General features: G+C 44.9%; 1 long non-coding RNA gene across 1 annotated transcript; it reads left to right on the top strand.

Moving 5' to 3' along the window:
* Window positions 1–33,982: 33,982 nt before the first annotated feature.
* Window positions 33,983–34,663, top strand: LOC143366170 (uncharacterized). The gene is made up of 3 exons (XR_013084682.1): window positions 33,983–34,080; window positions 34,168–34,230; window positions 34,308–34,663. It is a non-coding gene; the product is annotated as an uncharacterized LOC143366170 (long non-coding RNA).
* Window positions 34,664–71,862: the final 37,199 nt, after the last annotated feature.

Genomic DNA, 71,862 nt, shown 5'->3' with positions numbered 1-71,862 from the left:
GAAATGAAGAAAGGAAAAAGAAGTTGTGTCGGGGAATCGCGTTACCCGCTTGTAGAGTACGAGCCCAAGGCACCGGGATTGTAAATAAATTAAGGAAACATTTAATCCCACGGCTTGGAAGAGACGACTGACTAGACAGCTCTGATAAATCTGAGATTTATTATACTTGTTGACCCGTGATTGTAAAAGAAGGTGAGAAGAAGCGTGCTTGAGCTTCGTAACTAATGCGAGTCGCGCTTACAATTCTGGCGCAATTTTCTTGCGCGGGTGTATCTATTCTATTTCTATCTGGAATTACCTTCCGAAAGATTTTTCGCCCTCTCGGTCGCGATACGCTGCGAAGATCCCTCGCTCGCCTCGCGTGCGTTTTATTACGCGATGAGCCCGGCGTAATTCGCAGCCGTGTATCAAAATATTTATGGCGCGCAAGCGCGTTATAATCTCGTGGAAAATAATACTTCTAGATACTGCGAAACGACTGATTTACAATGGCGCGCATGAGGCGATGGCAACAGCGGCTGCTAACGTGGCCGGAGGGATCTGGCTCTCGTGCTATTTAGAAAACGTTTAAATAATCCAGTAACAGGGCCGACACTCGTTAAAATTTACGCCGGGTGAACCATCTAGATCAGATCGGAATCGACCTTAATTACCGTCAATTATGCATAATTAAAAAGCTCGTGCCGCGTGCGCGTTCGTATTAATCTCCGACGTAATATGTTGCAGTCTCTCACGAGAGTATTCTGCAGTCGAGCATGGGGGCTTAGAAAAGTCGAAAATTCCTTAGATATAACAAACAGGTGTATCGTAGTTTGACATTAAGGGGATTAACAATAAGTAGGCAGTCAGATCGCGCGAAGATTAAGTATTTTTTGCGAATTAATTACGAGGAGATGAATACAAATTGTGACTAGTACTTTTGGGTAATGTTTATTAATACTACAAACTGTAAAAAAAAATATTAGTAATATATACAATATGTATATGACGACGCTACAGCCGTCTGATGTTTAGGCGTTTTTCTGCGGTTTTACCCCGAAAAATCCCAGGTTCCGATTGACTTGAAATTTTTACAACATGTTCAAAATATATTCCTTTCTGGATTGTACCTCAGCATAAACTGTAGAATCTCTAGTTTCCGAAATAAAAAAAGCAGCCATCTGTGCACCGCGAAAATCGACATTTATCGTACAAATCGTCTTCTCCTAGTCGCTGTTTTAATAATTTTGGTTCAATTCTTTTTTCGATGGCCGCCTCTGGAATTACAAGCTCTATGAGAAACATATTCCAAGGGAATCGTTGTATCTTTATTTTTAAGCTCAATATCAGGTTAAACCCAAAGACACTTTTTCTAAACCACTGTATAATCAAGCTCGTGTGGTGTCATGTGTAAAATAGATATGTTGACAAAAAAAACTGTATAAAAGTATATAAAAAGTAAAAACTCTACGTGATAGTAATAAACATTGTGTAACAGGAAAGGTTTCTGCTTGCTTTCATCTGCTCGTAATTAATTCGCAAATAATACTTGATTTTCGAGCGATCTGACTGCCTAACCCCCTTAACGCTATATCTGCCAAAGCAATTTCCAATTCGTCACGCGAGCATTGAAAGACCCTTGGAATTCGCCCTCGGAAAAAATTTAAACCGGCTTGTTTGCGCCAAACTTCTGCAACAACGTCCAATGATTAACGCATAAATAATTGACGAATAATCGATAATGCCCGCGCCAGTGGTCCACTTTGAAGCAGGCAAATTATACACGAGTGCCCTCGAGCGGCGAGCATTACGAGCGTTTTTGAAATTCAATTTATCGCGATCCTTTGTAAAAAAAACCGCGTAACTAATGCAATATAATCAATAACCGATCGCCGTGCGAATTCTGTATCGTTTCCACGATTATAATCCACTTGCACTGGCACACGAATACGCGCATTAATTGTTCAGAATTTTCCAACCTCCTCGAGCTTACCATACCGTGCGATAAAATGGTGATTAGTAGTTGAAACATTCCTCCACGTAACAAAGAAGTATTCTTATCGCGATAAAAGCGACTTAGCTAACATTACAAATTTTAATTCCCATTAGCATCCCCGCGCGTAAAACAATATCGCGTGCTCCAGTTCATTCGGACGCGGCGGGGTAGCTCTTTTGAGGTAACTCATAAAATATAACGGTGCAATTATACCTGAAACGCTTGCCCGTTTGAAGACACTACACGGTGGCCCGCTCTGTTTAGAACTTTTATGGGCTAAAGCGGCCGGGGAGCAAGTCGAGGCGACGGGGCGAAGGTAAAAGCACCCTCTCGACCCGCTGCTCTCCATGCGGTACCGCATGCCGCGCATTATTGAATCCGCGTGTACATATGCAGCTATTACGAAAGGTAATTACCGGTCGTAGTAAAGGCTGGTTGCCTGAGTTTCCTGATACACGTGCAACTACACGTATGCGCGAGTCCCGTTACGGCGGGGAATCACGCTCTGAACGGTCCTCGTTCCGTGGACCCGGCTAAATATCCAGCGAGATTGCACTTGAATTCGATGTCAAGAGCCGGCAGACGTTGATGGCCAATAGGAAAATCCACCCCTCGGCGGGCCGGCGAATCATATCGCGTCTTGTTTACTATTTAAATAAGAACCGCCGGGTTCCGGAAGATAAACATTGCCTGGAACGCGAGATGAAAATATTTTCCGATTAAACAGCCGCTGAACGTAATCAAGGCACCTATTAAACGCTCGTCGGCTTGCAATGCTGCATACGCTTTTGGACGTTCAGGGGAATTATGGCGCGAGAGTTCCTTAAGTTTCTGCCACTGTGCTTGATTAAATTGCCGTTGTTAGTCACAGTGGGAAATGGATCCGCTTGTATCGTTTTATATTCTCACAGAGAGCGGAATCAGTTTCGCCTGTTCAGGTTCTCGTCAGTGCACGTTTCAAGGGATTAATTGCAGTGGCTACGTGTTAAAAACTAGCGGATATCTGCCAAGAGTTGCACAGATCGTGTTTTTAAGGACTGCAGTCAGTGGCGGGTCACCGACCACGGTGAAAGGGAAGACGTACGCGAATTTCGGCGACGGCGGATTAAAGAGCGTAACATATTTGCGAAACGATCGCTCTAACTGCTTCCTTCCGATGCTTTACGGTACTTTTTCCGCCATCGAAGCGGGCACCGCTTGGGGGTGGGATTTGGCAAGAAACAGAGGAAGAGGAAACGGGCAACGAATGGGGGATGGAAGCGCGCGAGGAAGAGGGAGAACTAAAGAGCTAAGTTATCGTTTCGGAAGTTGGAAAACTTGCGGCGATACGTTGTGGATCGTGACCAATCTATAATCGGGGTGAGTCTGACTCGCTGGTGTATCTAATTCAGCAAATTGCTAATGCACTATCTAGCCAGCGACTTGGAGTTTGATTAAAATTAACCCAGAACGCTTCGCACTTATACTAATGCTGTTCAAATTATAATCGCGGTAATTTTAGTGTTTAAAGAATCGAAGCTTAAGAGGACTACTTTGCCAAGGGAATTACCTTGTAATTAATTCGCAAAAAAAGACTTGATCTTCGAGCGATTTGACTGCCTACTTAGTTCCCCTAAGCCTCTGGAATTATGTTGGAGAATACCAGTGCCTCCTGGCTTATGAGATACGATTGAAACACCTGCCAAGTAGAGGAATCTGAAATTGGCGAGCCTAAAGTCGTTTGACCCAATTCCTGCGATCGCGAAGAACCCTAAAAACGACCCTCCAGGTACCTACGCTAGCGGCTATTGTCCACTAGGGGCAATAAATAATACCGCCCGGTGTCCACCATCGATTTTACTTCGCTTTAATGCTGAGCTATTGTGGGCCGTGTATACCGTGCACGACTGTCACGACTTCATAGACATCGTAAACGGTATCGATCGCAGCTCATTGAGAATCTTACGCGATAGAGATCCACTGTGATCCGCGCGCAAGTGTGTCCACGGTTTATGACGGATCGCGGCGGGCGTAATACTGATCCTTCGCGAACACCGAATCCCGGACGTCACGGAGCAAGGACCCTCGTTGCTGCCAGGACATCAGCCACGCTTAATTGCAATATCGTTTCTATTCTAAAACTTTGAGACGCTCTCTGTGGAAAGAACGGACTTTCCGTCTAGACGAAAGTCGACGGGGGTGTCCGGAAGGTAAATAAGGCTATCGCAGTGTTGGCAAAGCAAACAGCAACCGAGTGATCAGTAATTGCTGTTGCCGTGAACCCTGTTCTTCGATGGTAGTGGTAGAAGACCGGTGCGCCTACGAAGTGACCTGGTGAATGGGTTGTTAGTCGAAGATTACCCCGACGCCTTACAATCACGGCACCACTTTGAAACGCATGCTCCGGACCTGGCTGCTAGCTATCGACTCGCATGCCAATTAGTGAACTAGTTATCTTCCCTTCAACTATTGCGGCAAGCGTACTGATTAATAGCGGATTCAGCAATCTCGAATCAATCCTTTGCGTCTCGATGCCAGCTGGAACGCGTTAATCTCGTCAATGGGAACTATTCCCTGTTCATGAGCGAGATTTTAAATAACGTTAGTCTCGTTGAATAATTTCCGGCCGGCATGCAATCGATTAATTCGCCAACCAGCGGCGTTTTATTCTCAAACGCCCAGGTAATGTCCCGCGAATGCCGCGTGTTTAATTAAACAACCCGCGCGTTTCATCGGCGACACAAACAATTCCGATGTTCTTTAATTATCTCATAACAACAGGTATTCGCGCAAGGTCGCGGCTACATTTCGCTAGATCCACGCCGGTCGAGACCGTCGCTGGTTGAAGATAGAGGGGAACATCCGCGCGCGTCAGATTTTCGGCGCGCGTTTTAATGAAATAATATAAATCTGCACCAAGGGAATCGCATACCGGGAATTAAATCCCGCGGAAAATAAAACGCGTAAAAGTTTCTGTGTAAAAATAGAGAATCCGCTGCATCGAATTTACACCACACGGACTGTATTTTGGAAAATGGTGCGGGTTCGGTAGATTTCCGTGTGATCGCCTTGTGTGCAGAATGACATTTAAACAAGAACATAACTGTTTAAAGATACGCGGTAAAATGAATATAAATTTTCAAATCCTGTCGGGGATCTAGAGACGCGGTAGCGTCTCGACGCCAAGTACATGAAAGACACCCTGTATATGCCGACTCGTCGCACGGCTATTCCAACCTAACCTGAAAATTATTTCATTAATATCTCATCACGCTTGCAATATTTTCTAAATTTAAAGGCATTTTTCATATGTAAACGTGTTTTTACAAATATGTATCGTTGTACCATTGAATTGCAACCGAAATGCAGTCTCAAATACAAGGTAAGTTGCCGAAATTAGAATTGCGACATGTTTGAATATCATCAAACTGTTTTTCATTTGTAACTAAACTGAGGATTTTATGTATATTATAGATAATCGAAGCGTAAAATGATGCTGTGACTGGATTTATCCTTAATTCTGTCCCGTGATAATTTGTAAGTTATAATATTAAAAATTACCTGAAGTCATTCCCTATGCAAATTATCTTTGTAAAAAAAGTGGGATCCCCATAAAAAAACTTCAAAAAAGTAAAAAAATTACGCCAAGTACATGAAATTAAATAAATCACAAAAGAATAGAAGATAACAATAATTAGAATATAAAAAAAAGATGTGAAATGAAAATGATTGCAGCTCATTTTGATTTCACATCTGTTTTTTATATTCTAATTATTATATTTATATGTTATCTTCTATTCTTTTGTGATTTATTTGATTTCATGTACTTTTTTTACTTTTTTTACTTTTTTTAAGTTTTTTTATGTGGTTAACGTCTACCGTGCACGGATGTTTCCGTGTACTTTCTGCGAATATTATACTCCCATAAATTCGCTCACTCTTTGCCTTAGATGACCTTGCATGCCGCGGCGCTGAATCGTTGCATGGAAAAGCTGCGCGAGCGTTCTCGTCCTGTGATGGAAGTGATTGTCAGAGGATGGAAGATCGGTTATCGTGTTGTCTCTCTGACGAGCATTTGTATAAGTCCTGGTTGAAAGTATCCAGGACAAAGGGCGATTAGGGCAAATAAATGCTTCTTACCGGCAACCGTTGTGTCTTCACAACCCATTTGTTGGAGGTACGAGCGAACGGGGAACGAGTCGAAGACCTATCTCCTCTTGAATGGCGCGGCCGTATAGAAAGGCTTGAATAGGCTACGTATGAAATGATTAAGGCTGGAAGAAGGAAGGTGGACCCTTGAAAGGGTCGGATAAGATTATAGGTTCTTTGACGGGTATAATGGTTCCAATGCCTCCTTTCCTAGATCACCGCGTTACGCGTTTATGAACTTTAGCGTACATGCTGGCGTTAAAAGAGAAATCGTCCGCCGTTAGGATTTTTATTAATAACGTCCTTTATTTATAGACGTACAGATTCATCTCCACCCAATTATCTGCGCGCCTGAAGTCTGGGGTATCCCAGTGTCTGCAATCTTTACATTCCAGTCGATTCGAATCTTTTTCAATGACGTCTCCTCTACAATCCACCCTCCCAATTTCCGTCAGCTCAATAGCAATCACGAATGTTTGTCCCCCAATTACGATAATTTCGCGGGTTATCCACCGTTCAGCCTCCGCGTAAATTACTCGTCGGCTCGGCTCGTCTAGGTTCCACACCACGAGTCGCATCCCCGTGGTATTATTTCGATAGGAATCGCGAGCCCAGGGTGACGGGATATGAACTGGTTATTTATTCCTCATAACCTGCGAGCTGTTCGCCGCAGGGTCGGGGGAACAGCGACGGGGATACGGTGATCGATGGTAGTTGAGGGTGCGGTAAGCCTGGCTCTCCAACTTTTTATTAAAACCCGCAGGGTTAACAAGGACGCGAGCAGCAGCGTACCGCCGGGCGGGAGTGTGAAACGCGTGGCCCGCTCGACTCGTGAACGAGCCGAGGATATCGTGGGTGGCTGAAGAAGTAACCGTGGCGAAGCTTGGGCGCGGGAACGAGCGCGGGAGGGAAGAGGAGCGGGCGGAGCGGCTAGGCCTGAAGTTGGATGGAAAGAGGCGGAGATGGAGGGAGGCTGACTCGGGAGGGATGCGAATAAAAGAGGTAAAAAGAGAGAAACAGAGTGAAATAATAGCGTGGCGCTGAAACGGGACAGACGTAACGTTTGAAATATGTCGTCAGATAGGAAGACAAAGGAAACAGAAAGAGATATGAAAGAGTGAGATAAATAGGGTGAAGGGAACTCAATGGCGGGGTCCACGGGTAGGGGTGGGGACGGGTCGAAGCGGGGGACGAGGTGGAGGCGCGACGAGCGCGAACAGAGAAAGACCGAGTGGATAGAGATGAAGACGAGGATGAGGTTTTAGATGAGCACGCAGATGGGGGAATCGAGAACCAAGGGAGAGAAAAGTGAAGTGCAGGGTGATTTGCAAATTCCATCATCCCTCGTCGCATTAGCCCCCTTGCCTTCCAGGAAGATGCCGAGATACGTATACCTATATATACAGTCGCCATCGTGGCGTGATTGCACGCGACAAAAAGACGATTTGCGGCTTTTCCTCTGTCGTTGCTCCTGTGGAAGAAGCTGCTTTATGTGCGTACACATTTGACGGATAACGCGTTTCATTCGGCGGTTAATTTACCCTTAACGCTGCGCAGGGGATGATACCGTCTTCGCATTGACTAGGGGACCCTCAAGCGGACCTTTTTACTGCGTTATTTCTGTATCAACCGCGTCTTCATTTTTGTAGAAAAAAATAGTAAAAGAGCCTCTGCTTCTAAGCGTATTAAAGGTGAATAACCTCTCTCGCTTCTCCTTTCTGGCATTTAAGTTTGGGGCGCTGGCATAACGGGGAATAATGCGTTTTATTCTATCGCATACCTTTCTTTGCGAGAAGATCAACAACTTGTTCACCTATATCCAGAACATCGTTCATCTCGGTTGGTATGCCTGTTATTTTACTCCTTTGTGGTTGCTGGGCTGCTCCTTAACGGGCAGTCGTTCCCGTCTTCTATTCATGTCGATTTCCTCAAGCGGTCCGATAGCGGCGCAGATACTGAACGCGAAATAAATCTGATAAATGGTTCGACTCCTAGCCAGTCGCCATTACGATGATTCCCGGCCCGGGGAGCCGTTCGAGGTGCAGCCGACGGGGTACGTGAATTCGACTGTGGTATTGAAAAATTCCTCGATTACAACAAGGACCGAGCGAAGAAAAGCTGGTCCAGCACGGAGGACAGACCGCCCCAAATGAGGCCAGCGGATTTTTCGATTTTACTCGCATGACCGTAACTATTCCACCCTGCATTCCGTGCCAGCGTTGACGCATGCACATACTTGCACGCGCGAATGTGCAGATGGGCAAACGGATGGCGCTGGTTTTGCATAAATCACGATTACGTTAACGTTTCCGTGGCTATAGCTAAATTAAATTGAATTGAATCGTTGGCATTAGCGGACGCGGCACGCGAAATAATTCAACGCGGTGGTCAGCTGATGGATTAAAAACTGCGGCTCGTGATAAACAAACGGCGACGCGACCATCTGTACATTAAACAAATTGAGGGAATCGTAAATCATGCAACAGTCTCAGTGCGTCCTGAGGCTAATGAAACACGACATTGGAAGAGGATTAAATGTCACAGCTGACACGGTATGAATGATATTACATTTATAAAGTAGTCAAAAAAGGAATTAGAGAATCTCGCGTCAGGAGATTCGTTTTGCATTTACCGTCGCAACAATTTTTTACGTCTTCATTCGGTACTTTTAATATTATATTTATGTTTGGATTAATACCACCCTGTTACATTGGTTTCTCCACTGATACTCGTTTCCCCCATTTACCCGAGAGCTTTTTAAATCAATCCCCGCCGAAATCCCACTCTTGTCGGTGCCCTTTTACCGAATGAGACCGTCGAGTTTTGGCGAATCGGTGTGGCTGAAAATGTATCTGCCAACATGTTCAAGCTGAAACGTAGTTTTTCGACTCGGAAAGAACTCGAAACGGAAATTGGTCCTACTGAATGGACCGGTCAAAGAGCAGCCAGCATTTTACGTGGGGATGACTTTTAGCGTGTTCGTCTACTTGGGTTGCATCGACTGTCGAGCAGTCATCTAGCTGTGTATACACGCGACCCCTCCCCCGCGGGCAGCTTCGTCGCTCGTCGCTGCATCCATCTGCCCTTTCAAGCCTTTTATTTCCTACCCTACCTGTTCAGAGAGGGACCTTTACCCTCAAAGTATTCAGATACCTGTGCACTTCACTTTACGTCCAAAACCGTCCTAGTTCTTTTTTTTTTTTTTGCCCCTTCCCGCTGCAACTGCTGCGCGTCCAAGAAGAAGAATGGCAAACAGCGTTAAGAATGCATGCACCCCGGGAACGAGAGAAATTCGATTGTCGACAAACGGACCGTCGATGTTCGTAAATCGGGAGATCGTATAAATTTATACGCTCCTCACTGTTGGCAACTTCTACTCGAACGCGAGGACATAAACAGCCACCCACGTGCTCGAATTGTGTTTGGTTTAATTGAAACTAGCAGAGGCCGGTAATTTACCTTTATCCTCAGTTACTCACGCAGGAGAGAGTGAATATTTAATCAACTTTAAAAGATGCAGATTTATAAGTGATTCGATTTAATTTCAGTCGACATGCGACTGCATAATCGCGTTTCCTTCGAGGCAGGAGCAGAGAAATTCCCCGCAATTCCGCGGTCGATCCCGTAATACGAATTTTACAGATCGCAGTTCACCCGATAAGGAATCGTAAGGGTGTATTTCCGAAAGCGACTCTTAGTGAATTTTTCATCGCTACGCCGCGCTACCCCCGTCCTTTCAGGCCTTTTATTTCGCTCGCTACGCGTTCGTTCAAACCTTTCATCGAGCTCCGGGTACGTACACCACTAGGCTGACCCAATTCCGGCGAGCATGATGCACTATAGGGACTAGATTCGTCAAGAAAAAATTATGTGGCATCTGGGCTCCGCGTTTTTCGACGTTAATGCTGGTAAATGACAGTAGAAGCTCGAACCGAGAAATGCTCGCGAAATACGTGGAAATGTTCAACATTTTCGTTTCTGCTTTTGCGGAATGAAACGCGAGGAGAAATTGCAGGTAAAATTTCGGTCCTCTGTTCCTCCTTCAATAATTATATTCAATGTTTTGCGGCAAGCTACTTTCACGTCCTTATCGTGCAAACTAATTTCGCAATTTTAATCTATACCGATCAGAGCTACTCGTTTTCTATGTTTCCCTGATGAACGAAATATATATCTATATTGCGAATAAATCGATAGGTTTCCGAGAACAGAACTGGGGTCTGATTCAATCGTATTATTTACATCGCCATGTATTTCCCCTGTGTTATTGCACAGTAAACTGGAACGACGTAACGTCTCAATACTTGTCTTTCCAGGAATTCCTGCCATGTTATTTCTCACATTTCTTATTTCTTTCTCGACGAAACTCCGCTATAGCTAGTATAAATACATGCGCTGCGTGTTTACAATTGGCAGTTTTACGGCGGCTCCTTAAGCTTCGCTTTCTCGCATTTACCCGTTCTCATTGCTCCTTACGGAATTGCCTTTCCACTTATCGGAAAGGCTCTCCCTCCGTCGTAATTTAAAGAGGGGAACGATTCCACCTTTTCATTTCTTCCTACGCCTTTTCTAGCCCGGTCGTGTTTCGCCGATTCCTGTTTCCTGTGTAATACAAGAATTTCCGAGGGCGTTTGTTATTTCTTTGCAGACCCGGCATGTTGATGTTTCATGAACAAACTATTATCTCCTGTACCGGCGTCTGAAACATACTGCTCCACCTTCGACTCAAGCATCACCAAGGACTATTTAATTATCCATTTCGGTTTCAAGGGAATGCCAAGGTATTTATAATTGCGCAGAAGCAACTGGCTGTACCAAAAGCTTTCGAATCTCCTTCCCGTGTCTCGCTAAAGAATTTCATCAGCTTCGAGATATTTCCCGAGAACGAAATCTCTCCTCTGCTCAGAGCCAGACATTCGCAAGTAACGAAGGAGATATGTGAAAGCCAAACGGAATGGAGCCCCGATTGGTTAACTTGGACCGAGGATTTAAACCCTGTGCGCCTCAACCCCCCCGAGTAATTACTAACCAGCATCGGTCGAAAGGGTCCGAGACCCTTTCGCGGGGCGCCGTTTGGCAATGGCAGTCACTTCGATCGCGCTGTTCGCGCGCGACAATTACTCCCGGCGCAAGAACCGACCGAAACGTGATCCTGAAAATCCGGAGGCGCACAACCATCCAGAGGAAGACTGCACGGTAAGTGCCGTCACTAACGGAGCACTATATACGGGGAGCTCGTTGCACCGTAACCACCCTAGCTACTCACCGCATCGCACTGCATCGTGCTCGACGAGGAACCTGAGGAAAGGGTGTACCGTTCAACAACCTCCGCTGTTTTATCGTTCCTGAACCATGGCCCTCTTACTCTGCTTTCGCCTTCTTTTCTACACCCCCTTCCACCAGTTTTTCCCTTTCTCCCTGTTCATCCCTCTCGCTGTGCCACTCTTGTTTCCCTCGGCTGTGTTCCCCCGGTTTTTCCTTCCTCTACCCCGGCCTCTCAGTTCCATTAGTAAATTTCTAACGTTCATTGCTCATTCGCTTGTTTTCCCTTCCCACTTTTACTGCTCCCTCTTCTTATCGTGCGTTTTATACGGCTATACTTAACCCGGCAACTTTCAAATCGCGGAAATCTTTATTTTAACGAGACGGCGTTTGTTACAGCTGGATCCTCGTGCCGCTTTCTCTCTATCTCTTCAGTTATTTTCTCTGCGAATGAGAGTGTTTAGAGCATTTTTTACGCGGACGTAATATCGATGATAGAGCTAGCTGTGGTGAGTGGAATAGAACATCTCATTTGGCTTTCTATTTCTTTAGAATTAAGGGAGCATGCCTACCTAGAACGGTCAAAACAACATGCTTCTTTGGGATTTTTTTCTAGAGAAACCGATAAACTTTTATTGTTAAACATTACTCTATTGGATAGAGTATATCTTATGGATATTTCAGTATTTTTTGTGGGAAAAAGTATTGAAAGCTTTATGAGTTACAGGCGATGCTCGAGACGTCCTTTTTTAGGCGCTTTACAGTGATAATCGTAGCTCGATGTAGGATCATCCAAAATTGAAAATTCGATATTTTTTTTAAATAGTATATGAAATTATCTAGGTGCTTTTGGGCCCTATTTTGGAAAGATTATTTTCAGACAAAATGGTGGCTGTGTAAAGTTGAAGCATCGATATTTGGCAAAAAATCGCTCGTTTTTCGAGTGTAAAAAAAAATCTAGGTGAAAAAAAAGATAAGCTCCCTATAGCGTTTAGATGTTTAACCCTAAAATAAGTCTGCGGAAGCCTCGAGTAAATCGGTTCATTATTTTTTGGGTTATGTGTTATGTGTGTCACCGACTTTGAAAACATGATTTTGAGAAAAACGCGTTTAATGTTTTGGGTCTGAGCGCTACACCGAGGAACACCTACCTACTTACACGCGTATAACTTTATCAATTTTGGTCGAATTAACTTGACAGTTTCAGAGAACATTTTCAAGATATTGTACTTGAAGAAAATATAAAAATTGATTTTTCGAAAATTTCTAGGGAGGCCTCCCCCTTAAAGCCGTTTTTGTTAAAAAAACTGCTTATCCAGGGCATCAGTTTTCGTCGTAAATGAAAATACTGAACGATTGTTTATAAAATTCCAGTGGTAATGGAAATATCTTTCTCCTAAGACGACAGTGATTCGGTCTTGAGTAATACCATCGGATCCAACACTCAGAGTGGCTGCACAGTAAGTCCGTCAAATAATTGCGCGTCCGTAGGTACTTAATTGCGCCGCTCAACAATAAATTACAGTCGGATTCCTGTTGAAACGCCCGACTAAAATGTCTTTCTACAGAAAGATGCAGTGCGCTTTTCATTCGGCCGTGCCGCCTCTTGTCCGGGAGAATTAAATTTCTCCATTCCCTTTTACATCGACAAAAGGCTTACAGCTCGAAGCTCTCCCCTCGAAAGTTTAATTAACATTGACTTGGCTTATTTTTAACAAGCCACCTCGAAATATCGTTAGCCCAAGGGGCATCCTGGGCGAACTTCCGGCATCGTTGCGTTCGGCTACACGCGTTTCGCCAACTTTAAATCTGTCCGCTTATTAGCCCATTATCGTTAAGACCCAGCTTCGAAAAATTCTACGAGGCAGCCTTGCGAGGCGATGCAGTTCCCTATTCCTCGCCCTTTCAGCGAATTACACGGATCCTCTTGTAGCCTTTATGTCGCGCTTTAAACGTTCGGCTAATCCTTGCGCACATAATTACAGCGCACAATTAGAATTGATCCGGGGGGCTGCATTCATTTCGCGCGCGCGCAAAAAAAAAAGATATTTAAACGGCGGGTAAATTCCCGGCGAAGCGCGCGTTCCCTCTTGCCTTTCATCGGGAAACTGCGCGCGATCCTTGAAACTCTCGAGGAGGCCTGGATATCGCCTCGCGCTAATGCGACCGTCATGAAAATATTTGCGCGGAGACTCGTCGCGCGAAGTTACGTTTTTAATTAAAATTCCCGACGCTAATTACGGCCGTACAAGTTTTTGGAAATGTTAAAATAAATCGCGTTACTCAGTCGTATTCCGGCGGTATATCTGGTGGTGGAACGAGGACGCGGCGTTTACTGGTGGGACGTCATTATAAGCGCACCTTTTTAATGGAGAAAAGAGTTAGTAAGTTCATTCAATGCATTTAGTAAGCGTTGATAATAATTAAGTACCTGCAGTAATTGAGCTTCCGATATAGACGTTATCATATCGCTATTTTTAACAGTAATTAACTTGACAACTTGAAAGGAATTACTATTTTATGACACAAAAAAGGCGAAGGCTTATAAAGTTCTCAGAATGTGGCTCTTCTTGTGCGGTAAGGAAATCTCCAGCTTTTTTTAACACTTCGCGCAAGACGCGACCTACATATTTAAGGGTCCTGGCAATACTTTCGATTCGTCTGGAATTCAGTTCCCGTCGTCGTTAGGTCGAGCCAGTAATTGCTCGAGCGTATTACACAAGTAGTAAAGCAAATTATTAGTCTGAGACGTGAGTGGCGTATATTTAGATCGGATATGTGCTATTGCGTCAATTGGTTTGGACCCGCAGAATGGGCGCCAGTACTATTTCATTAATTACGAGAGCAAATTGAAAGGTAACGAGCTTGATGAAATACTATGTGTTGTAATGGCTCGGCCGAATATTACATGTGCCACCATTCCCAGGATTTCTATTATTGAAACACGTCGTAATAATTCCAAGGCAAGCGCTCGTCGTCACTGGATACGTCTCTGTTAATTTAATTAAAGTAACTGTAACGAATTTAATAACATAATTGATCTCTGTCACGTAATAAATATATTTCATTAAGTAAAGTAATCATCACATTTACTTTCGACTGGAAAATTAACTGCGATGCGTTTAAATGTAATTATATTTCGGGGCAGACTATGCATATTAATGCTTGGGCAAATAACTGGCAAGATAGAGAAAGAGACATGGTTATTTGCCCGCGGCCTTATAAGGCGACACCCTTCATATTCCTCCCGAGTGGCACTTCCTCTTATCTCTCTTCCGTAACACAGGAGTTTCCATAAGTTGATAGAGGAATTATGATGGAAGTTAATGCGGAAATACGGCAAGCCATTGAGTCAGTTTGACAACGCGCGCGTCCCCTGCGGTTTTGCGCAACGCTTTAACAATCGACCGCACCGTTTGCAATAATTTTCCGAGTAAAATATCACCAGAGATAGACTAAATGGTGAAATATCTCCCGTCGCTCTCACGTTCACGTCATTTAAGATTAATAAACACCCACCACCAGTGAGGATCCAATTACCGAAAAGTGTGCTCCCAGCGTGGCTTCTTCTCCAATTGAACGTCATCAACAGAATACTTTCGATTCTCAGAAGTACCTAAAATTACACCAATCATATGAAAATGTACACCACAACACACATTCTCAGAAATACACAGTTAAAAGCTTTCGGAGGCAAACAGATTGAATATAGAATGGCTTGGGTGCAGGTGAAATTGAAGCCCACATTAAAGGTAAACAGAAAATGCTCGATAATACTGTGAAATTGAGAAATTGCGATGAATAGTGAATTACACATGTCGGGCAAGGAATATATGGAGGGATGGTCGTGATGAAAAGGGAGGACGACGTAAAGCGCGAACTGGAGAAATACTATTAGGGTAATAAGCCATTAAATTTGCCAGGGAAATCTCTTGGCTTCGAGTTATCTACGGATTGCAGGTGTAAAAATAATACCTCGCTCCTTAGCTTGTGCATGCCTCATCTTTATCGCTCCCGACGGGTGCGCGTGCAAGATGGCTCAGCGAAAGCCCCGTCGGTTTAAAGCTCGATATATGTAGCTGCGTGCAAGTCGTGCCGCGCCGGACATCGTGATTTTAAGCTTCGTCCGATGAAAAATGGCCCTAGCCACGGCTCCGCGTGCAATTACAAGCGGGATTCGCGCGAGCTTTTCGAAAGGCTTTCGCGACGCCCTGTTAACGAGCAGACAATGCATTTTTTCGCCATTGGGGACGGATTGATAGTTAACTCCGCGCGATGAAATTATGAATTCATGAAACGTGACAATTACCTGTTTTTCAAAAAGATCGAAGTACCGCGTGTACTTCTGCGCGAAAAGCTTCTCCATATTTCGTAAGTATACGATCGCACGAACCGATTGCAAGCATTTGCAAGAAATTTTCGAGCTTTAAGATCTCGATAAGCCGTCCGATTTTCGAGGCATTGAATATTAAATAACGATAATTTTGCGACTGTACCATGAGGCTGCTCGTGGGCGGGCAACTTTTTCGAAAGTTCCGCAGTGAGATCGGATAACCGTATACTTTAATACTCCCTGGGCCGAAGTTAAAATTCTTATCGGATGAGATACCTCGGCTATCTTTGGACCGAGGAGAGAGATAAAGGGAAATCCAATATAAAAAGATGAAACGGTTCTGGAGAGCGAGGAGAATGAAACTTAACATTCAATACCCGTTATTCACGGACGTTATTCACCGTTTCTGTATACACAGTCGTGGCTGTGTTGGTAGCTCGCCGTGACGCAAAGGCGAGAAGTATTATTTTAATCAGTGCTCTTAATTCTTTGAGAACCGATCTATTTTCACTCTGCGTGGCCAAACCTTCTTCTAATTAAAAATTGGCCGCATAGAGTTCACTGCAGCTCAGCGTCATTTTTGAGTTACCATTTTCCTATTTTTTAATCTTTTAACTTTTGAGTGATAAGCGTACATTCGTGATACGATCACGCTCTAATAGTCTTTTCCTATAAATGTAAATTTTGATATATTGAAATATGTATTTGAAAAAATAGTTGTTTGAAAAAACAGTTCACATTTTTAAATTTTATTATTATGTAAAAATTTACAGAAATATTGGCAAAGACATATCCCGGGGTGCGATACACCCTGTGTGCCCACGAAGGGTTAAAGATGACAATTGCGATAGTAGTACCTCTCTGTAGATTTTGGAAAAATTATCATTTCAATTAGGTACATTAACATGAAAACTGTCTTTAAAACAACGAATTGTAGCGAAGTCCAATAGATTTCTGTAAATTGAAGAGCAACGTTGACATTCGCTTGATTTGCAAAAGCAATTTCTCATTTAAAGACAGCAGTTTCCGTCGACATTAAGTCGGCAGGCTATCGTTCGAACGTACTTCCCACGAACTTTACAAGTCCCCCGTTCGCAGGCCGCGGAACAGGGGAAACCGAGACTTTATCTTAACTCAACCATTCCCGTTGAATTCGATAAATCCTTTTCAGCTTTCTTTCTCCCTCCCCGGCCGGCCGGGCGGTTTTCGCACCTAATCGATGGAAGAACATCGATTATCACCATGTCCGGGTCGCTCTGCACCGATTCCACCTTACCTCTGGCGCGGGGATTCGCCGCTCGGTAAAATAAACTCGCTGCCGCGTATTCGGAATCCCCTCTTATTGTAATACGGAATAGCGAGACGGGAGAAAGATTACCCGCGACGCTTTGACGTTGAATTGGATCAAGTCTGTCCGCGATATTTCATTTAAACTTCCACCATCCGTTCCATTTTGTTATTCCGGGCTTGTAACGCGTTTTGTAAATGAGCCTGTTACAAAGTCGATGAAAGTGCTCGTGTCAAGGAACACGACTCTCAGCCGAATCCCATTTCCCCTGCGTCCCTCTCCGCGTAACGTTTCATCGTCTAGACCAGGGTGTATATATATATTTTCAGACGTATCGTTGCTAGACCTCTGCGTTTCAAGCATTTCATTGAGTGTGTCTTTCAATAGTCGCTGCCATCAACAGTCGCCTTCCTGATTTAAGTTTCAGTCGAGGTGTTATCCCCAGGATGTAAAGGAACGTAGAAACTGATGAAAATGATCAATCAAAGAGTTGGATTTTCTGTTAGTCTCTCACTAGCAACGGTCTGTCGTCGTTTCGCAAGAATGCCCCTGGTGGTACAGACTAAGTTCTTGCGGGTGCACATTAGTACGACATCTTTTTGTCGACATGATTACTAGAGCATGCTGAAGTTCGCTTAAGGAATTTAGGAACGATCTGTATATTCGACTCCGGACACCGAGCTGGAACTAACACGGTGAATGTGTTTTGCTCCCACGCACAGGCATCGCCAAGCAACGATGATGGTTTCTTCGGTGAGCAGAGGGCTGTTAGTTCCTTACGAACCGGTCCAAGTAGTGCTGGAGGTGAAGAGAGAAACCGTTTGTTTCCTGCAATCTGCTGGACAGTAAATTTCAGCCGACTGGCGTGCATGGCGCGCTAGAACTGCAGGATGGGAATGGCTTTTGGCTGAATATAGGGGAGTCGAAGAACCTGAGCTGCTGGAACTTAGGGGTAGAACTATCCAGAGGGGGATAGGTGAAGGGGTACGTTAACTGGAAGCCACCCGGGGAAACAGCTGATCTTCCAGCGTCTGCTTGCTGTGGTTTCTCATGTACAATCGCTATGGTGCGCTATCGAATTCCTGCGATACCGATTTCAGGGACGTCATTATACGGTTCGCGAGAAACCTGACCATGGTTTACCATGGCTTCCTTAGCGACTTGGTTGACGTTAATCCTCTTATGGGTAATTGACGTTACGCAACGATAATTTACTTGCGCATACTTGTATACACCCTGTAGCGAGTTAATTACTGCTCGAGGAGGATTCTGGGTGAGTCGATGGCGCAACGTCATCGACGGAGGCTGCTCATCGCTCGTGAATATTGAAGGACATAGGTACTCGCGAATGCACATTGCGTGGTGCGCAACGCGATAAGGAATGGGAAGCACAGGGTTAGGATTTCGAAATTCCTCTGAGTAACTCCTGCAGAGAGGGTTGCAGATTGGGGTAGGAAAATATAATGCGAGTCGCCTAGCAGTAGGATCTAAATCATCTCCATGTTACCTTCCGCGTTATCGTTTAATATAATCCATTAAATCGCACGCGCTGATTAAGGGGTCATTGTACTTTGATCGGCCGAAAAATTAAGATAATTTGTAAAGATTTTTTTCTCAGTAAATACAACATATAATGAAATAAATCTTTTAGGTATTTATTAAGTTACTCTTATACTATACAAGAATAATTTAAAAATAATTTTTGCAATTTGTTTTAATTATTTTTTTTACAGTGTCAATACGGCACCTAAAAAAGAGGTTGTTGATGGCGCAGGTGATTTCCCGGCTCGGGCTTATCCGAAACAAAAAATTCCAAAAGATTCTTAAATCTATATGAGACCCCTAGCTGGATTAATAATTTTTGTCGAGAAATAACCGAGATTTTTCTCATGTAACACGCGAGATTACAACCTTTTAGGTGTTTTGTCAAACTTTTTTTTCGAATCGGCGACACTTTTTTACTTTTCAATAAAAATTGTTAATTCACGAAACCGTAAATTGGTAATAATCTTCGCGCGTGGTTACTATCAACGTACGCGACTCAATTCACGATGATTCGAAAAACCGTGCGTAATGATTGGCTACGGTCGGTCGGTGTCCATTCGGTGGGACGATTTCTCGTCGAAAATCCAGCTGGTCGCGTCCGTTCCATGACGGTACAAAGACAGCTCCGACCATTTTCCAATTACCCTCTGCTCGGATAAACGCACTGAATGCAGTCACACTCAGGAAGAATTAAAGCCCAGCTGAAATCGAAATATTGATTTCGAATGTTCATTTCGCGAGCTTCTCGGATTATGAATACACGCCGAATTCGCGGGACGTAAATTCCCTCGCGCGAAATCAAAATGTCCCAGCGAGTGATTACGTGTTTTGTCCAACCTCAACGAGAGAGCCAGACTGTCGTCTATTATTCGGCATTATATTTCGCGTTATTCACGACGCAATTCCGCTGGATTTACCCTTGGCCGTGTCGGGGGAGGGAAAAAAATAATTCTGACATTCGCGATTGGCCTCCACCGGATTGTGGACGCGCTGTCGGAACCTCGTGACTGAAAATTGGTCGGTGGCCAAATATTTGTGTCGCGAAAGATCCATTGCTTTATTCCTTCCTTTTTAACGAGTAGGTATCTATAATAACTATTCCATATGTGGGCTCCGAGAATATGGCTAAATTACGAGATCGGTTCTCAGTGAAAGCACAAAGTATCGAACTTTAAACCGCCACCTTCGGTGGGGTGGTCTCCTAAAGTCTGAAGGACGCATGGCAGGAGTCCAGTTCACTTATCCCGCGACCTCCCTCCACGTTTCCCCAGCTTCCTATACTTCATAAATGACTGAGATTCAAGGAAGGACAAAGCTCCCCACCGTAACGCGATATAATGCTTAGACCTCGATTTATAAGTGATCATAAGAATCTATTACGGGCTAAAAAGGGTCGCGCTGTTCCGTTCACTCATGTTTATTGTAGATTTGCATGCGCTTCCTGCATGGCCGCAAAATATAAGACTCGGAAAAGTCCCGATCCCTCGGCATACATGGGCCGCATTCACCTCGCGGCGCAACATCAAAGGTAAAAGTACTCCCGGCTAATAAATAATTAAATACGCGAGCCGTATGGCGTTTCGCGTGGAAGACATCTCGTTAAAATATGCAGCATTCCCTGGTAGACTCGTGAGACGTGCCGAGTCATGCAACATTCCGACGTCCCTGGATAAAGAAAGTCACCGATGGGGGTGCAAAAGAATTATGACGATACTCGCGAAGCTTCGATGATCCCCAATGAACTTGAAAAGTAGGAACTCGACGAACAAGTACATTTACCTGAATGTTCAGGAATTCCTTCTTCAGGGAAATCAGCTGCAAAAACTTCTTGCGCGGCCACTTTTACATTGCCAAAATCGAGGTAAGTTGTCAAAGGAGCCACTTTCTAGAAACTACATTCCCGCGGTCTAAAAGGAGACTCCTACAGACTCCCTGAACAGCACAATCTGAAAGCAATGTCTATTCGTTTGAGCACATCTTGCATATTCGACGGTGTGTCGCTTGTCTACGTAATCTTCGCCACAGAGGCCAAAGTGGATCCTTCAAGCAGCCATTATATCTCCATAAATCATCAAGGTGTCTGAAAGGGTAACCACGAGATCGAACGTCCCGACGAGGAGGAATTAACGAAACAGGCCGCGTCCGTCGCGAAACTCAATTACACGTCATTAGACGCGTCCCACCGGCATGGCACTTGGATATAAATTATGTCCTCGTAGTATGCAAGATCAGAGGATAAGACGACGCCGGTAGCATTAATGACCGGTGCATTAACCGGCGCACGTGGTTCCTCGGTCGCAAAGGCCGCGAAAGTCCCTTCTTATTAAAAGACGAATTAAAAGCTGCTCCATTAAAACCGCTCGCCGCGGGACGTTTTGCATTATTCATGTCGTTGGAGATCGTGTCTTTGTGACCGATCGGCCGACGTACCGAGACAATTTAATTATCCACCGCGAAACGTTCTTTCGTTTAATTAAAGGGAAACGCGTGTACCGCGTACCTCGGTCGCGCCGAACCTGTAAATGAGTGACTCAAAAATCCATCCCCCGCGCCATTGACGGTGGAACGTGCACTGCCGTTTATATCGAAGCCTTGCACAAGCTCTAGGCAATTATTCCCGCCATAATCGTTGCTTCTAACACGATTCCCCACTACCACAGTAACCTAATTACTCAGTTCATCACACTTTAATTGAAGTTTCTCGACGATCTGCAAGTGTTCACCCTTTTGTTCGTGTTTCGAGCTTATCATTTTGAACAACTCTCATTGGATGGAATTTCTAAAACGGTGCACGTTTGCAAACTTATAGACACGTGTAGGACAAGGTGTATCAGCTCCCACAGTGTGTCTGACCATAGACACTCCTCATTCCCTAACCCAGACACTCTGCATTTTCGCGTCGCACCAAACAGACTTTGCTCGCGTAAACAAGAGCTTCATAAATATGTAGATAATATGAATCACCCCACGTAAGATTCTCCGCTCGATCCATATAAAACGAAAGAGGTATTTGTACGACGAGGTCGTTGAAAAAAAAAAGGAAGCCAATTCAATCAGTTGATTTCACATTCATGGAAACTCTTTGCAAAAAGGTCGGTGTATAATGTATCGAGTTGAAAGTAAATTGATTCCAACGGGAGTTTAAAGAACTAAAGGTCTATAGGACTCGGCACTCCATATAGGACGAACAATACATCGTAATTTGGTCGGTGCAATTAAGGCACGTAGCGCCCTAGTTGCTGCGCCGGGCAGGGAATAATTAAAATTTTCCTCTCGTTGCCGAATTAAAATTAAGGTGAACTTTTTCCGATAATGCGGGAGCACGATAATTTCCACGGGACAATATTCCGACAGCGCGTCGTCCCCATTCGCTCGGCATTTCCCTGAAGCCACTTAAGTGTCTCGAAGTTAGAAAGCAGGTTGCCACGGGGAACAAAAATGCAGCTAATCGCGTTTGTCCGGGTGGCAGGTTAATAAGAAGAAAAAGCGAAGGACGCTGAATGGGTTGCCTCTACGGCCCAGGAGCCAGGACGGTGTCTTTCCGTCGTATAAAAATTAATTAGAAAATTTCGTTAAAAGCGGAAGCAGGTAAGTGGCGCTGTTGGCTAATAAAATGCAAACCGTTCGCCACTTGAACCTACTTTTAATCACGATCGATGGTACAGTGGCGAGATCTCGATAAACATGGCCCACGACTGAATGTCGATACGCATGATTCGTACAAACGCCGGCAAGTTTCGAGCGTTCAATTCGAATCAATTGAAACGTGCCACATTCCGCGACGCGCGCGGAAGTTCAGGTCGGCTGTTTTATTTTTTCACTTCTCGCAATGTACATTTCAACGCCCTGGAATCTTTTAATGATCCGTGAGAATGGAGCTGTGCATAATCCGATGGTTTCGCCTCGCGGAATAGCGGGGGCATGAGAAAAAAGATTTGCAATTCTAGCTGCCGGATGGGTGAGATAGATAATGAGATAAAGCCTGATTTTGTGAAGTTAAAACACACGGTGCATTATGCAGATTCTCGTTAAGCATTTCCGAGTACGAGATTCCGAGTAAGAGTTTTAATTCCGCGAGATACCAGAGTTAATAATTTTACTCACTAATCTACTCCACTAAAGGGCAAAACAAATTGTTCCTCTGCGTTACTATCGGACATTTTTCAACTGCCTACGAGCGGCTCGCATCATTCAGCTCGGGGCAGCGGTGGAAATTCCAGCATTAAGCTCATCAGTTTAAAAAAGCGCGACTGACGGGCGGCGGGGAATAAAAAAAATGCGGTCATATTTTTGGAAGCGATTCTCGGGTGAATTCCATCGGCCGCGGCGCGGAATTTCGATCGGAACGAAATAAACTGCAAGCTGTCGGGACGATAAAAAAGCGGCCGCATTACATTTCGGGCGAATTCACGTGGCAGAAAATACCAGTTTGGGAAATTCCAGCGAGCATGCCAGTGGCCTTACCGCGCCACATATCTGGACGCGGAACACGCGTCAACGGGATTCAGCTACGTATAATCATTCCCAACGACTATCTTTACAGCTGCCTAGCGAAACAAATTGCACCGGGACAACATCAAACAGAGTTCTCAGCGGTGAACGGTTCCATTATGCGGAAACAGCGGCCCCGGGACGTTTAGCCCTGCGATGACGATAATGGCAACAATCGCAATGCTAAATGAGGTGTTTAATGGGAACGGAAAAACACAAAGTTGAACCGGTTACGCGAGCGAATGCAACCGTGGAAAGCTTTATCCAAGGAACTACAATCGATTCCCCGCTGGTTGCAATTAATTTCGCTGCGCCGATTTTTAAACCTTCGCCACCTCCCCTCCGACGTCCTCTGCAACTACGCCAATTAATTGTTTCTTCGTCGACTAAAAGGAGGAGAGTTGGCGTTTAGTACGTCGTCTGCTGAAATAACAAAACACTCGCAAAGGACGGAGCACAGGGAGCCGTAGGTATTAAAAACCGTTTCCGAAGTTAGTGCTTCGTCCTCGCAATACCGATCGAAGCGTTTCTTCCACTAAAGGAAAACTTCCCGGTCGGTTTACCGGCGGGCAATGGAACGAGGAGGGTGGGAAAGGAAAAAAAAATAAGGACGAAACGAACGGCGGAAACGCTCTGGGAATCTATGCGATCGCGAGACAAATGTTGCGTTGATCAAAGGGGAATTCGAAACGGTTCCTATCGTGAAAGCGGCGCGAAGATTGCAGAGAAAAGGGCGAAGTAACGGATCCGTCTGATCCGGCGCCGAGTTCGACTACTATGCCGTACCTCGCGAGACGTATTCCACTTCGACATGGCACGCCGCAAATCCGTAAAGCTCAAATCCCACGGACTCCCTGTGGATTTGGCGGTGGAAAGGGGAGTCTCGTACCGGCAACGATAAAAAAAGAAAAGAAGAGAGGAACGGACGCGGGGAGGAGTCGGAGGGGCTGGGGGAGAAGAAGAAGAAGAAACGAAAGAGAAAAGGAATTTCGAGGCTCAGACGTCGCTCGATTGGAAGTACAATTTGGAAGACTGAGGGTGTACACAGCCAAGGGAATTTGTTACCGGTCGATGCCATGAATATTCGATGTATCCTCCCTATCGACGCACAAAGTACCTGTCAAAACAGCAATTTCGAGCGTTAATGCCGTTGCAAGGACAGCGTTTACCAAGCAAATACTGCGCCACACTGTTTGCCTCTTATTCGTGAGCCTTGTATCGTACTCGATATGATTAATATTTTGGTATTGATCAGTCGCGCGAAGGGACGGGGTTGCCATTGCGAGAGCTTCGTGAAACTTAATGCAAACTCGACCGTTCAATTACCGTTGCGTGATGGGCGCTGGGCTTCAGCTGCTGTATATCCGTCTGCGTTCGATGGCTGGGAAGTTTGACAATAACACTGCACATCTTGCAGAAGTTGAATTATTATTCAGCCGGCAAAGGTTTGCGGGAAGATGCGTGACTGACTCGCTTTCAGAGAACATTCCGGGCTTATGTCTGTACGCATTATGCGCGCTACAGAACACCATTACGAGGGTCGATTTTTATGGTTCGGCGCGCAACGTAGGACCCCGTACCGTAGGAAATTTTGAGTGCTCGGCGCGCAATGCGCCCTGTTGCACATGTTTAACCGCACAGTAAGGGTACGTTTATGCTGGAGCTGCGTCGATGAAGCGTCGAAATACATTATATTGTTTCGTAATGGAACTGTTTACATTGGAGCAGCGAGCAGAGCAACGCTTATTAAATGACTAACGATAAAAGCGTCGAGAAAGAAATATTTCTTTTTCTTCGTTATTACCGCCGATCTCATATAATGACCTTATTCACCCTTTAGCGCCCGCACCTAGATCGCGTTGAAAGGAGAAATATCCTGTTTTCTTTTTATCATTAAAAATGGTCTGAATTTATATATTTTTATAATAAAAAAATTATTTATGTTTTTCCAGATGGTAAAATGCATAAAACTAATGAATACAGAGTTCAGGTAGGTCAAGCTTTTTTCAGTGAATAAAATTACGCTAAACATGAGTACTACTTAACCTGTTGCAAGCAGCGAAATGCGAATGCAAACTGCGAAACGGCAAAACGGCAAATAAAAGGAATGTATCATGTATGATACGTTTGGCGCTAAAGGGTTAACGATAGATATTCAGTAAGTACTTACATAAGTAAGTTTTAAATAAATCACGTACGTTTTGGGCAGCACGAGCTGGCTTACCAAAATCAGGCCTCACATTTAATTGCCTTGAAATTTCTCGTAAATCTACTAATGATGCTGAATACCTTCTATATCAATAATTATTGTGTTATGCAAGACACAAATAGCTTTAACAATACCGTCCGCTACATTATGTATTTACACTGTAAGGTTTCAGTATTGCACTAGTCCTTTTTTTAGAAATAGAAAACAGTTTTTTTTAAATCTTATCCAATATGTTGGACAAAATGTAATCAATAGTTTCTATTTTCATTCGCATGTATTCAAAACAATTTTGAGGATATTTTCTTAGGTCGTTATATAAACGATGGAACTATCCAAATTCATATCTATTAGTATTAATGGGATGCATACCTACAATGTTTATTTTACAGCGTAGACTTCCGATGTCCCATTTTACAGCAGTTGAAAATAATAATAATTCTTCTTCAGAATCGCTCATATCTAAATGGTTCATCTTCCCGAAACCTTAAACGACTGAAATAGTTATATAATGACAGCTCCACTATAAACACATCAAAGAAATATATTTACGTGCAGCTTTTATCGTTGCTCTGATCGACGCTTTTATAGTTTCTATCGCAGCTCCAACATAAACGTACCCGTAGAATTGCTAAGACGGGACTGCGAATGTGAAAATGTATCTTTCAGCTTTTTAGGGAGTTTTTAGAGGCAACATACACGGGAAGTCATAGAGAGTTCAGCGAACTTTTACGTCTTGAGTGACTTTAAAGAGAGAGAGAGAGAGAGAGAGAGAGAGAGAGAGAGAGAGAGAGAGAGAGAGAGAGAGAGTTTCAACGAGTGCTCTAATAGAGGGATGTTTCTAAATGTGTTTACGCATTTTAATTTAAGTTCACTTTATTCTTCTACCACCTTTACTTAAAGATAACAAACATCACATTTTGCGAAATCCACATGAGAAATCGAGCGGTGCAAAGGCTGAAGAAATTAGAATACTTAAGACTGCGGGAATATCCGCTTTTGTACTCGCCTCACGGAGTTCCCGAAGACTCCCAGAAATTATTATGTATTTACGCCGCTATGACTGTGATAATTCATAATATGTATTAAGATATTAATCTCGTGCCGTCGACGAACAACTGAAACGTGGGAGGTCCCGATTTAAGCATCAAAACGATGTTCCGCTCGAAGGGGCAGACTGTTAATAGCGGCAGCTAGAGAGAACAGATATTAGCTCTTCCTTAGTATATCGTTTAAATTAATGTTTGTGTATACCAGTTCCCAACTTCAACCGACACTTGAACACAAGCAAAAGCTCTATTTGCCTTTGCACTGTATTCTGTGTGATGTGCGCCGCGTTACGGATGTTTATAGAGCGGATATATGTACGGCGGCGTGCCCGCCTTCTCGTACGTACACGGCAACGCGGTGTTTTAATATCGCCAGTTTACATTTAAATGCACGCAGGACGGAAGCCCGTTTAATATAAGCGCGCAAGTAACGCACGCGTTACGTCACGATTACATGAAATGGATCGTGGTCAAACAGCGGCGCGCTGCGTCACAAGGCCCGACCGGAAAATTTATTCGATTGCGTGCCCAACGTGCGACATAGTTGCGTTCAATCTGATTAAGGGCGAAATGAAATTTTTACCGTGGAAAAAAAAGTTGCAGCGAGCACGGGAAATAAAATTTGCCTCCCTCCGCAGCCTTTCTCGCGCGTGCTGTCTGGTCATCGACGCAGCATCGAACGCGAATTTTTCATTGCCGATTACTCCCGACAGGCTAACGCGGTTAGCCCAGCACTTTTTCGTGGTAGCTGTGAGCAAAGCTTGCCAGGTTCCTAGCGGTGACGAATCGATAGTGCAATAAACGCGAGAGCAGCAGGAACAATTAATTACGAACGCGGACGTTCTGGGACCCCTTTTCGTCCTCCACTTATCTTCGCCACTGAAAGATCCTTCACTGCGTATATGCACGTCCCACGGGGTCCCGTGAAAATCCTCGCGCCCGCGTATTATCGTTTTAATTGCCACCTTGTTACGGGCGCCGCGTTACGTGCGTCGCCCGTACAATGAGCCGGTGCCGTCAAGGAATTCGCGTATCTTCGGGCCGTTCAGACACGTGTGACCCGGTACGCAAAGTTCCTACGTGGAGTTTCTCTCGCAGGGTAATCCCTGGGTACGTCGCGCGATAAGACCGGCCAGAAGAATATACGGCGGCGTAAAGTAAGCCAGAGTCGGCCAAAGCCCGCCGCGGAAGATTCATTTAAGGCTCATGAAGGGAAGCCCCCTTCGTCTCCGCGCGTCTCGCGCAGCCGTCGCTTCGTTTCACCGAATATCGTTCGCGGGCAACGAGGGACTCCGTGATAATGGAGGAGGGCCGCAGTGGAAAGTTCGTCGCGCGAGAACTTGGGATATTTTATTCGATGCCGGAATAACTTTTAATATCCCTCAGCCCCTTCGTTCGCGCTTCTAGGTTCATAGCGCCGATCGGACGGAGGCGAGGGCGATGGCGAGGAGAAAGAAAAAAGGAGAAAGGGTGAAAGGTTGGAAAAAAGTGGGCTGTCGCGGGAGAGGTACTCAAGCCTTGCCCTCCCTCCACCCGCGCTCCCTCTCACGACTTTTTAGCCATCTCTAGCCCCGGCGTCGCGCTCCACCGAGCTTCGTGGAGTTTTAATGAAGAGTTCGGGCTCTTATTGGTTTCCCCTTTAGGGCGAAAGCAACCGCCCCCGCTTCTCGCCGCTGTCCCGAGGCGTTCGCGCGTTTTATTGCACCCTCGGTCGCGTATTTTCTCCTCGATCCATAACGCCAGCCCTCCCACAGCCTCTCTCGCCCCTGGCCGCCGCCACCGTATCGCGCTCGATGCTTAAGTCGAAACGGAGCGGAGATGGAATATTATATACGCGCGGCTGTAATGTTAACTAGTTGGAAACTCGAGGACCACCGACCGACCGGGGAGCAGGAGGTTATTCCTTACGGGCGTAAGTTCCCGGAAGTTTAGGGAGACGGTAAATTGCATGGGATACATTGTCCCCCACCCCTGGAACGCGCCCGGTGCGCTGATGAAGTTCGGATGTCGAACATCCGTGTGACCGATTTCTTGGGCGAACGGCTTTGTTGGCCGAGCACACCCTCTGCGGGTTCACGGATCAGGCAGAAGTTACTGGATCGCGAGGAAGTTAAGGCCGCCGTCTTTTGTGACAACACGCACCGGTGTGACCACCAAGAGTTTAGACCAAAGGGATTCGTAACGGTCTGCATACATTCTCGGCGCCTAATAATTGACCACTTTTGGGATTTTTTTTTCTCGGGAGGTGTGAAATAAATCGAAAATTTTATAATTGTATCCTGTTCTTGGGACCTTCATTCATATAAAAAAATTTATGTGACACACTTTTATCGTATATTACTGTTCGTTTTCTGCAACCTCTGCACCAAGCAGGGGGCCTTCTTATCAGCATGATAACTTCTACAATTTACAACCTTTTTTCATGAAATATGCGTTAATCTATGCAGAATGATATTCCCTAAGGGCCATCGGGCCATTTTTTGAAATTTTTCATTTTTAATATTTTTTTTTAGCATTTAAAGATCGAAGTTGTAGACGAAAATCGATTGCTTTCTTCAAAATGGCATAATTTTTCTATTTTCTGAAAACTCAAAAATTTTGGTGCAGAGGTTGCTGCAGCCTCAGAAAACGAACGGCTTTATATGACAAAAGTATGTCAAATAATTTTTTTTATATGAATAAAGGCCCCAAGAAGAAGATACAATAAATTATAAAATTTCAATATATTTCGCACCTCTCGAGGAAAAGAATCCCAAAAGTTATGAATTATTAGGCACCGAGAACGTATGTAACCCCTTAATACGTTGTCCACCACCTTCCTCTTGACTTCTTCTCCATTAACTCGCAGGATATCTCTACGAACGTTCCAAGAACCCATGCATCCCCAGCTTCAACTAATCCATAACTCGTAGCAAATAATTACTTGATACCTCTCCTATACATTTATCATCCGCACCTGGTGCCCGCAAGACTCCCACGACCGTGGAACACCTTCCTCTGGCCTCTCCGCGCGCCACAATTTCCCCGGGACAAATTCAGTTTCGCGAGAAATTCTTTTTCATTTAAAGCGCTTTAAATGTCTTCCACGCTGTTTGTTACGGCGGAATAAACGTCAAAACGCTCGTAACCTGCTGGCTTGCGCGCAGCACAGCTCGTTGCAGTAGTTCAAACGGCCCTTGAGAATAGGTTTTAGGGTCAAGGTATGGCCATATGAATCGCGGGATAAAAAAGTCGGAGGAAACGACTGAGCGTCGTAGTCGCGGTACGAGCGAGTCGGAATCACAGTTTCAGAGTCAGAATGTCCAGGCGTCGCGCGTCCAAGCGTGAGAAAGTTCCAAGTTTTTAAGGCAAAAGGGCCCAGTAACGGAGAGAATAAAGTGCGCGCGAAAGCGGGTATCAAGTGTCCGTATAGAGCAACGAGTTTGAATTGATACATAAAATTAAAATTTCCAACTGGAATTTTATCTGCCCGCTCGCTCCGCTCGTGCCGTTTCCCTCGCGAGGTAGTTTCGCGCGTACTGCGTTCTAACGTAAGCGTGGGGCGGTTTGCGCCCGAGAGCTGCGAGGCACGTTTCAAACTCGAGGTCGGCGCCATAACAAATTCGGGATGTAATCGCGTCCAAGTTCGCCGTCTCCTTAGCTGTTACTTAGTTACGTAGTCTGCCAACGCGTCTCGGCAACTCCGCTCAGACGAAGTTTCTAATCCGCAAATCGTTGCCTAATATACACACGCCGGCTCGGTGATGCATGCTTGAGAGGAACGATTTACGTGCCGCAACTATTCGGACCCCGGTTCTTCGGTCCGGCGATATTTCGGCGGGTAATATCGTGGCCGTCCAGAGCAACCGGTGCGTTTGACGCGCCACGAATGTTCCTCTCTTAGAGCTGTGTCATCGAATAGAGCCATTCACGAAGAGCCACCAGGGTCGTCCTGTTGAGATCTCGGAAGAACTTAATTATTCTTAGGATTCGAATTACAAGACGGCAAGTTGGCTGAGAATTATGTCGCTCTAACGATCAAGAAAGCTGCACGAGTATGTTCAGCGGAGCGGTTCCTTTGTTCCATTGGAAATCATCCCGGCCTCTTACAACCTTGCCGCGACTAAGCAAAGCGCGGCGGAAAGTTCGCGGAACGCGAGGTGGATCTTTGCTGCAAGAAACCTGTAATTATAACTTCGCAGTTACGCTCGTAAAATTGCAATCGTAAAGGTAAATCGCGGCGCTTTGGACGCGGAGAGCGAGCTGGGTGGTTCCAGTGAATCGCGGCGCGGGGCAGGACTGCGCGCGTCGTCTCGGGAGCTCGCATTTAAAATGGAAGAATTCACTTAGAATCTTGCGTGATTTACGGTGAGATTTTAATTGCGCTTTTGCATGTGTCTATGGGAGGGTCGGTTTGGCCGCGATCAAAGAACGAAACGACGCGCCGTCTCTTTCCTCGAAGTAACGAGGGCGAAAGAGTAATTTTCATCCGCGAGCATTTCGTCAACGGCGGTCCCCTCTTTTATGCAAATATCGCTTAAGCAGCGTTCAATTTACCCTTTTAAATTCACAGTGAAATCCGCGGCTCCTACGGTTTTATTGTTCTTACAGAGGCCAGAAAGCCGCCGGTGAGGAGACAAAGGAGCTGGATCCTTGATGGGACGCTTTCCTGTCACCTCGTTTAAAGGCGAGTATTTGCATGGGCTTGAGGCGCGGCGAATCGGAATTGCGTCGAAATTCATTGTGGATGCGCATTTAAGCCGGATGTCTTTGGGGGCATAACGAACGGACAGGCGAGCGTGTGCGAGTGTCCGTGTACGTCTATTTGCGCCGAAACTTGAGCGCGAAGCGAGGAAGGGAGGGGCGCTGGTAGAAGAAGGGCGGGCAGAGACGGAGGGAGGAAGTTGTCATTACGCAAATTTAAGGCCGGACTATAACAGACGCGAGGAATTTTACGCTTTCTGCTGGCCGGGAGTTCGCTCGTAAAAAAGGAGCCTGTATTAAAACACATTAAGTCCACCTGCCGGTAGTTTTGCCCGTATCTACGTACGATGTTTTACTACTCATGCCAAAAATTTAATAAGTTCATGCAAATGAGGCCCTTATGTAAATCTGGAAGATTTCATGGCCGGCAAGATCCGTGGATCGTGGTACATATTTTTCGGCTGCCCCTTATTACTATGGTAAATTTCGCCCGGTAGTAACGGGAACTTATTGCGTCAGGGAAATACAGGAATTTGGTTTCGCGTGTCCTACAGAGTGTTAAAATAAAGGATTCAGGTTTCGGAGGAAATTTAGCATCCGCTGAGCGGAATGGGAAGTATGACGGAGCCTCGTCTGTTTAAATTAAATGGTGAACGCAGGACCGAGAGTTAACTTGGCACAGAAGCGTCCGTCCGCAGCTTCATTTGCCGCTAAAGAAGCAATGTTCGTTTCGATATCAAAGAGCATATACAACACATCTCATATCGCCCGTTCAATTTTCTATAAAAATTGTCTTGCCGCCGAACGAAAAGTCCCAGGTTACTTAAAGTTCGCCGAAAGTTTCCCATCAACTCCGAGGATCCTCCGTTCGAATCTGCCAGCCCGAACTTTTCATTTCCCCGTAATATACAATTCCCCTCTTCAAAAGGAGCCAACCGCCCTTTCTACCTCTCGCTCTTTCTGTGAAAAAAAAATATCAGATCTCAGCACATTCTGTCAGAATCAGTCGAGAGAGATCAGGATTCTCTTTGAAACGCGTATCCTCTTATTCGTTCGAATGAAAACGTCGAAGGAAATAGAAAGTAGTATCTTACGGCGGGAGAAAGGAGGATGGGCACGAAGGGGGCGGTAAGAAAGGTGGAGGGTGAAACGGTGCCTCGACGCTTCGAAGATGGGGAAAGAGGAACACAACGTCGGCAGAGGAACGAAGTGGAGAGGGAAAAATAAAGAAGTGCACGGTAAGGGGGCAACTTTATCTGCGCTGGCAGGAGCGACCCTTGAGTTCGATTTTGCGCTAGTCGCTAAGTTACCCGATCTGCCCTTCATTGTCTTGCGATAACTTCGCGATACCTGGCCGAGGATTTTCCTTGGATACACCGTCGCCGGCGCACTTACCGCGAGAACGGGGAAGAAAGACGAAGCGCAGGGCTTAAGTCGTGAAACTTCCTCAACGAGCTGTGCTCCCTTCCGTTCGCGGGGGTGTTACGAAACTCGTATATCCGCGAAATGATCCCAGCCGGTACTTCCGCGTGACTCTTGTTACTTCAACGAGGAAACAATGCGCCGTTTCGTTTATATGCTTTACGATACGGTCGCGCGAGCGTTCGCGAGTACGTAAACACGTGTTCCTCCAGAATGAGGGCTGCGAGCGATCGATCCGGGCTATATACAGTTACGGGACAGATGCCTCCATACACCGAATCGGGAAAACGATTCGTGTTTTATTCACTTGTTTGCCTATCAGCCGCTGAACATTGTTATTAGCAAGTCTGTTGGGCAATGTAGTAATTCTATTCTGAGATTATTCTTGGACAGGATCTTCATTGCGGGGCGAAATGTCGGGGAAAGAATAAAATTCCAGGCGAAATTCGTGCGAGGATTATTTCATCCCCTTTCATACACGCGACTAGACTAGTCAGCGTAGTTGCAAGTATTATTTCAACGGTAAACCGTTATGAGCTCATTGTTAACTTAATTAATGATTTAAATGGAATAAAGCATTCCCCGCGGTGGTGTATTACGGCCATTGTTTTTTCACCTTCCTGTTGCATCGACCTTTGTGCAACTAATTACATATTATCGCCGGCAGATAATGAATTGCCGGGCCAGCCCCTCGATTTATTTATAAATAAACCTTGGAAGAACACTTTGTTGTACACATTACCAGTGTAAATTAACACAGTGGTTAATTAATAATTAATATACAGTGCACTTTGTTAGCGAGAATGGGATTCTCGTTGCGCGACTCGTTTGATTAAAAAATGAAATGGCAATGGATGGAAATAAAATTACTGTCGTCCGAACGTGGCGAGAACTTTGATGTGCCTCGAACGTTTCGGTTAAATAGTAAAATGATATTTATCGGCGCGGTATCGATGTCGATGTTACAGTATTGATTTCCGTATTACTCCCAGCGAAGACTGCTCGTTTTTTCTGAGAAGCAGCGAAGAAAAAGCGGAGGATACAGGCAGAGTTTACTTCACGAACGGCCGCATCTACTTTGACGTGTTTTCAGCAAGGTAGCATGACGCGGCGATGTGTAAGCTCATCGAAACTTGAAGTGTTCTTTCTTGTTTTACGAGACAGAAAACAGCTTAGGTACTTAAGTGGTAATTTGTCAAAGGGAACACGGACGACCTGGAACAAGCTACGCGGGTTGAAACTTAAGAGCAACATTCGGTAAACCTTCGGCAGGAGAATTAATAAAACCTGCAGAAGTTGTGGAACAGAACGAACAAAAACGCTGGCCTTTTTCTGTCATCGACGAATTCAGTTTAGGAAGTATTAATAGTCACACTCGGCAATCGATACAGGGAGTACCGGTACGAAGGTGATACTTCAGTTTATCGCTTTGTATGTTATGTGTGAATTTTATCGCTCCATGAAGTGGCAAGCTCGCAGCACGTCGGTCACGAGAAGTTGTTTTCGTTGTTAAAATTCTGACATGAAATATATTATGCGCTTCCAAGTCTTATATATAAGCGAGAAGGACAACTGTACGTTATTACTAAAAAAAAACATCAGGAATCGACAAGAAGAAATATGTTTCAGGGAGTTAAACTTTTTCTCGTAGTCTTCGTTGTTTTCATGGTAGGGTACTTCGTAACACCTGCAGCAGGAGTAAGTCAAAAGCCTTCTACCATCTGATTCGTAGTTAGAACTGTTGCTAGAAATTATATTGATTTTATATGATTTTATTTTTACAAGCAACTAGATTGTGGAAAAGTCCGTAAACCCTGCCACAACTTTTTAATAAAAGCCGTCTGTAGGGTATGTACGATCAGTTCCACCATTTTCTGTCCCCATCAATAATAGCTGTTTAATATTGTTTCATTTCTGTTTATTAGAAAGAATGTGAGTTGTAGTAACGAAGTAATGGACTTCAACAACTCGGAGTAAACATGGACCTCGGCAATTCACATTACTATCGTGTAACTGAATATTCAGAGCAATATCCTTTTCCCTCGTCAGAAGCAGCGCGATAATGGAAAGTGAGTGAAATTTCAATTGACCGACATCGACGCCATGGAAGAATATCAAATTTCTTTAAATTGGAGTAATTTCCAATACAATACTGTTATTAATCGCCAACAATTGTGTTCTTCGCAAGTGTAATCAGATCGATAATAAAAGAATAATTTCAAAACGCACGGTGTGTCTGTAACTATGGAAGAAGGCATTTGTATTGCTAAGCAACCGTTACCCTCAATATTCCGCAACATGGAAGTCCTCATGATCCACTTTTGCAATAAGTATACTGTACGTACGTATTCCTCCCCTCGTCAGCGTATCAATATTTCATTTTGTTCTCCGTCTACCCGTTTCCCCCCGGCTCCCTCTGCTTCCAAAGGGAAAGGGAGAAATGTAGTCAGTAGGAGGAAGTTCGCGAGGACGAGCGACTTTCCGTCGCGCGATGAGGTAAATCGCAACACGGGATAAGGAAGATTACAACTTGCATCGGTGCTTGCGTCTAACATCTGGCCACAATCCTCGGCATATTACTTCTGTTTTCTCGAAAATAGAAGGCCAGGATGGCGGAGCGCCGTAACGCGCTCGGAAAGATTTTCATGAATATTCTTTGGGTTACATTAATGCGCTTTATAAATATGTATTAAACCCACGGATTTTACTATCTCCGACAAATTAAGCTTTCCAGCTGCCTTAACCCTTCCTGTTCCTCTGCCGGCCAGGACGTTACCGCTAGAAAGATGCAATTGGAATAGTAATTTCGAACCGAGATCTGCATCGCGACCTTACCCGTGCTATCCCGCCGGCGACGTTTAATATTCTACGCAATGAATTTATATTTTCTATTACAAGAAGTAGTTGGAGGGTAAGAGACGACGGCACTGCGATGTATCCGGCCCTATTAAAGTCTTTCGGCGCCGGATGATCCTGTCTTCTGACGCAAGAATTCTGAGACTTACCTGGAATTACTGCTAGATAAGCGCGCAGCGGGAAGAAGGAGCTGCTGTAATAGCGAATTTGCCGAAACAACACTATTCTCATGGGTAACTCGAATTTTTGTGAATCCTGCCTCTTTCTTTGCAGGTTTTGAGAAATTTTATCCGTAACCAGCTATGAAGTATCAAAATCGTGTCTTTTTTGCAGCATGTTAAAAACAACATATAACAATTTCAAAGTCGGTCGGAACCTCGATTTTTTCGCAATCGGGGCATCATGTACATGTATATATTGGTAAAAAATCTTTTTTTACAGTTTGTATCATTAATAAACATTACCCAAAAGTACTAGTGACAATTTGTATTCATCTCCTTGTAATTAATTCGCAAAAAATACTTGATCTTCGAGCGATCAGTCTTCTTAATATGCCAGAAAATGTCTGTATTTTTGTAGTACAAAAGCTGTCGAAAAAAAGTTATAAAAAATGTTAGTAACGTTACCGTGCATTTTGGTGATAAAATACTATATAAACTTGCACAACATGTGTAATCTTTACTGTTCGCGGTGACTGACTGTTGGCGGAATTATCTACTAGCGGTGGGGCATGCGTACACTCTTAGCTATTTGAAATGTGTGTGACTGTATTATGTCGTTATTCTTGAATTATACGAGCATCGTGCGATAGACATATCTTCAGTTTCTTAATATATCAATTTGTGATAACGATGTTAATGTTATGTTCGTCATTTGCACAGTCCAGTAGTTGCTATCTGCGTAATAAGCAAGAAATAGCGACAGCTATTCAAATTTTATCACACATTTATGCCAGAACCTCTGATACTGATTGCACTTAATATTTTATGTGATGTTTATTACCTCACGAATTGATAAGTTAGAAGCACGACAGACATGAATATTTGATTATACTGCTGAGATTGACACGCTGACGTTCGCGTATCTCCTTCTATTCTGTCCACCCTGATGCAAGATCCTGTAATTAATGATTACGTCAAACGTCCCGTTACAGTAACAACCCAAAAAAAAATTATCATTCAGGCCATCCTCTATCGAAACTACGGAATCCCTAGAAATTTATTTACCCGGAATTACAATCACGTTAAAGGCAAGCTCTCCGTGCTACGGGGACACAGGGAGCTTCTTCGAATGCGGGACTTACGCACGCCTCTCGTCCAGACGGGGCAGCGCATTGGGGATACAAATCACGTGAGCATGCCTTCTGACGCGGAACTAATAGAGGCGCAACAAGGTGGGCAAACAGCAGCGAAGGTTCCCCTGATTGCAACGAATTAGAGTGGCCTATTCGGTCAACCGAACTCCAGTAGCAGGTAGACAACAGGCGCGGTCCGGATGAGCTGCCGCGAATCTACGAGCATCCGCAAGAGGACCCGAAACCTTGTTTTCTCTCGGCGGCCGTGCAAGGACACGGTAGTCGAATGCAACGGTTAATTGCCCTGGCCACTGTAACAGGCAGTTCCATTCAATTCGAGGACGAGAATCGAGGTTTCCGCGTCGCGGACGCCTGCGCTTGCCTAACTCGGACGGTCCGGTCAGGGACATCTCGGGATTCGTGAACGCATGCACGCTTGTGAATCGGAACGTCTCATTCGCAACGCGACAGCGAAATCAGGGATCGGGGTCGACAGCTCGCGACGAATTTAATGATAAATTGATTCGACTTGGTTAATTAGAATTATTCGTCCCCAGGTGGGAATCCCGCGACGTTAGGCCTTTGACACGGTACACCGTGCACTCAGGAAGCCGTTGGCGTGTCATCCGTCTCGAGACGTACCGAACACCTCCGACTATCAAAGCTTCCAAGTCCCCTCGAGAGATCCAACACGCCTCTAGCAGATTATTTAGTAAGTTTATTTAGTAGTACGGCTCTTGACGTTTAAACGGACTTTCGGTAAACATGGCGCTTTTGTTTCTACAAATGAAATTACCGACACGTGGAAATAAAATCACTTGTAATCACACTCTGTCACGTTTTCGTTTGAAAGTGCATTTTTTTGGAATAAAGGTTACAGTGGACCGTGAAACGTGAATTGAATTACTAACGCAGTGGTGTGTGTTTGAGTAGTCGCGTTGACTTGGTCCCGGAGCTTTTCCTTGTCAAATCAATGATTTTTTTCGAAAATTAGGAAGCGCGCCGAGGTCCATTATATTTTCTCGGGGTGTGCTAATTAAATGACTGTCAATTACCTGGAGTACGTTAAGATTGACTGGAGACAGACCGATTGACGCTTCAGCGGACCGCTCGCGGCCGTTTAATCTTCATTGTTTAGGATGCAATGATGGAGGCACTCGACAGACGGCGCGATTTTCGTCTGCTTGCGTAAAATCCCTTATTATCTGTCCGCCGCTTTCCTCGTTACTTTCCTATTTCCGTGGCTATCGTGTGACAGACGGAGGGGAAATGCGGTAGGTAGCTCAGCGTCCGTTCCCCGTGGAAACTCACAAGAGAGTCACGCTTTCGGGTAATTTCAGAAAAATACGTATCCTTTCAGTCTCGAGCACGCTGTCTACCCTCCCCCAAAATAATTATTCAGAACTGCTGAGTGCAAAAATGTGATTGAATTCAGCGAAACAGCAAAATTGTAAATCCTGCTGCGAGCTCGGTTGGTACCTAATACCGATATCAAAGTTTGCAAAAGGAAGGGTTAATTTTTACCCAATTCACATCCTCGTTGCGTGTAATACGTGAGAAACACGTGATTCGTTTATCCAACTGGAAGGGCCGCCAGGCTTCCGAAGCAGGTGTGTTTCTATAAGATCCTCGGCTGAAGGCGAAAAGTGTCACGATCGGTTATACCTGGCACGATCGCATAAAACGATTTGTACCGGAAATATGTGCAATGACACGTACGCCGCGGACGGAAGACCCTTGTCAAAATATTAAACCCTTTCCCCTTTAAGATCGAGTTTCGAATAGTTTCATGTCATAACAAATCCGATCCTTTTTGCGGGCATATCTCGAGAGAAAGGTGGGACATGAACGGGAGCCGGTGTTGGAGGGTTCAACCGGCCAGTATCACCTTACAACAGCTTTCCACGCGTACCCCTCCACCTTTTATACGAACAGCCCGTCCCATATTTCCATTTATTTTTGGCCCATCTTTTGAAATCATACACCCCCTATTTTGGGGTTTTGTGACTGCTATCACGTGGACGTCCCACAAAGTCTTCCCCTTGTATTCTGCTTCCATTGCCACGCTCTTACGCCGACTGCAAATGAGAATGAAGGAACAACATGTCACTTTACCACGTCGAATATTCCGCGGACAGTAGAAACCCGTCCAGGAAATTTGGTAAATGTAAGTTTACATGAGGTTTGGCTGACGTGCACTTGTTAGAGCAGCAGAACTTTAGAAAGTATTTACAGTAGGTAGGTACTTTACAGTATTTTATACACATATGTACCGTCAAGTACCCAGTTTCTGATCAGAACCCAATTCCTGATCAGTTTAGGAAAATAAAGCAAATAATAAGCTCATTATGATACAAATTTATTCTAACAAATTACTAAATAATTCTGAAGTATTTTGAAATTTATACGCGAAATTTGATAGCTCATAGTAAAACGTGTGAAGGTGATCAGAAACTGCTCCCTTTGCATTTTTCACTTTCAAAGTTAAATTATAAAATAATTATTATTACGTGTGCACTTTTTTTAATACCAAATTAAAGATAGACCATAGATTTACTGAAATAACAAAAAATCTTTTAAATTTGGTTAAGTTTTCCCTTTAGACGCTTAAAACCCCGCGGTAGTTACTCTTAAGTGATCACGAACTGGGTCCTTGACGGTAGGTGTACAAAATGATCGTTTAGTATGCCTTCACAAAAATTGCGAATAAAATATTTAATTGATCAGGTAGCTGAATTTGACCTAAGCCAATAATAAGGTAGATAAACTAACTCGCAAAAACTACTTTACTTTTATTGAAATAATGTGCATTTGTGTTGTTTACATGAATTACGCCTTAAGGAGATCGTTTTAGACAACTTTTCCCTATATCTGAATACCAGATAGCGAAACATGTGATTTTTCAGAGAAATTTGTGCGCCTCTATGTAAATTATATTCAAGACTCGGTTCAACTATTGTGGACTAAGCAGTTATTGTTAGAAGGAACACCGCGATAATAGCCGCCGATCTATAGACATTTATGAGAGCTGCATACCTGTTTTACCTGTAACAGGATATCCTAAAAGGCAGAGCTTCAGAATACCCTTTGCTAAGCTTGTCCTAATATTTTCACTCCATTTGCCTTGGAGAGCCGCGAGCATGCGTCAGGAAATAATGCAATACTCGCTTCCTTTTTAGTAGCGTAATTCAAGACCATCCAGTTAACCGCAGGCTTCTTTCACAGACATTTTGCCATGAGCAGGGGACACGGAACCATATTTACTTTGCCTGATGATGTGCAGTGCTTTCAATTATACCCCATACAGCTTCAATCAACGTTCTATCGAAACAAGGGAACGGTGTATCCTGTACCATGTACCTACGTGCATACCCACATACCTGGACCGACCTCTTCGCCTCAGTTTACCGACATCCTCCCCGGTGCCCGATTTACGAGCACAGCTGGGGACAGTTTAAAACGATCATCTGTACTTATTACCCAATGTGTACGTGCATCGCGCGCGCACAATGGGCGCAGGTAGCGGGGGCAGAGCAAGGGTAACCTGGCCGGTTGAAGGGCCGAATGCCCGTGTAGATCGATAACACTTTCCGGCGGAAACTAAGCTTAAGTGACGTGCCTAACAAGAGGAAATGAGGTAGCAGATCGGGAAGGGGTTAGTTTCGCCAAAGAAGATCGCGGTTGCCCGTGGGGACGGTGCACGGCGAGGATCGCTCCCCAGCGGGCGAAAGGGTTGAAGCAGATCGCGCCAGTCAAGGTGTTGGTTCACACATTTCGGCATAATCCGTGCGCGATATATAACAACACGGGCTTAGGATCACCGTACGGGCGGCGGTGCGGTTTCTCCCTGTACCAGGGGGCGGTTCTTAAGCTTCCGGCAGCTGGACGGTTCATGGAGTTGGAAACGACCCCGTCTGTACGATTCCGTACCGTGGACACGATAAACGTTCGCTGGCCCGGTCATTCGTTAACCCCCCGTATACATACATACGTACGTACGTGTCGTACAATTTGTCAGGAAACGGTTAAAGCCACTATTAACCTACCAACGATTATTGCCGCCTCTTTTCGCTACGGCGGCTATTTTCCCCTGAGACCGAGAATGTTACAGGGGGCCCGTGCTAGTGGGTCGAGCTGTAAAATTAAGAGCACTCGGTACGGATTTGGAATTCGCTCGGTGATACGGTGCTTTCGGCGGGATCGTTTGCACGATCCTCTGCGCTGTAGCCGGAAGATGGGGAAGGAAGTCTCTGCTTATAATTTTGATCGATAGTGGTGCTTGAGTTCGATTAGTTCCAGTCATTTTTAATGGATAATTGAGAGCAGTGTTGGATATTTCGGGTTTGCCGTGAGTGCACGATGGAATTTAAAGCTCAAAATTATATCAAAACTCTAAGAGGAGATACTGCGATTATGGTTTATTGTTTCGAGAAGGAAAGTTGTTCCTTTTCTGATTGAGCCGAGTGGGCACCGATATTCTTTCTCTCTGCTCTCGTTGGGGCCATTCGTTCTCAGCGACTTGACTATTACAGACGTATATTCCAAGTTCTTTATAAACCCTTCGTGGTCACACTTCTGCAAAGTTACGCGGTGGTCACACTGAGGCCAATGGACCCGGCCGGTTTTTAAACAGTTACTGTTTAAACTGATCTCTAAACTGATCAAAAAGTAGTTCCTTAACGGTACACATTACATTTTATTGAAGTAAATTTCGCGATTTAGAGTAGAATAAAATTTTTTCATTTTTCGATCAAATTTACGCGTCACACATGGTGCGATGGACCCACGCTCAAAACCGATGTTTTTGTAACGGCTACCACTCACCAACAAACTTTCTGATTCGAAAACTGACGGTCTTTACCGGAAGAGGAAACCTCAAATCTCCGTAAAATATCAGGTCAATGCCATTTCAAAGCCAGGAACTTACCGGTATCAAGCTCCAAAGTTGAAAAGCGGGTCCATTGAACCCAGTGTGACCAGGAAGGGTTAATTAAAGTTTTAGATTGTAGTAACAGAAGACATGTTTTAATTAATCACCTACTCGAAATACCAATCAGCAACTATTCGCTAAAACAATCACTTGTGTAATGCACCAGTCAACAGCCGTGCGATGGTGGAACCGTTCGTCAATGTATCGGTGACTCCCTTGGTTGGAACAATAAAGGTTTCCTTCAACAGGTACCGTCTCAGAATTAAACGTAATCGACTTCGAATATTCAACGCAATTGACTTGGATTGCTTATCGATGAAAGAATATCGTAATACCATTCTGTGGTTACTGTTGTAGGTACTTCCCTCTGGCGTTGCGATGTAAGTGGAGCACAGAGAGAGGTCCCTGCCGTTGACATGATCGAATAGGACCCGTGATTAAAGATCTTGCCAGCGGCGTTTACGCGTTTTTTGCGGCATTTATTTCCGCGCCATAAATTCCGCATTACCGGCGTTCCAACGTCATCGACGTTAATATCGACATCTACCGTGACACCGAGTCACTTAGGTATAGGTGATCAATGAATATTTCAATGGCAGAATTTCCCTGTAAAATGTTAAAGATAGTCTTCTGATTGAAACTCTGCAGGCCCTTTTCGATGAGTTCTTACTCCGGACAAGTTTACTTTTGTCCATCAAACGGTGTCGTTTTCCAACTGAAAGCTTTATATTAATATGATACATGAAAGTATCTACTCGCAGAAGAAGCTTTCAATTCAGAGAAAAATACAGAAGCCAACAAATAAGGAAAATGATGACAAGGAAACGCATGAAAATCGTAAAATCCTTCGAATGAAGGGTTTAAAAATCCTTTTTGAAGAATCTCCTCGTATTGGAGGGTCTGGATGCGATTCACGCGCCCGCGAGAGCGCTGCCATTATTTAAAGCTGCCAATGTCTTGATTCCAGAAAGGAAAAATGTCGATGAGACACAATGGCCGGTCGCCAAACACATTCTTGCGGTGTCTGAACGTTTACTTCAGTAGCAAGCCACTGAACTCTCGCAGAAGCTACCTTGTCTCATCGACGTCATTCCCTTCTAGTGGAGGAGACACTGACAACTGCGTCCATGATTTATCCTACATGCAATCACGAAGCATTGTAAAGTAGAGAGCAGTAAACGGTCCCAATTCCATCGAGCTCATCAATATTAAGCCAAAAAGAAGAGAGGCCAGCAAGGAGTAGAAGGAACTAATGGCACTTTAATACGTGCATCCGATCGGATAATCCAATCGTCGAAGGATCCGCGAAATAGAGCTCATAATTCACCGCAATATCCTGGACCGCCATTTGTCTCCGGGCGCACGACGGCCATCGACGTGGCACGGGCTGCTAATCGTGGTCAAATAAAGTTTCCCTGCCGCTCCGAGGAAGAGATATCGAACGGAAATTTCGAATAATTGCAGGGGAACGGAGAATGCCCGCCGAAGGCAACGACGGTAAAAACAGCCCGTGGGCGAGCAGTTAAGCTCCTCGACGTCCCTCCTCCGGCCTCCTTCCCGCAGCCCCGCGCGATTTTCCGAATAATCCTGAAACCGGGGAAAGGTCAGCGGCGAGAGCAGCAATGGTTTGGACCGGCGGGGAAGCAAAGAGCATTGGGGAAAAAGGGAAACGTACACTTGAGGAGGGGGGCTTCGAAGGACGAGGAGGTAGACGTCGTATGGCGAAGGATATAAAGCCGGGGTCCAGGAGAAAGAATCGAGGACGTGGACGCGTTTAGCCGGTCGAAGTCTTCCCTCGCTTCAATTGAGCTTCAATAATTTGTGGCCCCGCGCCAGTGGGCTGGGCGGACGATAAAATGGGATGGGGATGCCGGGAGGGTGCAGGGTGAACTCTGGTGTACGCGGAACGACAAGTAGAAGGAAGGAAAATCGGTGTAGAGAAAGACTCCGCCACTGGAGGGTAGTCGGGGCAGTCAGGATATGCGAGGCAGTTGAAAAGTTTACACGCTCCGACGGTGATGTATGGAGATTGTGCGTGCGTGACTTGCTTAGTTCTGAGCCAGGAACCGAAGCTCGCTCACTCTTCCTCTGTCTCTTTCTCTCTCTGTCTCTCTCCCTCTCTCCTTCTCCCGGTTCACCTCGTCGTCGCTCTGATAACTGCCGCTTTATCGGTCCGCCAGCAGGGATACTGGTATTTCGCTCGATCGGACGTGTGGATGACTGGGACGCATGGCGGATGGTAATAACTGGTTCGAACTTCGTAACAGAAGTGGCCCGTTTTAACGTGATAAATGCTCCGTCGAGAACGTGGCCCACTTGCCCGGGGTTTCTGGCAGCCGAAGATTAGGGAATATTGATTATAATTAATTACCCCGCCTCCTCCTACCGGGTGCAAACGATTCGTACTTGGCGTCCACCAAGACGTTTCACTTACACCTGGATGTTAATCGTGGGTAGCCCTCGTGGGTGATCTACTGGGTTTCTTGCAAGCTTGTTTCGCTGTCTTTAAGGGTCTCGCAGTGTAATTTCTCGCATTTCTTTTAACAATTAAAATGTTTATCATGTACACTCAGCAAAGATGTGCAGCCGAAGTATTTGCCCTCGTCATAAATCAGCTAACAGAAACGTCGGTGGACACGCGAACTTATACTACTTAGGCCTCTAGTTCCATCGGGCAGAGACATCGCTATTAGAATGAATCGTTATGGTTTAATCCTCTAATCGCGCAGGCGTGACGTAGCGTTGCGCGCACGACAATTAAAATCTTCCAATGGCGCGAATTAATCTCGTTAACCTGTAACACGACGGTAAACGTTTGCAGTTTGCCCGGAGGAAACACTTGGGCAAACTTCGACGGGCCGATTAACGGGACAATACCCCGCCCGTCTCTGTATGCACTTCATAACGGTAAGAAGGACGAATTCAGAGGCGCGGTACCTTAAATAATTATGGTGTTTACTTAAGGGCTGGTTGCAGGGGTAGGAAGGGGTGGGGGACGGGTCCTCGGGTCCTCTAATTCCTTGGACGAGGGTGAAGGGTTAATTGAAGGCAACAATTAATTTACGATGTTGAATGAACTTACACAACTTTGACAAACTGCCAACGGTGAAGGATGAAGCGAAGAATGACGCCATAAATAAGGATGAAGCGTGGTGAGGTGGAGGGGGGAGGGTTAGGTCTGGGCAGGTTCGGGGGCTGGCTGCTCGCGAGCTGAGCGGAAGGCCGGTGTGCAAGGGACAAGGGGAAGTCTTAAGCCATGGAACTAGCGAACACTGCCGTATCCTCGGCTCAAATTAGTCCCGCAGGATTTACTCGTCGGCGGATCAGTTTTTTAATCTCCCCGGGAAGCCGCAAATAATTCAACCGCGTGCAAAACCCGCCCGCGGACCCTGTTATCCTTGATGAAAGTTTTTGAAATCGCCTCCCCGATGAGCATTTGCATCCTCCCGCGATCGAACCGGAACGAACGCCATATAATACTTCCCGTTTAATCCTCAGTCTGGTCCATTTCGCTTCGTATCTGTTCGTTCAAGCGTGTCTTAAAACACCTACGCTCCCGCCGATACAGGTGCTCGAATGAAAGGAGGTTCGCAACCTCATCTCTTATGCGTGGGGTTATCTAGTTGGTTAAACGACACTTGGAATACGCAGAGTGTTCACAACTTCGGAATGCAAGCTTTGCAAACACTTAAGGGACGATTCTCGTGTAACAGCCCCCGAAATTTATGAATTTTATTTGAAAAAACTATTGTTGATATTGCATTAAAATCTTTTGGGATATTGGGGGGCATCTTTAAACTTGCAGAATATATTTTTTTATGTCGATTCTTCTTATTATTTATTAATTATTGTGCACCACCTGCCACAGTCATCTGATTGTAGAAAGAAAAGAATTTTCTTAAAGTTAAACAAATTACGTCGGTACTGGACCAAAATTTTTAATTTTAGTTTTTAGTTATAATACTTTTTTCGTCGATATACAGAATAATATGAAAAATTTGTCTAAGGAAAGAAGTTATTTGTTCTTTCAAATGCTATATCTAACTGTTTCAATTTTTCATTTATTTTTTTTAAAGTGGACCAATAACAAAGCAAACTATCTAGCTTTAAGAATCTCCCGCCAACAGGAGTTACATCGTCGAAGAGGTGGACAAGATTCCACAATAATTAATAAATAATAAGAAGAATCGCCATAAAAAAATATTTTGTGCAAGTTTAAAGATGCCTCCTTATTCGAAATATTGATTTGGGAAAAAATGGCTAATGTTTAAAGTAAAAGTTTCAATTTTTATCATAAATCTTGCCTGATTTTCATCAATTCAAAGAAAACTAAGCATCGGATAAAAAAATCATTCGTTCAAATACTAGATAATATAATATAATAAGTAAATTCTTTTGAATTTTTTATTTTAGATGATAGACTTTCGAGCAGCAGTGGTCACCGCAGAAGCCTTTTTTTAGAGAATCTTCGAGTAATAGACAATATCTCAGTCATTAATAAATATTTTTAAATAAAAAAAATACGATGCACGGTACTAAATGCAATCCTTAAAAGGGAAAAAAAATTTTTGAGAAATGTGTTATAGCTTTTGAGTAAAAAATTTCCAAAGATCACCCTTTTTTCGGCCTCCTGACTGAGCATGACCACTTAAGTAGTATCTACTCATCAGATGAACCCAAGACGAGTATGTATTACACTCGGTAACGTATTCAATTGCTTTAGAGGGCTTTGCAATAAATTACCTAACTTGTTTTCTCCAAACATCGAGATAAACAGGGAAAAGGGGTGAATATCGAACCTCTGAACCACCCCGCAACCATTCACCCTGCCCCTTAACGAATAATAAATCATCCTCCCTGTAATCGTAACGTAGTCACATTTTCACGCCGTTTCTTCTACCGAAATCGAAGCTGGCAATGTGCGGAGGGCGTGTAGCAAATTTTTCCTCCCCATTTGCTGGCGTGTGCGATAAGACGATAGGCGAAACGCAGGGACAATTTTCAGGGAAAACCTTGTGCCCTGACGTTTTCTACTTTGCCTCCTTGTTCCCCTTTCCGCCCCATTCCCCCGTTGTAAAGTGCCGCTCGGCTGACAGCCCTTATCGGCACTTCACACGGAATCGATACGAACACAGGGGGGTATACTCGATAGCCCCCGGCACCCGTGCCGATTTTGGTCAATGCACCTTTCGTTGGTCGCGCGAGCGCGTCATTCTCGCGCGATATTTCGATGCAGTTGCACGCCATACGTCTGCGTATCGTGAGTGGAAGGAGTACAGGGTGGTTTAGAATGCAGGTCGAATATTACTCTCTACTTAACGTTATCATTCTTTATTGACGGTTTTAGTGAAAGTATTAACACGGAGTTTTGCTCTGTACCCTGTCAATGAAATATCTCAACACGGAAATGATAGACATTGATTGAAGTGTCTGTCAAATACTGTACTGTATCACTACCACTCGTAATGCAGCTGGAAATGTGGCCAGAAGCTGTAGACAGCGGGTATTAAAGAATAACATCGTCATACTAATTTTCGCCATCAATTACTCTTTTAAATTTGTACGACAGAACTCGTGTGTAGCTGTGTCAGCGCTGGAGTTTCATTGTGTCGTATAACACGAGCTTGCACGCGGGCTTAATGCGCACGTCGATAATTCTGCTGTGTAATATTATTCCGACATGTATATTGAAACACCGGAAAGGTAATTTAAGCGTCCGACAGCGATGTAAACTGTGCTTAACGCTATAACGGCGATATAACTCTTTAATTAACTTCCAATCGGCTTTTTAAATCGTAAAACGAAGGATTAACTCCGCACGCCAGGGTCCGTGTAACTATATCCACACGGAATTGCAGAAACGTGGTTTCAGCTGGGGCGGAGGCCGCTGAAGCTTCCTTAGCAGCGCGTTATATCAAACTAATTAAGTAGCCGCGAATATATCGCGATATCAATTGGACACGATCTCTTTTCAGGCATCCTCTACACTTTCCACGTAATCCTTTGCGATCGTAGAATACTAAGGGGACGCGCGCACAGTGGATACATCGCGCCAATAAAATCCCGCACACCATATTTCCGAGCGGACGTGGCTCGGTGCTTCGCGACACACCTTCCGGAGCTCGTTGGTGCGTCGTTAAACTATTCGAATCTGTCAAAACGACGGCATAAATTCGGCTTAGGCGATATGACACGGGTCCAGGGCGCCATAATGGATCTCTCGTTGGTCGTCTCTCGCGTACTCACCCTCTATTTTCGAAAAATTTATTTACTGCCCCGCGGCAAGTCCGCTCGATGGGGTAGTCGAGGCAGCGAGGACCAGCACCTGTATTTTTAAGACGAACCGCCGCTCCGCTGTCTCGCCAAAGAATAATCGGTCTTTATTGGGTAACGTTCCGTACTTTATATTCGGGAGCACGCGCTGCTCCGAACTGAAATTGGTATCTTGAAATATCGCCGATTTTAACGCGTGCACACTCCAGCCGTTCCTTTTCTAACGAGGCCTCTTTTATGTCGGATGTAGCCGCAGTTCTGGTCTGTTCGTGCCGATACGAAAGTAAAAATTTTCGCCTGCAAATTTCTGTGATTTCTTCTCGGAACTGATTTGCGGGCTGCTTTTCAAACGCGTACCAAGTAAAATGAATGTAGGGCTGTCGCTTAACCGCTGGATACGTTTGATAATTCTCATTGAGCATGGATTAACGCGTGCACGAATGGCGGAGCTCGCGAGCGGGAAAATAAATACGGCTTTATGCCCTGGAAACTCTTTCCTTCCCGCGATGTAGCTGGACTGTTTATATTTTAGTTCATTTAAAATATTTTTAATTGAAACTGTACATAACAAGCCCCGCTGTTGAATAACATTTACGTGCACGTAGTATGCCGGATTAATGCCGGAGCTAATGCAAAATCCATTATTGCTTTTTATCCGCGCTATTGTTCGCTTTGTTTGCGAGAAACATTTAAATATCACGAAATTCTCGTTGCGCGATAACCTGCGCAATTAAACTGTACCTATTTGCAGCGCGGCTCGAGGGACGCGAGAGTAGGTAATATTGCGATACAAGATGATTTACAAAGATCTTTGATGGATGGTGCGTTCCACAGTTTGTTGCATCACTTTTGACTAATATCGAACGAAGCAACGGGGCTGACATGCTTGGTACGGGATCCGATCATTCATGTGCAGTTCAAGCTGAGTGTCCCAATTTCCTCCGCGTGATTACCTCGATATAGTAGCCGCACACCCATCACGATACCTGGTGCGGTTAACACGGTAGGACTACGTCGACCTAATGTCATTTCTCCGGTACATCATATCGTGGGCAAACTACGAAGCTGAAACCCCAAGGTAAACGAGAGCAGCTAAATGATAGCTCGAGCAGCATGGTTTACGGTGGCGAACTGTCCATCTTTTAGAGTTACGGAAGTTGGGGAAAAAACTGAGTTAAACCACGCTGATATACGGGAGCCCTACTCTGCGTATTCTGGGCTTATACGAGCACCTAAGAGTCGTGAGTCTGCAGACCCTGGAAAGCTGCAATTTGGGTCTCCTAACTCCAGACTGGTTTGATACGAGTTCCATGACTTCGGAATGGCCCAACTCTGGACCAATCAACCCGAGGTTTTCAGTATCGAGTTCAATAAGTCCGTGGCCGTAGAAATTCGAGTCCTACGGGCACTGGGCTTGCTAACAGTGTATCCCTAGTCTCTGGCGTGGCCTTAGATTCCCTTTAATGATCCTACACCCTCCATAATGGTTCTAATGGCCTCGATGTCTTCGGTACCATCTCGCTTAATCTGTTATTCTTATTGAACTTGCTCCAACGTGCTTAACCTTGGCGGCTTATGCGCGCAACATTTCCGTCTCCAGAACCTTATCTATAATTTCCGCTGTTCCAGAGCAACCGCTGACGTTTTACCAATGAAACGGTTCTATATTTCAATTCTGATGCTCGGCTAAGGTGTGTAATTTCATGGTAACGTACACTCTCGGAAATATGCGCAATGTATTAGGGTAATCGTGCGGTGGGGATTGGGATATTCAGATCCAACTGCTTGCGAATTATTGAGTCGCGCAATATTCATGCTGTAGACCCACACGGGCGACCAGATATGATCGACTGTCCGATCGTTCGAGGGAATATTATTGAACGTGTCAACACGGTGATTCATGGTAGGCATTAGCAACACAACAACATTAGTCGAACAATTTTCGTTCACACACATCACATGTACAGCGACTCGCATTAATATTCGGACACTTTTTAAAATCGCATAACTTTTTTAGAATTGGTCCAAACGACTTGAGTTTTTTTTTGAGAAGCTAGAAGGATTAGTTTGCTAAATGACGTATTTGGTCGGAATAGCGAAAAGAATAGTAAAGGTCGATTTTTAAACTTTTTTTTGTGAGCTTGTAATAAAAATTAAAAAAAAAAACGTTTGTAGATTGTAGTAAGTTGTATACGTGCCTAAAATTTCATCAAAATCAGTTAACGTTGCTCCGAGCTACAAACGTTTAAAGATCGCAGAATAAGGTCGAGAATCGCGAAAGTTCCCGAAATCAGCTATTCCAACCAAATACATTTTTTTCAAAACGACGAAACGCGTCAGTTAGCAAACTAATCCTTCCAGCTTCTCAAAAAACTCAAGTTGTTCGGACGAATTTTAAAAAAGTTATGCGATTTTAAAAAGTGTCCGAATATTAATGCGAGTCACTGTATGTACATTATGCTTGCAAACTACTAATAATTAACGCGTGTTCGTCGTCCTTTATCGAAATACCTTTACTGGCTTCCTTGAGCGAAATCGACATTTGATATTAGTGGGTCACATCGGTAGAACGAATCTTCGTTTCATGTCGGATTTTTGATATCGTGCGTTAAATAACGACTGCCTCGTGTTCCTCGCACACCCTGTATATTGTATATGAAACTTTAATGCACCGAATTGCAGTGGTGCGGGAGCAGAGCAGGTAACTGCGCGATAATGCATCCCCCGTACGCACTTCCGCGCGATCTCTGCACGTAACTCCCTTAACGGCGCATAAGCGGAAGTGTACGTAACGAGGCGGTTCTTGCGGCGGTTGTCGAAACGCGGTTAACTTTCTAATTGGACCGTCTTGCAGTTTACAGCGGGCCATAAAGGCAGCACCCACCGTTTCCTCACACAATACGGTATCTCCGTGAAATTTTCACGATGAATTAAGACACGCAAATAAAGCTTTCCGGCGGGTGCACGTACCCAGGTGCACCAACGTCTATGTTTCACCCCCTCCGCGTACACCAACGTCAGCCCCAAACCGCGTAACTTTTCTATTATTCTCCGCCGACGATTCTCCAGTGTTGCGTGGCAAGTTTTTAAACAAGCTGCCCGCAATAAAGCACAGCAATAACATTACCACCCTCTACCACCCGGTCGTCCCGTTTTCCCTTCCTGCTTTCCTCACCCTAGGCTTCCTCCGGTGTCCTGGGATTCTAATGAAAATTCCACGACGAAACGAAACGAGCCTCCGTACTTTGACGTTACACACCGACGGCGAACGTTTCCCACGGAATAGATTTATATCGGGAAGATTTTGAAGAAAGGGGTGCAAGGAGACATGCTGTACTTAGTGGTTAAAGGAATCAAGGATTCTCTCTTCCTGTACCTGGAGACTTAGAGAAAAAGAGGGAGTCCTGAGATTTTACACGAGACTCTTCTATCATGAGGCGAAAATCTCAGCAACAACTAAACGTAAAGGTGCCAATCCACGATGAGATTTTAAACGCGAGTTTTCTGTGATGAGACAAAAATCTGAGCGACAACAAAATGTCAATAATGGAAATAAAAGGATTGTAATAGTGGAAATTAAAATCTCACGCGAGACACGGTAGTTTTGTTTCGTCGTTGATTTGCACCTTTAGGGGGGAAGATTCCATTGTCAGTTGCAACTTTCACGCGTTGCACGTTTCCAGAAATTTATTACCGATAGGGACGCGGGTACGCGGCAGCGTGGTAAGCGTTTCTTTGAGGGGAGGTTTAGTAGCCCGCCGAGTTAAATATTTCGCGGTGCGCGGCGAGTTTCTAAACAAGTTGGCCGCTATAAACCGGCAGTAAAATTTTCCAACGCGGCCGTTCACGGTTTCGGGCCGAGCCCAGGGAAAGCGAGCGCGACGCTCAGCATATAAAATGCATTCGTAAAGAATCTCACGTTTCCCGCGCTGGTTAGGTCTGGGCTAGGATGGGGGTGGGCAGCTTTGCACGTAGCTACGCAATACTTTCTTGAGCCGCAGCCCCCCCCCCTCCCCCCCCCTCGTCGATATACTTTATAGTGGTCGACTGTACGGGGCGGTTATCAATTCGCGGGAAATATTGATATCTCCCTCGGTATTCCGCGACGTTGGAGCGCTTCCTCGGAAGGGAATATTGGCACGTACCGGGCGGGATCTAACGCGGCACACGCTTTGAGGAGGGCTTGCACGAAAGAGAAACGTCATTGTGGCGGGCACGGGAGCTCGCTTTGTCCGGGGAAAAAGGAATTTGCGTGCGTTCCAGCGGTCCTTTTTTCTTCGCGCGATATAGAGGTACACGGCTTCATCTTTTTTTGCTCCTGTTGAGAAATTGCAGAGTTCGTTTGCCGAACTAGTGACTCTCCATTATCGGCATTTCATTTAGATCGCGGGGCAATTTTTGCAACCGAAGGAAATTCAATAGCGGAGTGCTGTCGTCCGACGGAGGAATTGGGACTGATGCTTTGGCCATATGTAACTAGTTTTATGACGTGGGTGAATGAAGCGTAATTCCTCTTGAATAGTCACGTGCCCTTGTACTGTAAAAAAAGAAACTAGGCTCTCACTGAAGAATTCGTATCATCTGAAAACGTGCTCGGTCCCGTTTGTCGCAAAGCTGATGCGTGCATATAAAATATCTTCTCACCTTCACGGACCCCACTAGTAAACACATTTTCGTGAAAACGTCACGTCTACGCGAGCACCCGTCTCATAATTCACAGTATGGACAATTTCTTACGTGTTCGTTGTCTTACACGAGGGTGCGCATGAATTCAACATGAAGGTCCTTGGGTGCCGGGTGCTTCGCTATTTGCCAAGTTCGTAAGGTGAATTTATGTTGAACACCGTTCGTGTGCCGCCCCCTACCCCCAATAGTCTCCCGTCCATGGACAAACAGGGCGATGCACAGCAGAATAAATAAGCGACACGTAATGCCGCGTGCCTGTATTCGTCATGATGATTCCCCGCCGTACGAATTCGAGCAGATCCGGCAAGGCGAAATATGGTCCCCCGGATATTACTGGCTACAGAACGCACAGCACGAGATACGTATCGCGCGGAATTGCTTGGCACAAGACCGTTTCCTCGCAAAAAGGTCCGTCGCTACCCTCGGAGATATGTCCAGAAAGAATTCCCATCATATTTAAATGGGTCAGCGTTGACAGTCGCGATATCGCTGGCGCCGATGCGTCGCCCCCCTGGCGTGATGAACACTCGCGCGGACAGGCTGACGTTTTTCCGCTTTTGACAAAAATCAACTTGCACGTGCCGTCGAAAAATAATCCCCTTAACTGGAACACGTACCAATTACTCAGGTTATATCTGTTGAAAATAAGAGACAGCCAGCTTCTGTTATCTATCCGTCTGTATAGCTGTAAGATGTAAGAGATGTAAGAGAAACAGTAGAGTCTCGCGATGAAATAATAAAATGCGGAAGTCCCGAGCAAGGAAACTTATTCCTATCGGATGTCACATAGGGAGCGACCCACTTTTTCCAGGACTTAGCCCTCGAAACTCAGAGCATCTACTGCGAGCCTGAGAATAGTGCAAGTATCTCCCAATAATTTTCTTTCCCTGCCGTTCGCGTTTCACATCCAACCGGTCAAATTATTCAGGTCCATCGTTACCCCACCCTTCACTGTATATCCACTGTATTAATTAAGCCGAGGGAGCGCCGTGTTCCCGTTAATATCGTTTGCTCTCAAATCGTTTAATTATTATGATCGCCGCGTCCCCCGGGCCCCGCAATTTTGAGATGTACACGCGGGACAACTGTATATACCGGTGGTTTATTTCAGCGCGACCTCTCCGGTCAGGGGCTTAACCTTTTCTCAGGGGTTCAATCTCGTTTCCGGCTGTGGCGGGGCAAGTAGCGCGTAAGCGAAAAGAGGAGGCGGGAAGTAGCGCAAAGGCAATGCGAGCCTGCGGTACAGGAATTGCTATTAAGGTTACGGCTTCGGGTCGCGCTGCTCGCGCGACTAATCAATTCTGCGGCCGCTCCAGTCGATAGTTTCCAACTGGGATTTATGGACGTCGTCTGAATTTGAGGCGAACAATTGCGTTATATGTAGTCCTGTCGTGAAACAATCATCTCAAGCCGAATCAATACGGAAGCTTCCGTCCTAACGTTATTAAGGGGGTATGCCTACATAGTCAGCTTTCGAAAAAGAACGCGATTTTCGGGAATTTTTTTATGGAATATCTACAGTATATTTTTCTACAACTATACGCTTATTTTAAAAGTACATGTATGTAGCAACTCTCAGTAATTTTGTTATAGAAAAACATTAAATAATGAACGAATAACAGCCATTCTCGTGGAAGCTGATTTGATAAAGGCGCTATGCGGCGAGAAAGTCTTCTCTGAGCCGGATTATCTAAAATTAAAAATTCAAAAACATTCTGTTAATATATGGTTGAATTCAGTAGACGAACCACGCTTTTTCGATGTCCGAATTGTTCGTGTTTCGTTAATTAAAAATATAGTTTTTGTTAAAATAAAAAATCCTTCGTTCATTTGCTAGTCGTTGGTATATAAAAGAAGTCTGCAAACGTTTAGATTAATTTATACAGCGGTTTCCGAAATATCTTGCTCACCGATATCAATACAGCTTCCGCGAGAATGACTGTTATTCGTACATTTTTTAATGTTTGTGTATAACAAAATTACTGAGAGTTGCTGCAAATATGTACTTTTAAAATAAGCGAATAGTTGTAGAAAAGTATACAGTAGATATTCCACAAAAAATTCCCGAAAGTCGCCTTCTTTTTCGAAAGCTGACTATGTAAGCATAACCCCTTAATCGAGAACGATGCATACTTTGTCCTTCTTCTGCAAATTTCTTTTCGAAAAAGAGCCCCGCGCCTTGGTCAGTTAGCAAGCGTGGCTGTTCTCAATTTTACTGAAATTCGGAGTAGCACAATACACACAGAGGCAAATTCTATTTCAAGAAACTGCAGGAAAACAAGGACTCAGAAATACGATCTCAGATTCTGGAGCTGCTCCAACTCATCGATGAGGGCCCTCCCTGTAAGTGCAGAATTCGAAAACGGCTATCGTCCACATTTCACCTAATTTACATGTGAGATTGCTATCGACAATGATATTATAAGCAGGACGCAAACGCTATTTCGGAAAGCTCTGCAGCATCAGGTTTTAAAATTTAATCATTCGTTTTATTTTTACCACTAACCGTATTAATTCAGTCATTCAAGCCATCCACGTATTTTTAATATAACGTTTCAATTAACGGTATAAACTTTTATATCATAAATTCGTCATAAACTTGATAATAAAATAATACTCAATAACATCCGGAAGGTAATGAGATTTATCATCTTAGGAAGCCACGCTATACGTAGGGTAAAGCAGCCGAATATGAAAACCTCTCCTAATATGAGACCCCAGCTTATCTCCTCCAGAACTCTTGAATGTCATAGCGATGCTATTTCTTTACTAACTAACCGTGTATTAGTTGTTTCGTCCGCACAGTGGCATTGTAATCAATTGAGCGTCTTGAGCAAGCACACATTTCTGAAATACGTTGCAGAAAGTTTTTCAAGTGGTTCGATTAAATTACAAATACCTCTAAAGTGGTAAACGTATAATGATTTTCACAAGTACTGTTTTATAGTGCTTGCAATGGAGTTTAAGGCTTACGAGTTGTACATCGTTAGGTTGCTAAAGAATACATATTCTACTTTTAAAACGTGTATCGAATTTTAATAAAAGTGTTCTCAGTCAAGAGTTCTTATGTTCTTAAGAAATGGGTCTCATATTCAGCTACTTTACCCTACATGGAGAGACCATAGTGCTCGGAGGATGTGTTCCCTTCCATTGGTCTCAGTTTTGCGGCCCCGTTGTTTAAAGTCGCTAAAACTGCGATTGGCGGAGGGTGTCGTGAATAGGGGTCGAATCGATATAATCGGGCGGGCATACGCGGCTCCCTTGCGGGTCATTGGGTCAACGATCGCCTTTACTTGCCGCTCCTCATCCGCGGATGAAGCCAATCGCCCGGTATACGACGTAAGTTTTATCTAAGGCCCGCTTTATCGGACAGAAGGGTGCTCGACTACGGCCGAGGAGCATACACCTACCTGCCTTTTCGTTAAAAATGGATATTGAGGGGCGGCGCCACGATTACAGGGGAGAAAGGGGCTGACGATGATGCGACGGGAAGCGACATCCCCCGGGCTGCTCCATTCTTGCTTCCCGCGATAGCCGGGATTCAATTTTGAAAGGGAGCCGTGAATCAAGACTAAACGCAGCACCAGCACACCGTAAAGAACATTGTAGTACCTTTCATTGTTCACATATTTCTCAACTCGCTCCACGGATCTGAATCTTCATCCTCTCGGCTTCCACGACGCGGAATGGTCGCCAGCGGAAATTCGATTACTTTCTCGCCTCCCGTGACTGGGGAAACGGGCGCCGCGCACCAAATGCTCCTTTAAACTCGGTTAACTATTAACAGGCTGTTGGCCGATCATTAAAGCGCAAACAAACTGAAAGAACAACAACAACCGTAGCTGGGAAACATCTGCGACCGTCGCTCGTGTAATGGTAATGTAACCGTGCCCGGAAAAACCGTTTCCTCGAACGGTCTTATTATTTCACGAAATTGGCGTCCCGACGCGGCAGCATGGGCTGCACCGTTAATCCTGGCACCGTGGAACGCGCGCCGCGAAAACGACGTCGTTTCTCATCCGCTCATGATCCGCGGCAGCTTCATGCCGGTCAGCTCGTTCCCAACGGTCTACCAATCAGGAAATATCTCGGCGCCGATGCGTTCTACATCATCTTACTACCTTGCGCTACGAATTTACGCGGGACCGGTACGTTGCACTCGGATGGAGCGTGCACCGAGGTGTTTAGTTTGTTGCTTGTTTCGTTATTAGTCGGCGTATGTACCTTCACTCGTGACTTCTGTACGTCGATGTAACGAAGGAAGTTTATATAAATTTTGGTATCGATTGGTCCTATCAATGTTGATATTTTCTTTCACGCGTGCTGCATTTATTATTATTATTATTATTATTCGTCTTTATTACTTGACACATCCAGAGAAGAAAATAATACATAAAGACAAGCGAAGTAAATGGCGAGGCTGCAGTACAATACTGTTAGAAGCCTAACCATAACTAAATAACTAACTGAATAACTAAAAACTAACTAACATTAAGAAACTAGAAAGTTATTTGACGCATAATATAACCATATATATCGCCGAGCTTTACATTTAAAATCAGGAAACGAATTTAAACCTCGAATATCAGGTGGGAGGGAATTATAGTAATGAGCCGAAATATAAGCAAAGGATGATTGAAATTTAGATGTCAAGTGTGTCGGTATGGAAAGGAGACTTTGGTGTCGAGTAGAAAGAGAATTAGGCCCATGGTAAGAAAGATTATTGCGAAGAATATTATAGAGATATTATAGAGATTTATTTAACGAAACACCCTGTACATTGCAAGCCGGCGAGTGCGCTTTAATGCATCTAGGACCGCATGCATCGGGACATGGTAGAGCGTATCCGCTGCTTTCGCGCGTGTGCGTGGATTTGCCTTTCGTTATTTTATAGGTTCGTTGCGCTGTGCACACCCGGGTCGACTCGAAACGTTACGACGCCTCTTCGTCTCGCAATCTACAGCAGGCCGTAAAATTAACGCCGGATGTTTCACGGGCGATTTAAGAAGGAAGAGATGCGCTTTTCAAGGCGACGTCTAAGGATTTCGTTTTTATGCATTGGACATCGGCGGATTTTATTTTATTCCGAATATGCGTGCGGATGTATAAGATTGGAATACCAGGTATATCGAGGATCAGCACATACGGTGGGTTTATGACACGGGTTTCCCCGCTACTTTTTATGTCGAAAATTTATCCGCACCATATGGGTAATTTCGCAGTTGAAAATACAAAAGTCCAATCAACACTTGAAGTTTTCCAAAAAGAACTGAAATAACCAGTTCGTCATCAATTAAAATCCTAGGCTCGTCGGATATTTATAACCTCGCAGGATTAACTTTCCAGTTCATTCCCGGCAGATTTATTCCTCTTCCATTTTGTGGATTACCACAATACGCGCCCGCGCCACATTTTTACCGCATCATATCCCTCTCGTACAGGAACGCGCTAGCATTCCACCCAAGGAGGTCCGGCGCGATTTCAATTTTCAATCTATCCCTCCCCCGCAACTTACGTAATTGCGCAACGAGCGCCATAAATTTTTCTCGCGTACGCCGGGGCGAGCACGCGGCCACTTAACGCAGCTGGAATATAAGTGAAAACGCTGGCCAGCGTGGGTGGACGGGCGATCCGACGAAGATTCAGCTATTATCGAGCCCCCTGGACACCGTAGACCACGTACGCGCGTGAGCCCGGGCGCGCACGCTGCTTGTACCAATCAAGAATACGGGGCAAAAGCGTTCCCCCTCGATAGCCGCATTCCACGGGATAAAAAGCTGCTTCCTCTTGGCCGCTATTTCACGTGGAACCCGTTTTTCTCATTACCACTCGTTGCTACGTTCTTAATGAAAGCCGTTTTTCTCGGCGCCTCTCGTTGCTGCATTCTTACCCCGTGCGCGCCAGCTCTTGAACACGCACGCCGCACTGACGAGCGTTTTACGAGCCATTATTGGGCCGATCTCTTCCCCCGCTGCGGGCTACTGATCCCTCGATGAGCACCGAGGAATTAGAATCTGCAGATTTGCGGCCCATTCGTTATCCTCCGACGTACCTGTTCCCCTTAATTCGCTGCATTGTTCTCTGCTCTCGAAGCACGTATCATCAAACGGCTCCGATAAAAGTGTACCATTAACGCTTCACTTCAGAACCTTCGGAGTACTTTGTCGCGAAACCGGACGCAACACTTCTGATAAATCACAATCGATTCGTTAGTCGCCTAATTACCCTGGCCTCATCCGTCTGCGCAGCAGTTAATTCTCTCCGCGAACGCAGTGATCGAGGATAATACCCAGTAAGCATTCCCAAGCCAGAAGCAGGGACGTTCGTCGCTATCTGGCTGCGAAGACTCCTAAGATTCAGCGAATAGTGACACGTGGAACGGAAGGAAGCCCAGCCGTCAGCTATCTGCGACACCGTGAAAATTCTCTGGAAGATACGCGAGCGGAAAAATATAGCCGAAGTATGCGAAGCAGCGGAGGTATTGGAATGCGATATATAAATGTAAATGAGTGGCGCTATCGTGGTATGTGCAATTAAGAGGTTATGAAATTCTTCCCTGTCGGAACATCCTTCTTTCGTCTCGCACCACCTTCTCCTCCACCATCTCGCCGCTTCTGCTTCCCTTGGCCCTCCCCCCGTATTTCTAGCTTTACTCTGGCCTCCTCGAGAAAGCGGAAGCTCTAAATTCTACGATTTGTGGGCGTTGGGACGCCCGCGACGGGATTACGTGATTAGGTCGTTACGTTAACCGACGCGGGCAACGATTCTCGCCCGCCGGGCAATAATAGAAATAAAAAACGGTTTTATTTATATTTTTCGCCGCGATCACGTGGACCATGCACCCGCTGCAACTGCGGTTTAAAACTCCACCGTGCCAATTTCGGCAAATGGCCTGCGTACTCGTGTTTCGCGAATACATACCCCCCTCGGCATCACCCCCCTCGGGATGGAAGCCAAGGTATCATTGTTCATATGTTTCTGCAGGTTTCGGGTTCGCTCTTGTTCATCGAAACCGTGACATGTGCCATTTTTGTTCCCCGCAATGTTATCCATTACTGTTGGTAAGGTTTATGACGATGTCTCTCGCAATGTTTATGAACTCTGGGCCGTGCTTTTGTTTTGTTCCGCTGACGCAAATGGATCGCTCTTGTTGTACCGTGAGTGACGCGTTACGGTTTCGGTAATTAAGGAACGTCTATGAATGTGACGACCTGATAGATCTTGAGTATTAAACACTAAGGGATTGACAGTGTTTAGCGTAGGGTGTATATCGCGTGACTCTGTGACTTATGAAAACGTGACGCGCCGGCAGGAACGAGCGAGCTGGAATTCATTGAACTCTTTTCATCGAGGACATAATGAAAAGTAATGCGCGCTCAAATGACCAACGGATACACGAATGCTCATAGAAATTGAAAAGTCTGTTTAAAAGAGGATTCGAACGCGATCGAACGGCCGCTGACCCACATTCGCACGATAAATACCTTTGAAAAAAGCGGAATTAAACGCCCGCGTTCTGTTTAATATCCCTGTAAATCCACGAATCCTTTTATACACGATGTAATCAGTGAAATGTGTTTACATACGGGAATGTACGAGGCGCGATAGCACTGGCATTGCAACATTTATTTGCTGAAGAGACTTATGCCGTCTTTTTTTCTATGTTAAATCCTTTCACTTAAACAACTGCAACGCTATATAGAAATACTGTGAGAATATATTTAGCATTGAATAGGAGATACGTCTAACGCGCATCGGGAAATCACACACGTATATTTGGAAGACAATTTGCGTACCGGGAAGCGATTAATTAATGTGGCAACGTCCTTTAAACCGATATGCCCATGATATATTATCGATTACAAAGGTATCGTTTACGCAGTACCGAAACCGATACACAGGACGATCAATCTTAGCTCCGGTGGTACACCGGGAATCATTCAAAGGACGCACATGTAACGTGGTATTAGATGCCACAAATTCCGATATTCTGTCAGCTCGAAATATGCAATAACGGGTAGATATGCATTGGGTTGTGCCATGTCATTTTATCAAAAACGTCTATGTGGCGAATCATATACAATCTTTGATACCTATCTCCCTCGACGTTCTTTGATTACATCTAAGGGTGCCAGTAGCGCACTTAGGACTTGATTTTGGGGGGAGCCCAGTTGAACGGATAAAAATATTTTTAATGTAAATACAATAAAATTTATTAGGAGATTAGACACAGAGTGACCCAAAAATGAGGCCTTTTTCACCTCTTTTCGGTCCCACAATTTTGGAACTGAATTCTATGCCAAACGATACCTTATGAGGAGACATCAATCACACGAAATTTTCAAGTTGAGGTGACAATTTGTTTCTGAGATATGGGAGGTCAAAGAAATGAAAATTCGTTTAACGCTTCGCAGCCTGATAATTTAAATAATTATTTCCAGGGGTTTTGCTGACTGCTAACAACGAATTTCAGCTTCGATTTTCAAATTTCACAATAGCCGATTCAATATGGTGGACGATATATTAAAAAAAGCACTACACAGACATTTATATTTCTTGATTTTGATTTCTTATTAGTGATTTTTGAAATGTCTGTTCAAAATCGTTGTTAGCAGTCAGCAAAACTCCTGGAAATAATTGTTTAAATTATCGGACTGACATAAAGGTCCGTACTTACATCGAAGCGTATGGGCTGACGCGTTAACGAATTTTAATTTCTTTGATCTTCCATATCTCAGAAACTAATTGTCACCCCAACTTGAAAATTTCGTGTGATTGATGTCTCATCATAAGGTATCGTTTGACATAAAATTTAGCTCTAAAATCGTGGGACCAAAAAGAGGCGATTCCTTGGGTCACTCTTTACTTAAAGAATAAAATCCAGTTTTCTTTTATTTTTACAAAGTTCTTGAATTACTTCAGTCGTGGATGCATCAATCTTCTTTTTCCATTTTCTTTGGGCGGTGTCAGGGCACCTTGGCCCCCTTCTGGGTGCGCCACCGACGGGTACAGCGAACCATAACTACCATAACAGCTGACGATTTTGCAATGCAATTTTCTTATACCACTAAGTACCCAGCAGGAAGTTCAATTCGACTCCATAACGTAATACAGAATGTATCTTATGCCTCATCGATAGCCACGATAACAGCGTTTCTAAATCCTCAACCATCCTCACCTATATCGAATCAGCTAGGCTTCCATCGCGATTTCACGCGCGCTTGCTCGTGACCGGCAGCGTCGCGGTACCAGCAACCCCAGCAGATTATGAACCGCGAAATAGAAAAAGTGAACGGTGGAGGTTACAATTAAGGGCGCGTCGCTGGCCCGCTGGAATAGCGCGCGGTGCGTGCATACTAATTACGCAAATGAATATTTATTCAATTGCCGCAGGAAACCTCAGCTAGACCGCAGGACAAAGAGACGCGGTCGCGAACCGTCCAGCACGCATAATATGTTGTATGCCGGTGCACGATCTCCCGGCGCAGACCGTGCCTCTGTCTCCTAACATTTATTGCGTAATTTTCCCGGCACGATCGCCCGCGACGCTTGTCTAATTGCGACATTCAGCCCGCGGTTGAATCAAGTTACGCGCCCCCTATTTTTGCTTAGACCTCGCAACCTCGCGACGGGTCCCCGCAGCGGAGATCGAGCTCGTTTCATGCCGGGGCAAAAGTCGCAACCTAACACGACCCAGACCGGCGTCCTGGTTTGCTTTAATATCGGCATGGCGGAGGACACGGCTCGCCTCTCAAAGGATCTAACGGGCTAGTGTACACACGTACGTGTTTGCTTAAACGCGACGGCATGCACACGCTAATGCGGGCACCGCACTAATTTTCGCCGCGGCCTTTTCAGGCGGCGACCGCCCCGGGAGCCGCGTAATTTTCTACCGCGATTCCCGCGTCGCAATGCCGCGAAATTTACTGAACGCGGCCTGCCCGTGCCAATGGGACACGGAATTCTCCTTTTTCACCGCTTAATCGTACGTTCTTGAAATTAATTTGCGTCCACGGCCGTCCTTCGCGCCACCAGATTTCTGGATGTAAACCCTGGGCGAAACGAGCGAAGGGTTCAGGGAGTGGTTGCGCCTCTAAAACTAGCTGAAAGTAGGCACCGCGGAAGGGAACTACGTACGCGCCTTCGTCCGGCTCGCCGCGCAGGTGAAGGAAAAATATTTTCTTTCCTGTTTACGTATGAACAATTTAATTCTGCGGCGGTGCAGTTTCATGAAATTCTGTGCTGCGGTGAACCAGTTTCCACGTGCTTCGGTTTGAGTGCTTGATGTTTCAGTGGCCCCGTGTTTTTAGTGGTTTTGCGCATTGAACATTCAAAGGCGCTTAGAGATGTTGAATTTGTAGGCTCCGAATGTAGGAGATTTCAGGACTTGCCCCAGGATTATGTAAAATTTCCCATATTAAGCACCAAGCATTGCCTGCTCAATCCTACAGTGCACATGAGAGGTCTGACAGACCCAAGTGAACAGTTCTCATGATATTGAAAAAGATTCAGATAACGATAAATCGTAATGTTATAAAGATATTTGTTCAGTATTTCATTGTGTTATTAAATATTTTTGTTAGTAAAAATTGAGTGTAATAGATCGCGTGCAGTCTAAATTCTTTTTCTCAAAATATATTTCTTTGCATTCTCAAAATGCATTTCTAGATTTGAAGATATGAGCCTGCGATGCCCAACGTGTGCAATAGGGTGGCCCTTATTTTCAACCTGTAATATCTTTTGCTTTCAACCCCTAATATGGTTCCATTTCATAAAAAAATAATCCCTAAAAAAGATTAGTGCAATCGGACAACAGGGAAGGGTACCGACCAGGACTTAAAGTTTAGAATTCATCAATGGTTTGAATTTGAAGAATTTCTCAAAAATGCTAAGTCCTATCGAAATTTTGTTGAAGTAATATTAAAAGAGCATTCGATAGGGCTTACCATTTTTTAGAAATTCTTTAAATCCAACCTAGGTATTGATGAATTCTTAACTTTGAGGGCTGATCGGCACCCTTTCCTATTATCCGATTACAATAAACTTTTTCAGGGACTATTTTTATACCAAACGACACTGTTCTAGGGGGTGAGAACAAAATACGAAAAAAAAATTTCGACACGTATAAATATGGGCCACCCTAGTCTGCAATGGTGTAATTTTAATTTACGTATGTACTGTAAGGTTAACCAATTTCCTTTCAAGAAATCGTTTCGCAAAATGTTGCGAATTTCAAACAAGAATCGATGATCCAACTACCTTCTTTGGGACGATCTCGTAGTATCACTCACCGCCCACGATTCTTGCATTTTCAATTATTAACTGGACGATAACCGACGGGAGTAATGTTCCCTGCGTACCACGATCCCTCGCTTAATTTCACGCGTAAGGCCCATATCAATTTTGAATTTCCGCCAGGGCAACCAGGAGGTATCGATCGATGTAATGTACCCTCGTTTCGTGTTTCATCGTTCTGTTCCAGGATCCCGGTGCAAAATTCACGAGCACGCTCGTCGAACACCGATCTCCCTCGGTCCTTCCCAATTTCACGTTCCCGTGAAACGTACGATCTTCTATCATACGAACGCTCGCAGGCCCTTGTATACGTGAATCCCGTGCGTTTCACATCCCCGGCCCGTGTACTTGACAAGATTCCAAGTTGGTGGTGCTCGTTTTTCCCCGCCGCCGCTCTTTTCCATGGCACGGCTGAGAGGAGGAGGAGGAGGAAGAAGGGAGGAAATCGACGATGGCGTAGACACGGGGTCCGACCGCCACTTCTGCGCCCAGCGTGTATCCGTACGCGAGCCGCGCGGCCCGAATCGCTCGGCCATCGTCTAGAAAACTCGCGACACAAGAGTCCGGGGGCGGCTGGCAAAAGTTTGCGGTCCAATTAAAAATATTCCCCGGCTTTTTTGCTTGCACCGCGGCGCCGTTAATGGGGTCGACACACGGATGCTCGGGCGGGCTTCTCGGTACATTCGTTCGCAACTTGAACGCGGTAACCTGAATTAAAAATGATGGGGAACGCGGGAATGCTGTGTGACCGAGTAAACGTCCCTGGAAAACCGAGACCGCCCATTTCGCGACTTCCAAGCGTTCCGTGTTCACCGTTTCCCTTGGAGTTGGTCACTACCCCTGAATTCGTCTGCCAGCCCGCCTCATTTTCGTCGTCCCGTGCTCCTTGGCGGGTTTACCTTTCCCTCAGCCTTAATCGTTCTCTGATTTGGCTATTGCTAGGTGAAAAAAATAATTGATGTCGCTGACTCATTTAATTTTGGGAGGCTGTTCAAGTGAGACACGATATTCGCTGGATCAGAATTCTTCCACTTCGAATTACATAATCCTCGGGCATGGGATTACGCAACTAGATGTACGCGCCAGCGATCGCCGGGATTCATTAAATATTATAAATCACTGTTTGCAGTGCAGCGATGCAAGCTGCTACGGCTGAATACTATCGTTTGATTTGAGTAACCGCGTCCATTTATCTTCCACCGTATAAGGTGTACGCTACATTTGCACGGCGAAGCGCGGTTTACTTTAACGCGGTGGGGGGAAAAAAAAGGGAGAAAAAGCCGTCGATGTACTTACTTAGTTTGATGCAAAGCCAACCGCGCCGGTATCGACGATCGACCTCCGTTGAAGTAAATTTGTTTTTATTGAGGACCGTGTGCAGCTCAACGAGAGCGTTTTGCGTAACTGCGGTGGAAGCTTGCGGGGTTTTTTAAGACGAAGATCACAGAGAATATAATTCTGTGCCGAAATCAATTTTGTAAATTAACGAATAATTGCGTTTACTCGATTAATGGAGGAGTATCAACGAGCAGCGCTACGTTTCACCTCCCCATTTCTCACCTTATTGTATTATTCTTCGCTGATGAATTAATCACGTTATTCGATACATAATTTGCAAATGTGCCGTGGCTTCATTTACCATGTCTCGTTACGGGAATTAATGACTAAAAGTTTCATAATCAACTCGCGGACAGAGCGCCCCATAGTTTTTTCAGTTTGCATCCCCTGGGTCCACGGGCACGGTAATTACGCGGATAAATACAATCAATTTGTCGCAATTGCGTTAGCCTCTTCACCGTGCTCCAATTAGTCAGATAGCCTGGAAATTTAATTAGTTTAATCCAGACAAGTAACCAACCGTTGTTCTATCTTCCTTATAATCCGCGCGACCTGCTAACGCGCTACTAATATCGCCGCCATTAGGTACGCAACGCTACGACTGGCGGACATCAATGGAAATATCAATTCTCGTTGCACACGTGGCTGCATAACGCGTACTAGTACGTATAGCATCCTTTAGGCATTCGACATTTGAGAACGGCTTATGGTGCGATTGACATAAGTGGCGCCCCGTTGGTTTCGGTACTTGTAGAGTCCGGAGAAGAGTAGCATCGGAGGGTTGGCGATGGGCGAATTGGTAACGCGGCTGGTCAGTAAAGTCGAGGAGCCACCGATCTGGGGTTCGAGTCCCATCGCTCGAGGTTCACTTTTTCGCTCACCATTCATTCATTAATAATTTTAGTCAAATCAATCGTCGCTTCACTAGGGTAGGGTGGGGCTAAAAGTCCGGCAGGTAAAAAAGGTCCCCAATGGAAAATCTCCATTCGTAAACGATCGATTGAATATTGCAGCATAACTATGTTGATGGCAAGGGTAATGGGGAGCACCGCTGAGTCGCCGTCAAAAAGTAAGTACGTCGTTGTTGTTGTGTTATTCGAAGTAAAGCACAGTCTAACAGCGTATAAGGTGAATATGTTAAGATTGTATGTTCTTTTAGTAATGTAAGGTACATGATATTGTTTATTTCTGAATCATAATATTTTCGAACCTATGTATCGGCGAAACTATAGAGATACCATTGGGGCAAAAAACTCCCTTACTTATATTTTTTTTTTTTGTTATACAAGTCATGTGAAAATACTAAAAAGTGGTTGTCTTTGTTGAAGCAAACCAATTAGCAAAATCATAAATTATTTATCTATTTTACTGGTTTTTTTATATTAAAATAATTTGAGTTTAAGAAATAAGGACAAAGTGCTTGAAAAAAAGTTATATCTTTATGTTGAGTCAAGATGATTGTACAATTTTTTGTTCAAGTTGAACCTGTGTCCTGTATTTTCATTCTTTGTTTAAAAAGAGGTTGCCTTAGTATTTCCTTTCCATATTGTATACCAAAAAAAATTGGTTTAATAAATATTTGTTGATTTCAAAAGTTTTTTTTACTTATTTTGTTTTGTTACACAAAAGCAGGTTAGAGGATATTAATGGGGGCAAAAAGTCCATTTCGAATTGACACACATTTTGTGATATAACTCAACAATAAATAACACTATTAATCAACAACTTTGTAAAAGTAAAGTATAATAGTTGTAGTTTACACAAAACAACACCGTATATCTCGAGATTGTTATTACTAAATTTTACATAGGTTTATACGAAAAACGGGACTTTCAGCCCCACGGACGCTACCCTACTCTTGAGGTGCGCTAAATAAAACTAAATTTCGTAGTGAAGCACCTGCTTTGGCATTATAGCAAAGGTATAAGGTACCTATTCGGCAATAAATAACTCTAAAGGCAGTCAACGAACTTACTAAGCGAAACGATTCCATGCCGTCTAATCTCTATTCTCTACGATGGAAGTGTAGAAACGTCAATGGTGCTCGTGAGGGTGCACGGCACTTGCGCGGGTTCTGTTAAACAATAAACCCCAGGAGCATTGCAGAAGGGATGCAAACGTGGACTGCTCCTTCAGTCGGTAGGCAAGTGAACAGAGGGCAAATTATCCCCGACTCGTTTCCCACGTCGTATGCAGCTTTATCGCGACTACGAGGCTCCCTGCAAATTCCGCTGTAAAAATAACGAGCGCGTTTCGCGTTACCCTCGCGAAGGCGGCTGCACTCGCCCTGTATCGCATCGCGCGTCGTAATGCGCGTAGGTGATCACCGACGTTGTCGCCCCCTGAAAGTTGCAACGGAGTGATATCACCGCTGTCAGCTCGCGGCTGTTGAATCGGACTAGCGTGTATGGCAACGCGGTATCTTGCAGGAGTTAAAGATTATCGCGCGCCGAATCTCCGATTCTGCGGGCATGCGAAGTGCTGGAAGATTTAGCGCTCCTTGGCTCCCGTTTATTTACTGACCAGGGTTCGGATAATAGCGAAGACGTTCGGAGTGAGACGTCGTCATGGTAGAATAATGGAACGGACGTCGTCGCTTCTGGAAATCAATGATTCTTAGTTCGTGTTGTTTCGTCGGACTGAACGATATTGATACCACTTTCTTAAATTGTTTCGTGGCGATGCTCGTCGAATTGCTCGACACAAGAATTTCTATTCTAAGATCTCTTTACTCCACTGTCTTAAAACACTTTTGCAGCTCCCGCACCATGAACTGGAACTCGTGTAATTACTTCTGTTTATAGCTACGCGGCCCCCTACTGCTCGATGCAATTATTAATCACAATACGCGTTATCATCCACCGTGAATCCAACTTAGACAGTTCCCTCTCATGGTTTTGATTCAATTCAAATATCCTGCTCGCCCCCCAGGAAACGCAATTTCACGGGATCGCGGAGAAATCCTGAAAAATCGAGTTTACCTCGGATTCGAAAACAATCTCGGGCACGGCGCCCTTCCACGCACCACGCAGCCGGCGAAACTTATTTTCTCCATCGTAGATTAGATTCTGTTACGTTAGTCGATGCGTCTACCCGCTGGGTCACCCTAGCAGGGTCCGCAAGATAACAATGGCCCGTCGTTTTACCCGAACTCTGATACGATAGAATCGAATGGCCAACCGGATCAATGGAACTACATAAAGTAACTCATCGGCCATAAATGGCTAATAGAAATAGGTCGACGTGGTGGAAACGAAGGTGGGGCAGCGGCAGGGTCTCGGAGAAAGGTATAGAAATAGATATTGGCTGATCATTCGCCGTTTCGAAGGAAATTGTCCCATCAGGAGATTGAAAGGGGATCGAGAATAAAGCTCTTTCCATGTATTGGCCGGCAATGATCGTAGCGGGATGTGATAAAGGGTAATATTTCCCAGGCGAAACCGAGAAAACTTTCCTTTTCCCCCACAGCATCCGCCGCGGCTGATCCGATCTGCTCCAAGACAATGACTTTCCTAACCACCGTTGCCCTTGGCTCCCGGAGACTTTCTGCAACTTTCCCGATCGAGCCCCCACCCCCCTTTTAACGAACCGGCCAATCATAATTTCAGCCTTTTAGCTAGATTAATATTAGCAGACGTTCGATAGGCATGTCCTTTCCGCGGCCGTATTCTTACCGAGCATGACTCATCGAGGGATGTTGTCGACGTTCGATCAATTCTTATTGCAACTTGTTGCGCATACGGATTACTCTACTTCTGCATTACTTATCTCCTTAATTCAGTGTTGCCCCGGTGTTCTTTCAGTAGGTAATCCATTCGCGCACAAAAATCCCTTTCTAAACTTTCGTATCCTTGGACACCGGTCGTCAGCTCTTCCACCCCAACTTCAGAAGCAAACAAGTTTTCCGCCGAGGGGATATAACTGGAATCTAACCGGAGTAAACAAGTAGAAATTCGGTTGCCTTTAATCAAGGGTGGGTTAATGAAAATAACCTCAGTACACCCTTCCGCGGAGCCCAAGGCTCTTTTCCCAGTCGAAAGTTTGGTATTTTGTGGTTTCATTAGACAACGGTACGAGTTTGTCATACACTCCCTCCGCGCGCCTGGTATCCGTCGCCATCGATCCACGAAAGGTCCCTTTCGGTTGTCTTTCACCCCGTTGCCTCGAGCCAGAGCGTAATTAGACGCGGAATAAGGGTTCGGGAGGTCTTTAGTGGATCCATGCATCGGACAAAATGCGCGCCGGCTATAATTCACAGGGATACGAGCGGAGGAAGTATCGTGAGGGGAATTGAGAATGAATTATCGTTCCGATTACACAGCACCCGTGTAACGCTGAAACCAATGCGCCGCAATAATATCGCGAAGAACCTAGGAGATTAATATCGGAAAATTCAATTAACAACCGCGCGATTGTAATTCCTATCCGACAATCCTTCAAATCGCACCCATTCAAATCTCACCAAACGAAGCGTCGCGTGGAGTAATAAGTCCGCGTGCGATGCAAATTAGTCAAAGGCATCGAAAGCATTTAATTACTGCTTTTACCGACCTCCCTATGCTCTTTGTCACCCGCGATAAATCGCAACATCGCCATTTGGTAATTGGAGCAAAGAAGCCGACAAGATTTCCATTCGGGGAATCAACGTCCCTTTAATAAACGATGACGATTTTGAGCGACAGCAGCGAGCGGCGTGGTGGTGGGAATATTTTTTCAGCGACCCGAGCGCGGAAATGTGCGCCGGCTCGGCGAGTGCAAATTGCTTTCGGGCCGTTTCGTCTGCCAGGAGGCCATTTGTCATCGCGGATTCTGGTCGCGCGACGTATAAGCCGGCTACGCTAATAATGACGCCGCGACGGCTAACTACAAGCTCATCGCGCGTGCATTCATGAAGCAATATACATGCATTTACACGGCCCTACAGCGCTCTCTCTCTCTCTCTGTCTCTCCGCCCGCCGGGGCTGGCTCTCTCTGTCTCCGCGGAGGGTGGTGGTATTCGTTGTCACTTGGTCTACAGCGGCGCGCGTGCACGGTCTTTACCCGCTGTCTAAACTGAACAATGAGCGTTACCGTGTCAACGCCGAATTAATACATTCAAATTACCCATTGTTGCAGGTAAGACCAAAGTAATAGCGATGCAAATGGCGCCTGTCATCGATGCAACATGCAACGAGCCTGTCCGCGGAATTGATTGGCTATCCCTGCGGGGGTGGAACAACGTTTTTGCGTTCCGTTCGCGTGAACCAGTTGTCACGGTGCCCCGTGCCGGGTGAATGTAATTTAAAATGATGCCCACGCTGTGCCGCGTCCAGCCCCCGTGGGCCATTATTTTTAAAACATGTTCTTGCTGCCCTGACCGCGTTTCTACTGCGTAATTTCATTTCGAGAGCCGCCAAGTCACTCCTCCATTGGCGTTTATTAATTCGTTAAAGAAACCATTCTGGAATAGGAACGAACACATGCCACGCGGAAGTTTCTTTTATTTCGATCTGGTTTGCTTCAATGCGCGCGGGAATAATTTAGATAAGAAATTAGGAATACCGATCCCCTCGGCTCGTAATTTTTGCTGGGAATTTTGTTTGTCATTCTGGACAGCTCACGCTGCTCGATGGCTGACAAACCTGCTCCGTCACGCACGGTGACTCCTTTTTTTCAACAGATCAATGAAATTGCAAACCTGTGCCTGCCTCGCTTGTACACACGCGTCGCTGTATTAATCGCGTTTACATGCTGGTTCCATTGACTCCGTACGGTCCGCAGGCTGAAAAGGGAAATTCCATTATTACGAAGAAAAGTGTCGGATGTAACGAATCCGCTTGTGTAATTCCCCACAGTGAATGCACCTTGTAATTTCGATGAAATCGCGGCGAAACGAATTCCAGGACGCGGTTATGTATTCGCGGCAGGGCAGCGGAGCGTTTTAACCGCATTATTCGATGATTCCGAGTTTTTACATCGCCGCGAATCTGGTTAGAAGCGGGCGACACTTTTTCCAGGTGTGAAATTGAATTTACGCTGTATTTATTAATACAGTACATTTCATACAGCAAATTTATTAGTATAGTGTCCCAAAATTCACGCAAGATTTGAATTTGGCGCCATTTGTGCAGTAAATTATTGCCAACGAAAAACAAAAGACAGCGTGACAACTGACAGATCAGGGTTATTAAAAATGGAGGGCTACACGAAAGAATAACGTGTTCAGCAATATTTTAAAAATAATGAAAATTAAAAATAATGAAGGTTTGGCAGCTACAGTTCGCAATTTTCGTGCAAAGTATGGTCGGAATAGTGATTTAACTTCATCAACTGTGAAGAGATTAATTAAAAAATTTAGGGAGACTGGATCAATTAGTGATCTTAAACACTCTGGCCGTCCTTCAACAAGTTGTTCAACACAAAACATCGAAGCAGTTCGTGAGAGTGTTGCTGAGAGTCCAGGGAAATCAATTCGGCACCGTGGTCAAAAATTGGACATTTCGAGGAGCTCTCTACAGCGTATTCTCACGAAAGATTTGCATCTTCATGCTTACAACGTTCAATTGACTCAAGAACTGAAGCCTACTGACCAATAAAAAAATATACAATTTGTAATTATAAAACTGTGTTTTCTATCAAAATTACTTCTTGCGTGAATTTTGGGACACCTTTTATATCCCTGGGGAAGACTCATCGGGGATGAACCTTTCGGACGAACTTCGAACCCTTATCGATTTAAATCATTCAAATCACTCGTGGCCTATTTTCGAGAACTATTTTCACGTGGCGTTCGATCGCTTCTTAAATCACTTATACAGATTGGGGACCT

The sequence above is a fragment of the Andrena cerasifolii genome, chromosome 2, assembly GCF_050908995.1.
Source record: "Andrena cerasifolii isolate SP2316 chromosome 2, iyAndCera1_principal, whole genome shotgun sequence".
NCBI lineage: Eukaryota > Metazoa > Arthropoda > Insecta > Hymenoptera > Andrenidae > Andrena > Andrena cerasifolii.
The sequence above is the reverse complement of the archived record's forward strand: the minus strand, read 5'-3'. Positions and strand labels throughout refer to the sequence as shown.